The sequence below is a fragment of the Gossypium hirsutum genome, chromosome A01, assembly GCF_007990345.1.
Source record: "Gossypium hirsutum isolate 1008001.06 chromosome A01, Gossypium_hirsutum_v2.1, whole genome shotgun sequence".
Taxonomy (NCBI): domain Eukaryota; kingdom Viridiplantae; phylum Streptophyta; class Magnoliopsida; order Malvales; family Malvaceae; genus Gossypium; species Gossypium hirsutum.
The window spans coordinates 19,733,645-19,804,914 of record NC_053424.1 but is presented as its reverse complement, the minus strand read 5'-3'; the positions used below and the strand labels follow the sequence as shown (position 1 = coordinate 19,804,914).

The 71,270-nt window shown below is 30.9% G+C and overlaps 3 protein-coding genes, 2 long non-coding RNA genes and 1 pseudogene across 5 annotated transcripts in view; 4 read left to right on the top strand and 2 right to left on the bottom strand.

Annotated features, from left to right (window-relative positions):
- The first annotated feature begins 12,125 nt into the window (after window positions 1-12,125).
- On the top strand, window positions 12,126-14,207 carry LOC121230851 (uncharacterized). Its single transcript, XR_005928987.1, has 3 exons — window positions 12,126-12,178; window positions 12,806-12,879; window positions 14,154-14,207. It is a non-coding gene; the product is annotated as an uncharacterized lncRNA (long non-coding RNA).
- Window positions 14,208-19,265: 5,058 nt separating this feature from the next.
- LOC121230803 (transport and Golgi organization 2 homolog) lies at window positions 19,266-21,262 on the top strand (annotated as a pseudogene).
- A 2,064-nt stretch (window positions 21,263-23,326) lies between these two features.
- Window positions 23,327-25,196, bottom strand: LOC121230823 (high mobility group B protein 3). The gene is made up of 8 exons (XM_041116302.1): window positions 24,809-25,196; window positions 24,670-24,718; window positions 24,448-24,543; window positions 24,156-24,213; window positions 24,006-24,050; window positions 23,839-23,919; window positions 23,680-23,769; window positions 23,327-23,589 (listed from the first exon to the last, which is right to left on the bottom strand). The coding sequence occupies exons 2-8, from the start codon at window positions 24,708-24,710 to the stop codon at window positions 23,572-23,574; spliced, it is 429 nt and encodes a 142-aa protein (XP_040972236.1). The 5' UTR covers window positions 24,711-24,718; window positions 24,809-25,196; the 3' UTR covers window positions 23,327-23,571.
- A 9,643-nt stretch (window positions 25,197-34,839) lies between these two features.
- Window positions 34,840-36,843, top strand: LOC121230792 (uncharacterized). The gene is made up of 2 exons (XR_005928930.1): window positions 34,840-35,006; window positions 35,223-36,843. It is a non-coding gene; the product is annotated as an uncharacterized lncRNA (long non-coding RNA).
- An 18,833-nt stretch (window positions 36,844-55,676) lies between these two features.
- Window positions 55,677-56,959, top strand: LOC121230781 (uncharacterized). Its single transcript, XM_041116175.1, has 2 exons — window positions 55,677-55,910; window positions 56,018-56,959. Exons 1-2 carry the CDS (start codon window positions 55,690-55,692, stop codon window positions 56,160-56,162), a joined length of 366 nt encoding a protein of 121 aa, XP_040972109.1. The 5' UTR covers window positions 55,677-55,689; the 3' UTR covers window positions 56,163-56,959.
- Window positions 56,960-71,158: 14,199 nt separating this feature from the next.
- The window catches only part of LOC107947432 (putative 12-oxophytodienoate reductase 11), a 6,532-nt gene continuing 6,420 nt past the window's right edge, over window positions 71,159-71,270 (bottom strand). Inside the window, exon 6 of the mRNA XM_016882093.1 lies at window positions 71,159-71,270. This exon is cut by the window's right edge and continues 238 nt beyond it. Within this exon, the coding sequence (XP_016737582.1) occupies window positions 71,231-71,270 (40 nt within the window). The 3' untranslated portion in view covers window positions 71,159-71,230.

Sequence of the window (71,270 nt, the reverse complement as noted above, 5' to 3'; positions counted from 1 at the left end):
TATACCAGTTGTAAATGCTCCAAACAAAATTGTTGTCCCTGGAGGACAAACTCTAGTTGCTGATGAGTCTAAAACATGTTTGAAGCGTGGTAGACTAGTCGATTCCAGAGATAAGAATCCTTGAAAAAGAAAATGAGCAAAAATATATAATAGTCAGATCGAGGAAGCAATGACTTTAAAAGGGTCTCTAGAAGAGATTTTAAACATGACTGAAGTTCTAGAAAATTCTCAAGTACCTGATAATGAAGAGATCTCAACAAATTATGTCATTTCAAGAATTAATTGGAATCGAAATCAAATCGACGTCAATGACATATTTGCATGCAATGTAGCACTAGATATTTTGAATGGCAATGTGGATTAGGAACCAATGTCAATTGAAGAATGTGGACAAAGAGATGATTGGCCAAAATGGAAAAAAGCAATTGAAGTTGAGTTAAAATCTCTTACGAAGAGAGATATATTCGGACATGTAGTTCGTACACCTGAAGGCATAAAACCTGTAGGATATAAATAGGTTTTTGTGAGAAAGAGAAATGAAAAAGGATAAATTGTGATATATAAATGGCATTTGGTTGCACAAGGAATTTCATAAAGACTTGATATTGATTATAAAGAGATATACTATTCTGTGGTGGATGCAACTACTTTTAGGTTCTTAATTAGTCTGACAATAACATAAGGGTCTAAGGGTTCACTAAAGCAAAACAGATTCTTAGTGGTGTTTTTTTTGCAAGCGCTGCAAAAAACACCGCTATAGACAATACCGCTAAAATTTACAACATTTATTTGAAAAAACGCCACTATAAAACATGACCTTTAGCGACGCTTTTACTACAAAGGCCGTTATAGATCGTGACCTTTAGCGGTGCTTTTACTACAAATGCCGCTATAGAATGTAACCTTTAGTGGCGGTTTTACTACTAACACCGCTGTAGAACGTGACCTTTAGCGACGTTTTTACTACAAACGCGGCTATAGAACATGACCTTTAGCGGCGCTTTTCTACAAATGCCGCTATAGAACGTGACCTTTAGCGGCACTTTTACTATAAACGTCGCTATAAAACATGACCTTTAGTGGCGCTTTCTCTACAAACGCCGCTATAGATCGTGACCTTTATCAACGCTTTCTCTACAAACGCCGCTACTACAAGTCATGTTCTATAGCGGCGCGCCGCTAATTTTACAGATTCCTAACTACACATTTTAATTCGTATACAACCCTTCCTGTAACAACCAAAAACAACAAATACAAATCCAACCAAAAATAGCAAATCTAAATGATCAAATCCAACGAAATATATTTAATCTAAATTAATAAATAAAATAATAAAATATTATTACAATAAGAAAACAAACGTATAAGATGGTAGATTTTGCGACTGCTGAAACATCATCATATTCTAAAACTATAGCTGGAGTGCGTCATATTTTCTACTCTGTTCTGCTTCATTCGCTGTTGCCTCTACTTCCTTCGTTGCTACCTCCGCTCTAAGTTGTAGTTGGAGTTCTTCATATTTTCTTTGAACCTCTACTTCTGTCGATGCTGCCTTTGCTTTAAGTTGAGCAATTTGCTCAACTGTGCTCGTTTGCATCTGAGCTATCTGGTCTTTTAACCTCTAAACTTCAGCTTGAGGCTGACTCTCCGAAGGTATATACTGCTGCGAGCTGGATCCAAAATATTGGGTTGGATTAACAAACGATCCTTGAAATTGAACCCGACTATACCTTTCAGGATCCAAAACTTCAGTAATTATTTGATTATCAATATCATCAAGATTAACAGAGCTATCACTCGAAGTAATCGCTTCATACTCCGCCTTTTTATCCTTTAGTTTTTTCTAATAAATCAATCAAAAAGTTAGAATCGAAATATAAAAAATAAACAAATGCAACACAACATTATTTGCAATACAAACGACGAATTGAACCATTATAAATATTTAAAATAATTCAAATTTTATTAAGTAAATATACCATAATTTCTGCAGTTTTAGTAGTCACAGGAGATCCATATTATGCGTAATGTCAAAAAGCTAAAGGCGTCCAACTTTTTGATCAGACAATTGTTCCTAAATATAGTAGTAAGAATACTATTTAATAGAGATTAATTAATATTTGACACAATTAACAAATTCAAAATACCTCATCCTCAGCAACACAAGCAAAACTTTTTAACCCAGCTATGTGCGTGAATTTTTGTTTTTGCCTACTTGTAGTTCCAACGCGCTCACGATCTTACATTATGAAATAATTATTACTTATATAGTAAATACTATAATTATACGGGTTTGGAAGTACGTAATACCTCTCCTTTCTTTGAATTCCAAAATCTAACTGCATCTTCCCATTTGTACCTTAGCATTCTCGGCGGGACATTTCACAGTTTCTCTTCGAGATTTATATTTTTCTTAAAATATTCTTTGTTTAAAGTACTTTTATGGTCTCTCCATTTTTTCCTAATGCCTTCTTGACATAATTATCCGAGACCTCTAAAGTAAAATCTCTCCTGCAAAAAAAAAACAAGTTTAGAAAGTAAATATAAATGAAACTTAAACAAATTATTATAAATTACATTCACGTTATTACCTTAATATTATTGAGAACTTGATTTTTGCTACTATCAGGCATATGATGCCATGACACTTGTTGATGGGCAACAGATTGGCATTTCGTGCTATAACACCCAAGTATCCTGCTAAAAGTCGAGCTTCTGAACCAACAGGCTGCCCAAGACTATTTCTAGCTACTTTGACACGCTCGACGGAATTTAACTCGTATAAATCTTTTAGTAGTGTACGTCCTCGAGTTCTGCACGTCCCGCCGCTTTCAGTTGAAAAATAGTATATTATAATATAAGAATTTGAAACATAAATCAATAATAAAAGTCAACACGCATGTAAATTAAAGTTTAACATTACTTTGAATTTCTGCAGGTTTGTCAACTGTATTCGGAACATTCGAAGATCCAATACGAGTTTGTTGCTCACTATTTGTTTCTTCTGATTTGAAAGATTTTGAACAATACTTAGATCTCGCAATTTTCTTCTGGGAATTTTATCTGCAATACACATAAAATAGTTAAAATTTTAGTAACTAATTACAACAATAATAGTACATATAAAATAGATGAAATATTTAACAAGATCAAGATTTAAAAAATAATATTACATATAATTAAAAAATCGTAAAATCTTACTCTATCATAATTCGTAAATATCTTCATCCACATCCTGGTGAACCCATTGAAATTGTGTACTAGTACTAGGGACATTTTCATTTAAGTTTTGTTTTGGAAAAAGGAAAAGTTTCTGATCTTTCGTTGATGTCATCTCTACTTCTATTGCCCATGTCAAACAAGTCCCTAGGGGTGTTATGGAGTACAACGTACCAGCCCTCATCAGTTGGATCTTTTGAGTAAAAAACCTGTTTCATTTAAGAAGAAAATATATACGGCTCGTCTATCAATTGTTGTCCAGTGTGAATCAATCGAAAGAAGTTCACCATTGTAAAACCAAATTGATCTTTTTTAATTCCACGAGTAGTATTAACATCAGCCTAATCATATCGAAATAAGACAACCTTTCGTTTTCCATAGTAATCCAACTCAATAATGTCAGTAAGAAGTCTGTAATACTCCACATTTCCCTCAACAGGATTACTGTTCCTAGCACTGGCATAACTTGTAATTGAAGAATTAACAACTATTCCACAATTTTGAGTCCACCTCAATCTTTCGAAGATTTTGTATGAAACCTGAATCCATCGATGAGGAAGGCACTATATCTTTTTACTACTCTATTCGGACCTTGGAAAAGCCATTTAACTTTGTCATTGACGTTCTTTTGACGTCCTTTCCACTCCAAACCTATTGAATCGAAAGTAAATTGATTAATTATAAATATTATGAGAAAACATTATTATTTGTCAATGAAAGCTTCAATCGCATACCGTTTTCCCTAACCATTCATGAAAAGATTCTGTAAATAACTTATAAATCTCTCGATGTTGTAATCTTCGGAGCGTGAATGATATCTCAAGAGTTTTTTGTACTCGCTATGTTAAAAAGTGGATTACTTAGTTAGAAGATAAACAAATTAAAAAGATTAATATTAATCAAATTCTAAAAATTACTTACGTGTGACGACCCAAAATCCGTGGGCACCGGAAAAGTATGTTATCAGGCCTCCGTCTTAATGAAATAAGTTTGAAAATAATTATTAAAAATATTTATGAGTCTAGTGGTGTGTCTAATTAAGTTTTAATTAAGTAAATTTAACTTAATTTAGAGTAATTAGCAAAAAAGATTAAATTAAATAAGAGGTAAAAGTTTAATTCTAAAGCAATAAAAAGTAAAAAGGGCCAAAATGACAAATATATCATTAAGTAATGGTTGAGGCGGCATAAACGTATTAAAAATCTAAGATTTTATTTAGATTATATATATTATATTATATTATATTATATAATTGATTATTATAATTATTAATTGTTATGGTTTTATATTATTACTAGTACTATTATTAAATAAATTAAATAGTAGAGAATTGTATGGTAATAAAAATATTGGTATATTTGTAATAAATAGATACATGTGTACTTGTTATAAAATAATTTGTTTACTTAATATTAAAGTAATAGATAATTAGATTAAATTATATTATTGATAATTAAATAATTATATCATAAGATTTTTTTTATGATAAATAAATTGAAATTATGATAAGTGGATGGTGATAATAAAATACAAATGTAAAATATATATTTGTACATTTGTAATATTTATATTTGTTATTAAATAAATATTTAATAATTATTATTATTATTTAATTGATATTATATTATTAGATTAATGAATAAATTAATAATTTGACAAATGTATGGTGATAGTAAAGTACAAGTGTAATAAATCATATACATACAATTGTAAAATACATATTTATTTACTTATTATTTAAGAAATTATTATTATTATTATTAAGTTAATATAATAATATAATAAACTAAAGTAAAAATAAAAGATAAAACAAACATAAAAAGAAACAGAACATTCGAAAAACAGAGAAGGGAAAGAAGAAAAGAAAGAAAAAGGGAAAATAGGGAATTTTAAGCTTGGAGTTTAATTGGTAAGCTTAATTAAGTCCTTTTCATTTAATTTTGATGTTTTAGAAGCTTTAGAATAAAGTTTTGTTGAATTTAAGTTGAAATTTTGAAAGTTAATAGATTTTTTACTGGGTTTATGTTGAACAAATGATGGAATTGGGGGTTTATTTGATAGAAATTTTGATTGGAATTGAATAAAGGATTGAATTGTAAACTAAGCTATAAGTTTTGAGTTTTAGGGATTAAATTGAAATAAATTCGAAATTATGAAAATATGATAAAAATTAAATAGTTAGATGTGAGTTTGGCAAGAAATTGAGTAGCAAAAAGGTATGAATTGAGAAAGAAAAATATATAGGTTTAGTTGGGATTAAATTGGAATTAAAGTAAAAGTTAGATAAAAATTTCAGCATTTAAATTGTGTTATGCTAATAATTGTGAAATTATTTTAATTGTTCGTAGCTAATATCAAGCCTGAAGCATCGGCCCAAAAAGGAAAAGGCAAGATCGTCGAGGATTAAATTCGAAGAGAATTCTGATTTGTATCACTATAACTCAAGCTTTATAATTAATATGTGTTTAATTTAATATGAATGTGTGGTAAATATTTTAAGGTAAGTATTTAATGAACTGATAAAATTTGTGATTGGGTATTAAAATTGAGATTGATACTGAACTGAATTATGGGATATTGAATATTGTTTTGAATACCGAATTGAACTGTGAAATTACTGAATAATGTTACGTATATTGCATTGAACTGTAAAATTTCTAATGAAGTGAATTACTATATTACTGTGAAAATTGATCAAAATAATAAATTATAATTAATATTGAATCGAAATGGAAATTATATTGAAAAATGATTTAAATACCCTATTAACTAGTCGGGCTAGTCGGATATAGTTGGCATGCCATAGGATATGAAAGAGTACGGGTTTTTGCCGGCTTACTGATCAGGCACTTATGTGCCGACTATTGTTACTGTTACCGATTCGACATTTTGTGTGTCGAATACTGTTACCGTTACTATTATAGATTCAGCACTTTGTGTGTTGAATACCGTTACTGTTACTGCTACTGCTACCGTTACTGATTACTAATTAGGTACTGTGTACCGTTAAGGCACATTGTGCCGTACTGGTGTGTTGGTTGGAATCCCTGTATCCGCCGAGTCCGAGTCAAGTTAATAGGGACAAATGAAATAAATCTACTGATAAAACTAAATTTGAATGATATAGCATATGTGAATGTTGAGAATTGAAATAAAGAAATAAGAATGATATATATAATCAAATGATAACATAAAAAGATTAAATTGTTCATTAAGTGATGATAATTGTAATGTAAAAGTATGTTTGTGATTTAATGTATTTAATTCTAAACTGAATTATAGTGATACCACTGAGTATATGCATACTCAGCGTACGGTTGTTTCCGTGCGCAGGTTGAAGTCAAGTACTGAACCAGCATCCAAAGCCAGACCCGACTTCAGCAAACTTTTTGGTGATGTATATTTTCTTTTGGAATGTGGCATGTACATAGGATGTGTATAAAGGTTATTATGTTTTGAATATAAATGGTTTAAAATATTAGTATTACAAGTCTAAGAATTATAATGAAAAATTTTATCCATTTCAATTTAATTAGTACAATGATAACTTTAAATTGATATTATATTGATTAAATTGATTAGAGGCATTTAGAATAGAAAATGAATGTGTGAAATAATTTGGTTGAATTGGTTATGCTTGAAATGGATATGGTTTTAATTGCAAGGGGATTTAGTAAAGATAAGCAGAAATGCTATCGAAATTTATCAAAAAAACATTTGGAGTACTTAAAAGAGTCCCCTTTCACTTAAATGTATGTTTTAGACTTGAGAGTTCAATATAGGGATTTAGTAATTAAATTATGCTATGAATGTTATTTTATTTGTGAATTATTCATAAGTTGTCTGATACGTCCGGAAATGCCTCGTAACTCTGTTCCAGCGACGGTTCCGGGTTAGGGGGTGTTACATTGCTTAATGGTTCAATTGAATCATGGTGAAAAAAACATATCGATGTGCTTGTACTCAAGATCTATCATCTAAGTGTGCAATTTCAACTTTACCGACGGGTTTTCCAAAACATCAAAATAAATAAGTTTCGGCTAAGTTTTGATCAGTGAGCCCAACATTTCTACTTAGTCTATTCAGTCTTGTTTCAACATCTTCTAAACATCTAGAATAGAATGTCATACACTCCTCTGCCAAGTATCCTTCAGCTATTGATCCTTCTGGATAACACTTATTACGACAATAAGACTTCAGTTTGAATAGGAACCTAAACACGATATACAACATTATCAAAATTTGTAACTAAAGGTATATTCATGAATGAATGAAAAACTTTACAAATAAATTAGCACCTCTCTATAGGATACATCCACCAATAGAAAATAGGTCCACCAAGTTTTGCTTCATAAGGGAGATGGATTACCAAGTGCACTATAATAGTGAAGAAGGAAGGTGAAAAGATCTTCTTCAAATTGCATAAAGTCAAGGTGGCTCGATCTTGTACTTTCTCAAGTACTTTAACATTCAGAACTTTGCCACAAATAGCTTTCATTATATTGGATAGTTCAATTATACAAGACGTCACTTTTTTTTACATACAACACCGTAAAACAACTAGTAGTAAATCTTGCATCAAGATGTGATAATCGTGTGATTTTAGGAAATATAGTCTTCGATCTTTAAGACTCACACATCGAGATATATTTGATGCATACGCATCTGGGACCTTTATGTCCTTCAACACCGTACAGAACACTTCTTTTTCTTTTTTGACATTGCAAAAATAGAAGGCGACAATCTATATTTCCCATTCGAAAGTACTTGGGGAAGAAGTTCACGCTGAATTCCTATGTCAACTAGATCAAGTCGACTCTAGATATTGTTTTTCGATTTTCTATCGACATTCAGAATTATCCCAATAATGTTCTCACAAACATTCGTTTCAAATATGCATGACATCAAGATTGTGTCGCAAAATGTGATGCTCCCAATAAGGAAACTCAAAAAAAATACTTCTTTTCTTCCACAAGTTTGCCTCATTGGGATCATCTACTTTATCAGATTCATCATCAATCTCCCCGTCAACATCCCCGACATACGCCTCCCTTGGTCTTCTCTTTGTTTGCATATTGTGTGGTTGATTCATCTTCTCATAACTGAAATTGATATCTTTTAACATGAACAAGATTTCAAATCAAATGGTCTGCTCATGAGTTTCTCTAAACTCTTTAGTACCATCAAATAATATCCTCTAAAATCTAAATTTATGATTTCTATTTAACCACCAACGATGCCCCATATAAGAGAACTTCCCATTATATAACCACTTCGAACATGTTTGTGCCACACAATAAGGACAAGCATAACGTCCTTTGGTACTTCAACCAGATAAATTGGCATAAGCTAGGAAATCATTAATAGTCCACAACAAGGCTGCACGTACATAAAAGTTCTCATTTCTCAAGACATCATATGTTTCAACATCCTCCTATAACTGTTTCAACTCTTCAATAAGTGGTTGCATAGAAATGTCAATATCATTTCTGGGACCTTTCTCTCTAGGGATAATCATAGATAAGATAAAAAAATATTGCTTCATGCAAATCCACTGAGGCCAATTATAAGGAACAAGCACTACATGCCAAGTACTGTACAAAGTATTCATGATTTTAAAAGGATTAAATTCGTCAAATGCTAGCTCAAGCCTCACATTCAGAGGATCGCTTGCGAAGCTTGGAAATTTACTGTCAAATGAATTCCAAGCTAAAGAATCCGCAGGATGCCTTAATAATCCATCATCGGTTCGTTGATTTTGATGCCACTTCATAGACTCGGCTGTCTTTAACGACATGAAAAGCCTTTAAAGCCTTGGTATTAATGAAAAATATCGCAAAATCTTGACTGGCTTCTTTCTTAACTATGCCTCACATTCATCCCTATTCACATCTTCTGTATTCCTATTCATCCAACGAGAATTACCACAAACATGACAAGACTGTTGGTTTTTCCTATCACCCCAATATAACATGTAGTCACTTGGGCAATTATGAATTTTGTCATACCTAAGGCCTAAATCTTTTATCAATTTCTTCATATCTTTGTATGAATGAGGGATTTTTGCAAACGGAAACATATCTCTCAAAAACTCTAATAGCATTGTAAAAAATTTTCTGGTCCACCCTCTCAAATATTTTAAGTGAAATAGACAAATGCAGAAGGACAATTTTGAATATTTTGATCCCTCGTAAAGTTCTTCATTCATTTCATTAAGTAAATTGTAGAACTTTGCCGCTTCTCCATTTGGCTCTTCATCAGATACGCTTCTTCCGGTTTTGGTAAAAGCATTTCCACCAATATTACAATCATCGGATGCAATAAAGTCAGGTGAAAACGGTTTCAAACCATGACTGTGCATATTAAATTCATCCCGCAACATACCTTCCATGTCATCTTGTCTAACATACTGATGGTAAGCACTATGAGGATAAGTCGGATTAATCATTGAAGAGGTTCTACTAGGTGTACAGTCTCCATGGAAAATCCATTTTTTACACCCTCGAATAAAGCCATCAACAATAAGATGTTCGTAGACAACTTCACGAAAATGCCAATTGATGTTGCCACACTTCTTACACGGGCAAAGAGTCATATTCTCTTGGCTTGCATTTTGAAATGCAAAATTTAGAAAAGTTTGTACTCCATTTTGATAGTCGTTGCTTACCATTGACAAATTCATCTAATTCTTATCCATTTCGTAATTCTTGAAGTCTAAAGTTGATAATAAATTACAATTACTTAAATATTCTCAATTGAATTAAATCATGTAATTTATGTAAGTTATGTAAATTGTGTAAGTTATGTAAGTTATGATATGATATATATTTATGTAAGTTATGTAAATTATGTAAGTTATATAAGTTATGTAAGTTATGATATGATATATATTTATGTAAGTTATGTAAGTTAAGAAAGGAATCTTAAACGACCTATATTTTGCTTTGTCAGTCGCTTTCTTTAAACTCATTCAGCTCATATAAATAAATAAAAATAGTTAATTGTATATCTTTGAATATCCATGTAAAATATAAGATTTAAATATCCATTCCCATGTAAGATATCAACATTGATTATTTAAATTGATCAATTTAGGCTGCTAATGAATATTCTATTTTCATTCTAATTCGTGTTATTAAACAATTTTTTAAAAAAATTAACTTAGAGAATAGAACAACTATTATCTGATAAGAAAATAAATTTGGCTTGTTCTTGTTAGGAAAGGAAAAAAAGAAGAAGAGAGAATTTGATCATTTTCTGCAATCATTTCAAATTGAAAATATAAGCTAACAAAGTGATGAATTCAATTACAGTAAATTCAGCTAACATCAGATTTCGATTTCATTCATGGACTCATTAAATTAATAATAATCATAATAATTAAACTAAGAAAGTGATGAACATTTGTTGCAACTAATAAATTTAGCAAATTAAATATACATACCTCTTAAAGTCCACAAGGAAGTAAAGGCTGCAAGTTCCTGGGACTGTTTCAGGATTGAATTCCCAGCAGTTTATTAGTTGATCAAAAAGGCTACTTTCTGTTGCAGTTGACTGTAAAAACATTATACAAAGGTCATCTATACAGAGATTCGCCAAGCACAGTAAGGGAAATAACATGTATCAAGAGAAAGCAGGAGTTTAAAATATACAATATACATATAATTTTTTATGACAAAACATTCGGGAATAAATTTTAAATTTTAAAATATACATATATGCATACCCAACACTCATCTAATTTGACTCGAATTCACACCCGACACTCATCTCATTTAACTCGAATAACATAGATGGCAAATAAGTCCGTAAGACTAACTAAAATCAAAAACATGTAAATGGATAGTGAAAGTGAATCTATTGAACTCTTCCCTAATCAAATGTTACAAAAAATGAAAAGCCATTTATCCAAACCCAAAACGCACAAAAAAAAACGAGAAAGGGGAAGTCAGTCATAAATACCTATCAGACTCAAATTTCCAACGGCAGCGGCAAAGAGAAGAGGCTGCAATAAAGAGAAGAGGCTACGGCAGAAAGAAAAGGAATTTCAAAAATTGGGTATTTCGATCAGTTGTGTAACGACCCGAACTTTAAGGTTATTAGAAAAGTATATTTTAGGGTCACTGTTTCTGAAAAATGGATTAGAAAATAATTATTAAAAATATTAATGAAGGTAATGAGTGGTTAATTAGAGTTTTAATTAAGTGAATTTAGCTTAATTAAGAGTAATTAGGAAAAATGACTAAATTGAATAAAGGATGAAAGTTGAATTGTAGATTAAAAGAAAATAAAAAGGACCAAATAGGCAATTATGCCTAATGTATGAATTTAGGCGGCAAAAGATGGAAGAGTCTAGGATTTTCTTATATTAATTAATTAATTTATTATTATGGTTATTATTATTTAATTGATATTAAATTATTATGTTATAAAATAAATTGAAATAAAGACAAATGTATGATGATAAAATTGTACAAGTGTAATATATGTATTTGAACACTTGGAATATAATTTATATTTACTTAATTTTAGAATAAAAGATATTTATTAATTAAATAATTAAATAATGAGATTTTTGTTTGATAAATAAAGAAAAGAATGACAAATGTATGGTATGTATAATGACATGTGTAATATTAGTATACATATATTTATAAAATTCATATATGTTTACTTATTATATAGGTATATTATTAAATTATTAAATATATATATATAAAAGAAAAGAAAAACAAGTGTATAAAAATAATTAGTACAAGTGTTAAATAAATATTTGTTATTAAATAGATTTTTAATATAGTTATTATTGCCATTATATATATATAAAAGAAATAAAAGAAAGAAACAAAAAGAATAAAAAGAAAGAAAGAAACAGAATAGCAGGGACGAAACAGAGAAGGAAGAAAGGAAGAAAAGAAAAAAGGGAAAAATAAAGTTTTAAAGGTTCCAAGTTAATTTGGTAAGTCAATTTAGCCCATTTTCTTATGATTTTTGAGTTTTTTGGAATCCTAGAGATAAATACTACTTGTTTTAAGTGGAAATTTTGAAAGTTATGAGATTTCTAAGCATGGTTCATGTTGAAGAAAAAGATAAATTAAGGATGGAATTGAATAAATTTTAAGTTTGAATTAATAAAGGATTAAATTGTAAGTTAAGCTATAAGTTTTGTATTAGAGGGATTAAATTAAAAGAAATTTTAAATTAGGGTTATATTATGAATACTTGATAGTTAGAATGAATATGGAAGAAAATGAATAGAATTGAAGTATGAAATAAATATATGAATTTTCAACTAGCAAGAGTTTTATTGGGTTTTTCACACAGGAAGAAAAAAAAAAAAAGAAAAGAACTAAGTTATTCGGATTAAATATGAAGCTATTTTTGAAACTAGAGCAATAAAGTAATATATCCGGATGAAATATAAAGTTATTGATGAAGCCAGAACAACAAGTAATAATTTCGGATAAAGTATGAAGATAATTTGGGAGTTGCAACCAAACGAACATTAGGCATAAATTGAGTAGAAATTTAATTAATTATTTAAATTAATGTTGTAATTAATAATGTAAATTGTTATTATTTTTAGCTAACAAGGAAAACTAGGCATCGGCATCTAAAGGAAAAGAAAAGATCGTTGAGGAGTTAGCTCAAGAAAATACGGTTTGTATTTCTATAATCCGAACTCAGTCATTATTTGTTATATTTATATACATATGACAATTGTTAGTGTTAGAATTATGATGTTTTACAATTGAAATGGATTGATTTTGGTATGTGATGAATTTATCAAATTTATATTGATTGAAATCATTTTGATTGAATTTATATTGATTGAAATATAATATATATATGATTTATATAAAAATTTGAATATTGAATGAATGTTATATTGAAATATTATATTGATTGGAATATGAGGGAATTGATATGAATATATGAGATTTGTGATAATTGAATATTTGATATTGAAAAGTGAATTGAGTTGTATTGAATTATGAATTAATGTGAATAATTGAAATATATATGTTGAATTGAATGAAAATGTATGAAATTGTGAAAATGTGTGAATATATGTGATTATTAGAATGGTATATTGATGAAAGATTTATTAAATTAAGAAAGTGAATCAAATACCCTATTAATAGTATCGGACCAGATTGGATACAAATGGCATGTCATTGGATTTGTGATGTGATGAGGAGATTTGTAGTTCGGCCGAGAAGATGTTTCTGTTATTATATACTTCGGTTTATCCGAAGAGGCATTTAATGCATTATTGGTGTGTTTGGGAGGATATGATATACTAGTGTGTTATGGAGGATTTATAATATTCCGGGTGTGTTTGGGAGGATATGATATACTAGTGTGTTATGGAGGATTTATAATATTCCGGGTGTGTTTGGGTTGGATATTCTGGTGTGTTTGGGAGGAATCCGCGTACCTATCAGAGTCCGAGTCTTGTTAATAGGGGTAAATAATTGAAAAGATAAATCGAGTGAATTTGATTGATTGAGCTATTGGAATGAAATGAGAAATTGAATTGAGAATTGAAATTGAGATATGAGATTGAAAACATGAACCAAAGGATTCACGAAATGAGTGAAGTTCAAATGGATGATGATTGATGTTAGAAAGAATTAAAATGGTATATTGTTAAGAAGTAAAGTGTGAATACAAGTGAATTGTGAATATATTGTAAAGAATTTATACGGTAAGCAAATGAAAAGAATTGAGCAAATATGTTGTTGTGTCTGTTATATGGCTTGTTTAGAATTTTTATGGTAAGTAAATAAAACTTATCTATAAAATAAATAAATGAATAGTTATATTTGTTATTGTGATTTTAAGTTTAACTCTTATATTATCAAGTGTTCGGATTATAGAAATACCACTGAGTATACCATACTCAGCGTACAGTTTGTTTCCGTGCGCAGGTTAAGTAAAGATAGAACGTTGAATCAGCATCCCAGGTCGATCCCGAATTCAATGAGGTAAAGTGTGTTAATTATGGGTAATGGCATGTACCTAAGATGTCTTATGTGTGTGTCATTTTGAAATTGTAAATGTAAGGATGAAATAAATAAATTTAGGTTTGGTTATGGTATAAAATAGGATTTGACTAATTTGGTATGAATTTGAATTTTTGTGAGACAATGTCAGATTGATTTTGGAATTCCCTATTCTGAATTGGGAAAATCATTAAAAATTGTATAAAAATAATTATGGGCTATAATTCGTATGCTTAGAATCTTTAATGAGTCTATTTTCAAGAGAAATAAACAGGAATATCATCCGAGTCCTATGCTATGAGATAATTAAATTTTAGTAAAGAAAGGTCGAAGCTGTCAAACAGCAGACCAGGGGTAATTTTGAGGAATAAACTGTACTAATTGGCAAAATTAAAAATTCTGAAAATTTTATGGTAGAAAGGTATATGAGTCTAGTTTTAACCAAAATTAACGGAACTTAATTTGGAGTTTCATAGATTCAGTTATAAATATTTTAGTGACTGCTGCTCAAGAAGACAGCTTTGACATAAACATAAGAAAATAATGGAATTGTGTGTAATTATTCTGTAAACTCCGGTAATGCTCTATAACCCTCTTCTGGTGACGGTTTAGGGTTAGGGGGTTTACAAGTTGGGGATTGAAAAGTTGGGAAATTGTGGAAAATAATTTGGGGAAGACGTCGTTGGGGAAAAAATTGGGAAATTAGGGGAATGAAATTGGGGAAATATGATTTGGAGGAAAACTAGAGAAATTCAAGGCTAAACAAACGACGCCATTTAAGTTAGTTGAATTAAACTTTGCGGTGTTTATCACAAGCGCCACCAACGCAGCTAAAACGACAATATTTTGTAAACTCATAATCTATATTTGCGACGTTTTAGTAAAAACGCCACTAAAAAGCAGATAAAAACTGTAGTGTTTTGCACATCTTAAAGCCATTTCGCAGCGTTTTATGTGAAAATGCCACTAAAGGATATCCTTTTGCGGCGTTTTAGTAAAAGCGCCACTGATAGGCAGATAAAAACCGCAGCGTTTTGCACACTCTTAAAACATATTCGCGGCGTTTTTTTTTGTGAAAATGCCACTAATGGATATCCTTTTGTAGCATTTTAGTAAAAACACCACTAATAGGCAGATAAAAACAGCTGCGTTTTGCACACTCTTAAAACATATTCGCGGCGTTTTTTTGTGAAAACGCCACTAATGGATATCCTTTTGCGGCATTTTAGTAAAAATGCCACTAATAGGCAGATAAAAACGGTGGTGTTTTGCACTCTTAAAACATATTCATGACATTTTTTGTGAAAACGCCACTATCGGCTATCCTTTTGCGACGTTTTAGTCAAAACGCCACTAAAAACAAAGCTTAAATCGACAACGTTTTGCAATCTTTTCATACATGTTAGCATCGTTTGGACCAAGAACACCACTATTGTTCAACTTTTTGCTGTGTTTGGAGCCAAAAAATGCCATTATTGCTCAACCTAATTAAATTTTGATTCATGTTATACCCTAATCTAATCTAGATATGAGCCAACTTTTAATGCCTGAGCTAACAAGTAAAATGACAGCATAATATGATTAATAAGACACTGATTATTTGATATTGACTCAAATAAAATGTTTTAAAAGAACTAAATTAGAATGCTAACCATAATTTAAGAGAGATAATTATGAATTCTAAAAAAAATAATTTTCATAAACCTAAATATAAACTTGAAATATATGTTGGATTGAAAAGGAAAATTAATATTTTGATATATTAATTAGTCTTCCATTTGTCAAATGCATCATTTTGATTTGGGGTCTGTAGTTTAGGGGTTTAAGGGTTTAGAGGTTATGGTTCAATGGTTTAGGGGTTTAGGGTTTAAGATTTCGGGTTTGAGATTTAAAGGTTTAGCGGTTTAAGGGTTTAAGGGTTAGGGTTTAGAGAAAGCCATAACATTGATTTTAACAGCTTGGTAACTTAAATGAAAACTTCTAAATAGTTTAGTTATCAAATTGTAACTTTTCATAATTAAGTAACTAAAATGAAATTAACTTTCGCATAGCTAAGTGAATGGTGTAGTTTTTATTGTTTATAAAGTCAGTTTCAAATATCAAAATAAAATCGAATTCAAAATAAAAATAAGATAACAATATAAAAATTAAATTGAATCGCATCGAAACGAATGTCTATTACCCTACACGAAACAAATATTCAATTTTGACATTCTCGTCTTATATGTCATTGTGACGTCTGACCTGTTGACTAATAGCAGTTGCATTACACCAATAATATTTTTCTACTTGTTTATTAAAACCATAGATATATATTTGTCTTACAAAATAAATCCCAATCCAGAGCTTATGAATCTGCCATTAGAATCATATTCGTGGCGCTTGGACCAAAAACGCCACTATTGCTCAACATTTAGCGGTGTTTGAACAAAAAAACGCCACTATAGCTCAACCTTTAGCGGCGTTTAGACAAAAAACGCCACTATTGCTCAACCTTTAGCGTCGTTTGGACCAAAAACGCCGCTATTGCTCACCTTTTGTGATGATTTTTTTATAAACGCCGCTATTGCTTGATTTATTGCGGTGTTTTTCATCTAGCGCCACTAGTGTATAACATTTGCAGCATTTTTTGTCCAAACGCCACTAAAAACGCCGCTATTGTCCTATTTTCCTATAGTGGTTTGATTTACGTCTAATGGATGTAGTTACAGCCTATTTATATGGCCCACTTTATAATAACATTTACATGAAACTCTTATAAGGTTTTAAACTGTCAAAAGCAGCTAATTCATGTTCTCGAAAACATTACTCAATCAAATTAAATAGATCCCTTTATGAATTGAAACAATCTGGTTGCATGTGGTATAATCGCCTTAGTGAGTAGTTATTGAGAGAAGGCTAAATAATGATCCCATTTTCCCATGCATTCTTATAAAGAGGTTTGGATCATGATTTGTTATAATTGTTGTGTTCATTGATTATTTAAATATCATTGGGACTCCTGAAGAGATTTTAGTGATAATAGAGTACTTAAAGAAAGAATTTGAAATGAAAGACCTTGGAAAGAAAAAATTTTGTCTAGGGTTACAAATTGAGTGCTTAAAGAATGGAATCCTTGTGCATCAAACAATATATGTAGAAAAAGTATTAAGAAGATCTTACATGCGTAACACACATCTTTTAAGCACCTTAATGGTTGTTAGGTCACTTGATGTAAATAAAGACTCTTTCTGTCCTCGAGAAAATGATGGAGATTTTCTTGGTCCTGGAGTACCATATTTAAGTGCTATTGGTGCATTGATGTAACTTGCTAGTCATACACGACCTGATATAAAATTTTCTGTCAATTTATTAGCAAGATTTAGCTCTTTTCCAACCCGAAGACATTAGAATAAGGTTAAGCATGTTTTTTCATTATCTTCAAGGTACAAGAGATATGAATTTATTTTTCCCTAACCTACCCAAAAAAGAAATTGTTGGTTTTGCAGATGTAGGGTACTTGTCTGAACCTTACAATGCTCAATCAAAAACTGGTTATGTTTTCACATATGATGGTACTGCAATTTCTTGGCATTCTATGAAACAAACAATTGCCGCTACTTTTTCTAATCATGCTGAAATTTTGGCAATCGATGAGGCTAGTCATGAATGTGTATGGCTAAGGTCTATAATTTATCACATACGAAAAGATTGTGGTTTATGCTCTGAAAAAAAAAACTCCAACAGTCTTATATGAAGATAATACAACTTGCATTGCACAACTTAACAAATGATATATTAAGGGTGATAGAACAAAACATATATCACCAAAAATTTTCTTCAATCATGATCTACAAAAGAATGGAGATATAAATGTTCAATGGATTCAATCAAGTGAGAATTTGACAGATCTTTTTACTAAGGCGCTCCCTACTGCTACATTTGAAAAGTTAATTTCCAACATTGGATTACGATGTTTCAAAGATCTTAAGTTATGCTTACATGAGGGGGAGTAAATTCACACTACATTTTCTTTTAAGGTTGTGACATACTGTGTATCAAAAGATTATGTACTTTTTTTCCTTTATTATGTTTTTGTCCCACAGGGTTTTTCCTAGTAAAGTTTTTAATAAAGCATATCCTTTATACAATGAACAGCCAAGAGTGAGTGTTATGAATGCTATTAAGTGGATGTTCAACCTTTAACCTTTCATTGTTCTTAAACCTCTCATCTTCTTGTAACCTCTTTCCTATTTATGTATTAGAATATGAAAAGTTTAATTTCCCTATATGTAGAAAGAAGTATGCTACTGTAAATGTGATGAAAAATATAAAATACAATATATATCCTCATATTCTCATATCCATATTTTATCTATTATTTTTGTTTATAATATTTCTCACCTTTTTACTTATATTTATTTCTAATGTCATATGTGTTGCACATGATTTCAAACATTTAGTTTTTTATTAATTTTTAAATAATTTATTTTTAATTATTGTACTTAGTGTAAATGTAATACATATTATTTGAATTGTTGAACATAGTTAAAATATATTAACTTATTTAACAATTCAAATATTATAAAAATAAATTTTAGATCATAATTAAAATATTTTATTATATTTAACGTACAATATATTTTTACTACATATAATTAATACAAAGAAACATTATTCAAAATAATAATTAATCAATATAACCAACGTCATTAAATTACTTTAGTGCAAATAAAAAAATCCTAAACCCATTTGTATAAACTATAAAAATTAATTTATTGTAAATTAAACTTTTCAATTTTTATCTAATAAATATCAAATAATGTAATAAAAATATATTTATTATTTATTATTTAAAGCGTTGAATAAGGGTTTTTTTAATAGAATCCAAATTTTTATTTATAAGTATGATAAATTTTATTATCAAAAAATTTATTTAATTCAATATTTTAGTAAAATTGAAATTATTATTTATAAATTTGATAAATACTATAAATAATAAAAAAATATTTAAATTGACAAATTCAGAACTATAATCTAAAAAAAATGTTATATATGTCAATTTAAGAGTTTTTCTAAACTCGAGTTTTTACAGATTAGTTTCAATCACTTGGGGAGGATGATGGGCTGAATATGAACAAGTACTTACGAAACAGTCAGAGCATGTGCTCCCGACACTCTCTGATGATGAATCAACTTACTACAATTTTGTGCCTTCAATGAAAACATTAGGTGAATGACATCTTAATTGTGGAGAGAATGTGGAAGATTTTATGCATTCATTCAGGGACTACCGCACTGTTTCTTCAATCTGGGAGCGGTATCCTTCATCAGCTGCATTGATTAAACAGTGTTGAGGATATTTGTTTTCAAATACAGATGAGACCAAATGCAGTGTGATTGCAATATCAGTTTGGGGGTATATGGGGGAGCAGCAAGTACCAAATCTGTTTGTTTCCTCTTCCGTTTTAGAGAAGTACCAAATCTGTTTGTTTCCTCTTCCGTTTTAGAGAACGATTCAAACTGGGCAGTGTTGTTGAACAGATGCACCCGCCGTCAGCTACATTTTTCAAAATATTTTTCTTAGTTTTGAAAAGTCAAGATTACCTTTTGTTTCTACCTCACTCAAACCCCTCTTGTAAAACAAGAATAGCCCCTTTTGCTGTAAATGTTGGTTTTGAGGCAATTATTTAGTGTTGGATGACTCTTATTAATCATTGCAATCCAGCTGGTCAAAGCAAGCCAAAAAGAAATTGCAGATTTTTTCCCCTGATCTTATCTAATCTGCTTCTCTGTTCTCTTTTCTCGTTCATCCAATTCACTCAAAGCCAAACAATTGAATAGAATTGTCTAACCATGTGTATTGCTGCTTTCATTTGGCAAGCTCATCCACTCTACCCTCTTCTGCTTTTACAAAACAGAGATGAATACCACAACAGGTATGGTTTCATTTCGCTTCAATTATTTTTCTTTTAAGGAAGGAAGCATCTATGATTAATCTATGGGATTTGTTTTATGGGTGGCGTTGAAGGCCTACAAAGCCAGTTGCATGGTGGGATGTTGATGGTTGTGAAATACTGGGAGGTAGAGATGAGGTTGCAGGAGGGACATGGTTGGCATGCTCAAGACAAGGCAGAGTAGCTTGTCTTACCAATGTTTTGGAGCTTCATCACCTTCCCAAAGCCAAGACCCGCGGGGATCTCCCTATACTTTTCTTGAAGGTAAATCTATATGCCTTTCTTTGTTGGTTCAAGCGAAACTCAACTAACAGTAAGTATTGCTGATACAGAGCACAAAGAGCCCCATGGAATTTGCCCAACAACTGATCACAGATGCTCATCAATACAAAGGATTTAACCTCATATTGGCTGATATTCCTTCAAAATCAATGGTTTATGCCTCCAATAGGCCAAAGGGGGACGACATTAACATTTAACAAGTTTCTCCAGGTCTTCATGTACTTTCAAATGCCAATCTTGACTCACCCTGCCCTAAGGTACATCTCTTTTACGCAATAAAAACAACTCTTCCATATTACATTCCTATAAAGTCATACAGAAATGCAAATGGACACTGGAGATTTGATCCATCCTTTCCCACTCTGCAGGCTCTGCGGCTACGTAAAAGCTTCAAACAAATGCTGAATAAGTATGGTAATAACGAAGTAATGGTGAAGGAAATGGTTGAAAAACTCATGGAAGACAAAGTTAAAGCTGATAAAAGCAAGTTACCTGGCATTTGTGCCCTGGAGTGGGAATTCGAGCTTAGCTCCATATTTGTTGAAACGGACACGCCACAGGTAAAATTTCGTTCTAAATTTATTGAAAGAAAAAAACAATGTTAAAGCTGATAAAAACTGTAGCCGTTTGAACTAGTATATTATGCGTTTAATGGGATACAGGGGCTTTGTGGCACAAGGAGTACTATAGCATTGACCATATCTGCCGGTGAGGAAGTCGGCTTTTACGAGAAATATCTTGAAAAGGGTGTGTGGTTTGAGAAAACCATCAATTACCATATCCAGAAATATATCTAGAAACATTTCCCTTTTTTTATGTACTACTTTTTGATATTTATTTAGAAAATATCAAATAATAAGATTAAAAAAGTTTCCATTATAAAATGCAATCATTTTCACAAATACAATCTATAATTAAACAAACCTAAAATAAACAAATAATAATAATTAATTCATAAAATAAACAATAAATATAAAACATATAACAATCCATCATTCAACAAATCCAAAATAAAAAATAAGAATTATATTTATACTTTAAAATTCATTCTTATTAAGTAGATGAAGTCAACATATATAAACATATACCATTAATACCAATTAAATTTTACATTGGAATGAACCTTAAATTTATTGTTCCAAAATATATTGGCAAGTAAGGATGATACAGGAACGGAATTGACTAGCTTAAATTTTACTAAAACTTAGTTATAAACCATTTTAAGATTATATTAATTATACTAACGAGAAAAGTACATTATAATGGAAGAGAATGTATCTAAGTGTTATATTTTATGAGGAACCGACTGTGTTCCTCTTTGCTAAATGCAAATTGCCACTTGCTGATCGAACCCCCAACCAAATATATCTAATAGGTTACATTTGCTAAGAATCAGCCCAAAGAAAATACTCAAATCTATTTCAAAGGATATCTTACCGTCAACAAAGATGAAACTTGTGGATGAGACATGAGAACCAATTCCCCAATTCTAATTGATCCGCGTTACTCATCTGGGAATGATAACATCCCCAAGCGGAAATAATATGTTGTTAAATGCCAATTTTATATTTATCAAATACCAAACCTTAACACCTCTACAACCCTCGCTCATGGGAGTGAAACACATTTTGTGATTAATCTTCTTAGATACAACCAAAATAAAAAATCTTAGGCAGACGGGTTGCAGCAAAGACAGATTCATGATAAGGGAGGAGTTATGAAATCGAAAGGAAATGTTCCTCGGCACAAACTTGTATAAGAAAACCACACAATCCCAAGTCGCTCTCTTACTGTATGGCTTGCTATACGGGACAGACTGGTTGTTGAGGTCCAAGCTAGTGTCATTTGGAAAGCAAGTTGATCCTGTGCCTTGTGCAGGGAAGAAATTGAAATTAGAGATCACCTATTTGGTTGTTGCCCTTATTACAAGGGAGTTTTGATGCTGCGTGTTACATTTGACTCACTCTTATTGTCAAGATAAACTTGATTGGATGCTTGTTAATGTCACGGGAAAATCCATAGATCCAGCAATGATAAGTAGGGGCCAGGAGACTGCAAAGGCCAATCCAGCTTCCGCCCAATTAGATAAAATATACGGCCAGATGTAGGCTAGCTGATACTAAAACTTTCGTTAATGCTTCATATGCAAGGGTTAGTCTAAAACTTTTGTTGATGGTTTCAGAGGAAATGAATGTTACAAGTTTTTAGACACCTTCATTCAAAAATCACTGCTTGGAAACACAAGTTAACGTCAAGACTAATCAAACCATGTAATCCACTGAAGAATAAGAACCTGTCACTACTCAAAATAGATCAACTGAAAGGAAAGCCTGTCAATAGTGATTATTTATTTTATACAAGGGAGCGTCCCAGAAAGGCTAATGGACTTTCTCCTACACATAATAAGCATTATTTTATAACTTCAGCAATTGACCATTATAATAGTAGAATAAAATCTTTAAACCTTCAAACCACATAACATAAATAAACCACGTCCAATAATTAGCTCACAGCATACAATAGAAGACCAACGATAAACGATATCTGTATATTGCTTTGAAAGATTTGACGCACAAATGAAAACCCATTCAAACGAATACAGAAGCCATTATTATATACCACCACCCAAGAAATAACATTCACACAACCACACAAACCAGCAGCATCCACGACATATATACATTAATAGTAAAATGTGGCAACCCAACAAATATAGCTGAACCATCACAACAGAATTACAATCAAAACGCCTGTCAAATCCTGTAAACAAGCAAGCAACCAACAAGGTGAAAACCTTAAGCTTGTCATCAGATGCATTGGAGCAAGCAGCAAAATTATAAAAGATTGCAACAGTAAAACCAAATTATAGGACTAATTCTCTACAAAAAGGATTTATCTAAGCCATTCAACTTTAAATCAAAAGTACATATAGAAGCAGATTATCCCATCTACAACTATTAATTTCTGAAGGTCAAAAGGAACCAACAGGATTCAGAGGTACATTTCTCCCTTAGATGGCATGCGCATCTAAAAGAATAACATGGAAACATCTAAAGCATTAACATAAGGTTTTGATCAAACACTATCACAGCCTACATTGATTATGCTATCCACCACGGACCTTCCTACTCATCATCTTCCTCCTGCATTAAAATAAGAAACAATTCATTAAGTCAAACAATAGCAATTACAAATCAACAACAGCAACAATTAACAGGAACATTGCAACTTACGTCTCCGCTGCCTTCTTCATCATCATCCTCATCATTCACCTCAGACACTGATTTGTCAGACTCAACATCTTCGTCTTTGGGACCCTCAGCCTGGAAAATCCATCAATTATTAGTTGCCCAAACAGATACATTGTGCTCATAAATGAAAAACTGAATTACCTGTCTCTTATTGTAGGCCTTCATGTTCTTTTCATACTCAACCTTCCGCTTTTCTGCCTTAGCTACATAAGGTGCCTTTTCCTGAATATAATTATTTAAATTTAATCAGAAAACGCAGTTGCGAATATAGTTTTCGAATACTTCAAACGAAACAACTAAATACTTACAGCTTCAGACAAGCTCTTCCATTTATCTCCACCAGCTTTGCCGACCTAATGTTGGCACACGAGAAATAGAACAAATAAATTTAACTTTAAAAAAAAACAAAGACCAGTGGCTATAAACCAAAAAGAGCAAATAAAATCGGTGACACCTACAGCCGCAACGGATTTGTTTTTAGGGTGATCCTTCTTGTATTGCTCACGGAACTCCTCCCTATAATACGAAGTGAACATCAACAATTTGGATGAGAAAATGAGAGAAAATCAACGAAATAAGAAAAATCGTTTAATTTGCCTCTTCAACGAGGGATTATGAACGCCAAAATTTCCAACGGAGCAAAGGAACAAACATAAAAAAGAAATTAAAGGAAAATTGACAAAAAAAATCAGTTGAGAATCGTTGACGATACAAATTGAGTGGCAAGACAAGAGAAGAAAATAAAATTACATGAAAACAAAGAAGGCACTAGCAGGCCTCTTTGGCTTGTTTGGATCCTTGGCAGCCTTCCCCGATTTCTTTCCAGCTTTGGATTTCACGGATAGCCTAAGAACAAATAAAAAATAGTCGACCAATAAGAAATAAAATTTCCATCCAGATCTTGGATCCTAGAAAACACGATATTAAAAAGCAAGAGAAAAAACGAATGGAACAAGGGGAACGAAAACTCACTTGGCACTCTTAGTATCTGACTTGGATTTTCCTCCCTTCATGTTGAATCCTACAAATTAAAATCGCAGATCAGTGGAAAAAGCGACAGAAATCTTGGAAAATTGAGAAAAAAAAATTGGAGGAAATCGACGGAAAATACCTGGTTGGTGAGGTAGGGTTAGGGTTGGAAAAAGAGAGAGAGAGACAAAAGGGAAAACAAAGGAGAGAGATGAGATTGGGGATTGAGGGGTGAGTAGTGAGGCCGAAAGGCGGAGATATTAAGTTAGGGGCAAATTGAAATTCAATTGCGCACGAAATGAAAATTGGGGGTTTAGGCGGGATTTGTAAATTTCATGCCAGGTCAGCGATCTGTGTGCTTTTATATTATTTGCTGCGTGACTCCTAAGCTTTTGCCTTTCCCAGATTCACCTCTCTCCCTTTTGTGTTTCCTTTGTGCTTCTTCGCTCTCACTGCATGCTTTGGTTTCTCTTTTCTCGTTTCCTTTTATTGACCTGCACGCTTTGCTTGGGCACTGGGCCAAATTGGTAAATTCATGCCCCTTATCCCCATAAATGTATAAAAGATATTTTTATATTACATATACGAGATTGAGATTTAGTGGGCCTTTTCCCACTCAATTCTAGCCCAATCCATTTACAAAGCCTAATCATAAATCAATGGATCTATAACCAGGGCGGCCCGATCTGCCTTGTAAGTTTCATCTATTCAGAAACTAGTTTGTGCCCTCTGCAGTATTGTATTTCTTTTTTATAATTATAAGAATAATGATAAGTGGTTTATTTATTTGTGATTAGTATAAAAATAGTAGTGATAGTAAAATTAAATACTATAGTTTGAGATAAAAAAACTAAATACACTGCACTGAAATAAAGGTCCATCCAAAATGACTCTTCATATATTTTTTACGTTAAAAATAATTAATACAATTTATTCTAGATTAAAATAATTAAATTACATATAATTAGCGTTTTTCACATCCATCGTGTGAGTAAAAGAAGAACAATTAAAAGAAATAATTGTAGGTTTATTAAAAGAGGTGTTTTTTTTAAATATATTTATTTAAGTTTTTTAATTGATTATGTTGTTAGAGTTTGACTACAAATTACTCGAGTTTAAGGTGTGTTTAGTTGGGTGGAAAATTAAAACGATGGGAGGAGAAGGTGGAAAGTGGAAATAAATTAAATTTTAAGTATATTTAGGCTTAATTTAGCATTTCTTCTCTAAAGTGTTTTTGAAAAGCTCAAAAACATATTCTTTAGTAATATTTTTATCTCAAAAGTGTTTCTTAGAAGCAATGCTAAATTGACCAGTAAAGAAAAGTAAGAGAAAATAAAATAGGATGGATGATCATTTTCTATCGTAATACATAAAAATCAATTCTTCCAATTCGGGATGATAAGAAGAGAGAATATGAGAGAAATTAGTATATTAGTTCAAAATTATGTATTTGTCAAACATTTTATTTTCTTTCCTTTCATATTTCAACTTTACCAAATAATGGATGAAAAGAAAATTATAATTTTATTTCTATTTTTCCATCTTTCCTACCAAACAAACTTATGAGAAGAAAATTTATGTTTTTCATCTTTCTAATTTTCTACCTTTTTTTATTTTTCATCCTTTTAGTTTTCTTTACACTCTATTAAGTAAAGCCTAAAAGTCCAACATCCACTCCTATCATCATAGCATATGCTTATTAGTAGTTTAAGTTATTATATTAAATTTTAAGAATGCACTTCACTCTTCTCCTAATTGAATTTGTGCACACTTTAACTCACGAAATCAACTCAAATTGAAATTTTATGAAAGTAGAAATACAAAGCCAATTAAGAAAACATATATTTTTTTTATTCAAAAAGCATCAAAGATGTCACTACTATAACGATCGTCGGAGGATGAGAACCAAAGATCAGGTGTATGAGGTAAACTTATCATCCTAAATTTAAATTCGTTCTCTCTTCTCATTGATGTTTCTCTTTGCGAAGGTTTATTTTAATAAGAACTTTTTCCTTTAAAAAAAATTAATAACATAAAATTTCATTACTTTAAAATAAAACCTAACCCTATATTTATTGTTTCAAATTTGTAATATAACTCTTTGGTGTAATTAAATTTTTATAAATGAGTTTTCTAGAAATAGTTATAAATAAAATAAATTGGGAAAATGTTATGAATAATTACAGTTTTAAAATTATTTGTTATATATAGAAAAGTAGGAGCTTAAAAAAAATTTTTGAAGGGATGAAAATACTCTCTATAATTTGGGGGAAAATGGCCAAATGACTTGGTACAAGGTTAGTAAACCGTTAAACTACTTGAGGTGTAGGGAAATTGTAATAGTGACACTTTGTGTTTTTAGCACTTAATCTAAATCTGAAGGTGCATCAGAATCAAGATTAGGTTGAATCCGATACAAATCAATGATTGTTATTAACTAAAAGAGATAATAACCACAACCGCAGTGAATTTGGATTGAACATTACTTCAATGTTACATTGCTTTGTCAACATTACTTCTGTGTTACATTACTTTGTCTATCGCATTTTTATTTATTTTAATAATTACTAATATCTATTTTATTTATTTGTTGGTGAGTTAAGTAAATAGTTGAAGTTATCCATTGACAATTTTACTATGGGCTTAAATCTTTAGAATACTTCTTAATGAAGTTATTGAGGATCAAGTGTATGAGATAAATTTGTTGGCTTGAGTTTAAATTCGTTCTCTCCTTACATTGACACTTCTCTTTGTGGTGGTTTATTTTAATGATAATTTTTCATTTAAAAAAACAATTAAAAATATAAAATTCCATTACTATAAAATAAAACCTAATTATATATTTATCGTTTTAAATTTTTAATAGTGTAATTAAACTTTTATAAATGAATTTTCTAAAAATAGTTATAAATAATTATAATTTTCAAATTATTTGTTATATATAAAAAAATATTGAGTTTAAAAAAACTTTTGAACAGATAAGAATACCCTATATTTTTACTAAATAAATAGTTTGGGAGAAAATCGTCAACTGAAAACCATATTGCACTTAATATAAGGTTGGTAAACCATTAATCTACTTGAGGTGTAAGGAAGGTGCAATTGTGAAACTTGTACATCCGAGTCATAACTTTTAAGTATAAATTGATAATTCTCGATGACCACTATTGTAGTGAATTTGGATTGAATATTACTTCAATGTTATATTACTTTGTCTATTACATTTTTTTAAATATTTTAATTATTACTAACGTTTATTTTATTTATTTGTCATAATTTAGTTAATTCGTGAATCAAGTAAATAGTTGAAATTATCCATAGACATTTTACTATGGGTTTGATCCTGATAATGCTTCTTAACAAAGTTTTATTCTAATTACTACTTCGTAATGATATTGTATACTTGTAGTTATTGAGGGAATAATCACCATTATTTTGAGGCTTAATTGAATATATACTTTTTTTATTAAATTTATATACATACACTATTTCATTATCATCAAGTTTTTGGCATCTATGTTTTGTTCTATATAATTGATTAAAATAATCTCGGCTAAATCTTCAAATTAGGGCTTAACCTTTTAAAGATTGTTTACATAATAATTAAACCTTTTAAAATGGTTATATAAAGGCCTATTGTTTATAAAAGTACTTCAATGAAGACTAAATCTTTTAAAATAGTCAAATAATGTCCTAACATTTTCGAAACTACTCAAATAAGTGTTAAATCTTTTTCAAAAGTGCTTAAATGTCATATATCATGTTATAAATAGACTTGCTTATGTGTCGGGCCACCCAACCCGACTTGAAGACCCGTTTAAAAAGTGGGAGGGTTTGGACAAAAATATACGCCCGAAAAATTGGCTTGAGAAAAAAAGGCCCATTTAAAAAATGAATAAGGCCTCGGGTAAGGCATTTTTTGCTTGAGCCTAACACTGCCCAGCTCAAATTCAAAAAATGACAAAAAAAATCTGCTATTTTCTTGTTGTTTTTTTTCCCTATTTTGCTACCATTTCACTATTATATTACTACTATTTTATTGTTATTGTTTGGATATTGTATGACACTTGTTTTATTGTTAATTTTGTTCTATTTTAGTGTTATCTAAGTATACATATTTTTTAAAATTCATTTTCAATTTGTTGTAAAAATATTTATTTTAATATTTTAGTATTTTTTATGTATTATATATATTTAAAATTATAAAAAAATAATATAAAAATTTAATACTGGCGGGCCAGGCCCGAGTTTTAGCTTTTTTATCTAAGCCGAGTTTGGGTAAAATTTTAGGCCCATTTTTTGGGCCAGGCCGAGCACAGGCCTAGCAAACGGGACTAATTTTTTTATTGGGCCTAGCTCGACCGATGAGCACCTCTAGTTAGATTATGTTTTGACTACTTTCTCTTCTTTTCAAGTAATATATGATTAGAATGTTATGTATTTTATTCTAAATACCTTAGCATTTACCTAATTTTTTCTACAAATTAGGTTAAAGTATGTGAAAATCTATTATTTAAGTATTTTTGTAAAGGTTAAGCCTTTATTTGGCCACTAATTTCAACATTTACCTACTAATTTTAAAAAAATATATTTATAAATAATAATATAAAAGTGTATTTTTTTTCCTTCCACATATATAAGTTGGCAATTAATGTTGCCGGTGAGATTGAAATTGTATTTTTAGTTCTTTTTAATGGAAAAATCAATCTAATGTTTAAAGACTGATGTAAAACAACTCTTTCAAATTTAATACGAGGTTATGATCAAACACTAATTATTAATTACATCTTTAACACTGTTATACTATATTAATAACTATTTTGTAAATATTTTAAATATATGTAGGTGTCACGGGGCTAGACTTTTAGTTTCGCAATCGGTGTGGCATTAGGTGATTTCTTTGCTTCAAATACATCTAAGTTAATCTAACTCTTGCAAAGTGAGAATTCTTTAAGGCACCAAAAACATAACGAAAGCAACTCAAAGACAAAAGAAAACTCGAATAATAGAATAGTCACAAAAGGCAAAAGCACACCAAATATTTACTAAAGAATGGAATACAATGGATACAAGGGATGATTTGAAATGATGGGGAAACTTTTTATTTATAGTTAAGCTCTCCCAAATCCAACGACACAACTAGCTTTACATCGATGTACGAGATCGAAGAATATTTACAATTAAGAGATTTACATAATCTCCAAAATTACAAATCTTTTAAGATTACTTTCGCTATTTATCAAGGTAACTATAGTTTTTCATAAGTGATTCGCTAGGTCACCAAAGCTTCAAATAGATGGGTTTTATCACTTATTTTTCGAATTTAGACCAATTCAAATGGGTTAAATGAGTTCTATTTAATTGATAGACCTCTATGAAATGCCTTTTGTGCAATAGTCACTGTCTTTGAACCGTACCCGTAACATAGAAGGATGGATATGTAAAGGTTGGAACTATTTTTGAAAGTTTGATAAGATGTTTGTATATATTACAACCTTGGAGAAAAAATTTAACGTTACACGTCTTCTTGATGTATGTTACAAACATGAAACACAATTTTTACTAGAAAAAAATAAAAAGGTATAGCAGGAAAATAATTTATTTATAACATTTTTTTTTATTCAATCTTAATAACTTCTATTATAAGTTCCGTAGCGAGTTTGTCATGCAATTATTTTTTATTTAAAAAGGAAAACAGGGAATTTGATGATATGTGGGATTTGGACAATGGTGGTTTTCATAACTTGCAAAATGCACTTACATTGAAATGTAAGTTAATACATACGATACTAATTTATTATTTACTGGCATAAGATTTATAATAATATTTTAAAGCAACTTTTAAGAACAAAATTTGAAGATAATTAAGATATCTAATTATACAATTAAGTGTATTACAACCACATTTTGGAAATTTTTTATTAATTTGAGTTTTATACTAAATATGAATTTTTTTTAGGTCTTAATTTATGTCGTTTATAATGCAAAGTTTCATGTAACATTACAAAATTCCATAAAAGAGCGAAGATTTGGAAAATTAACAACATTTTTTTTAAAATATAAACTTTTTAAATTTAGTAATTTATTCAATGAATGGAATCATACAATTCAAGAGGAGAAAAATAATGAACACTTATTGTAGATAGTAAAGGATAAGCTCCACCAACACAACAAATACTTTAGTTTTAGCATCAATAGAACATCATGACATGTTGACAATTGGCTTTGTTACAATTTAATCACGACATATTTAGAGTGATTACAATCACGTAATACGATAAGGAAATCAACCCCGGATAGTCCAAAGCGGTGAGCAAAAATCGACAAAGAATGGAGCATTTACCAAACTAGAGAGGACGACAACGAAACCATCCCTAAAATCAGTTGTAAAACTAATGTTGCATGCATAATCAAGATTAAAAAACGTGCTACAAGAGCAGACAAAAACTTCTAAAACTGAAAACTTATTAAATAATGAAAAAATAAATAAAATAATATAAAACTTAAGACAACACCAGTCCAAATCGAATCGTGAAATCATTTATTATTTTGAAATATTCTCAAAACAGAAACATATTAAGAAGCTGACGAAGAGTCACCCATTTTCTAAGAAAAATTACTGGTGGCCGGTAGAGTTTTAACGAATGACAGGCGCTTGTCATCTGGCCATCATAACTTGTGAAGATAATAAATATACTTACAAAATAGATTTGCAAATTGAAAAAAGAGAATAAATGTGGAGTGAATGAGAAGCAGAAAAAAAGAAATGGTTGGTGAAAGAGAGAAAAAGGCAGACGATAGCCAACCTGAAAGTTGGCACCGCTATTGGGCAGAACAAAATATAAGAAATAAACCGTTGCGAGAAAAAAAAAAGAGAAAAATATTTAGACTTATTCAATGTTTGACTCACCTACCCAAGTTCAAAGTCCTATCTAAAATATAGGAGAGTTTAGATAAAAAAAAAAAACTCATACCAAAAAAAGGTAGAAGTTTATTTGTTAATTTAAAGGAATAAAGTATAGAAAAAGTAAATGACATTTTATTGCTAATGAGTTTGACGATTCTAGTTATCTTTGAAAAAGAAAATTTAAATTGCAACTTGAACAAACGTGAGTCATTCAAGGATTTCTTTATTATTTTTGTAATATGCATCATCAATAATTTTTAGAACAAATGGGCTAATCATTTACCGCTTTTATATTTTAACCAACAAATATCTATAATCATTAGTTTGAAATTTTCATAAATATTATAAGCTAATTAATATTAATTTTAGTATTTGACTCCAAAGTAATTAATATTATACATTAATTAAAGGTACGATTTTTTTTATTACATATTGTTAAAGAATAGAGTACCTTGCTCAAGTTCAAAAATTTACTTGGAAGGGTTTAATAAAAAATATTAAAATTTTTAAATGAATTTAAAAATATTAGTCGATTGAGTCTTAATTCGATTGATATAAATGTTATTGTTAATACAAGAGGACGTGAGTTTAAATACGCTGAATCGTATTATCCTCTTATTTATGGGTTGGGGAGAGGCTATAGATAATTCTAAACATCTTGTGTCAAAAAGAATAGATATGATCAGAGTATTTTATTTTATTTTACTTTTTTGCAATTTTTAGATTTATAACCATCCGACATGATTATGAACTGCTTATAGTGTTTATTAACAAATAAATTGATAATTTTGTTTTGTAAATACTTTTCGTTTTTTTTACTTCTATTACTAAAACAAAGAAAGTTAAGTAGGATTACATTAAAATTTGTAACCTATCAGTTTTTTTATTTACTTAATAAATATGTCGTCACATTTTTCCCCATCACAAGTGTTAATTAATGACTTTTTCTCATTATTAAATAATTAAAGTTTTTTCATTTTTAAAGTGTTTATATTTTGGCTAAATTAGGTTAATATGTCAATTTTTTTAATTTAAGAAAATAGGTCATTTTTTTAGAGAGAAAGGCTGGACACGCCTTTTTGTATAGGTGAAAGAAAAGCTCGTCCAACTAAGCACGCTTTCCTGCCACCTATACAGAAAGTTCACCTAACTAGACACACTTTCCCTTTATCTTTCCTAGGGTTAGTGTCGAAACTATTTTTATTTTGAAAGAACAGGGGATTGACTTTAAAAACGAATCATGGAGTCGCCACCGATCTTTTTTAAAGTGTAATCGGATCATCTTGAAATTGATCATTTTAATAAAACATTTGATTTATTAAAACAATAATTTTAGGTCTACGAACATCGACAAAAATGGTTCGGGAGTCGGTTATGCACGAGGAAGGATTAGCACCCTCGCGACGCCCAAAATTGGTACCGTATTGATCAATTAACGTCCTAATGTTGAAGATTTGGAAAAAAAATTTAAAATACAATTCCTTTGAAAACGTTTAGATAACTTGAATTGGATATCGAGATTCTCTCATTCAAAAGGGATAAAATATCATATCCAGCACGATAGGATACAACATTTCAAACCCTCGATACAAGATCATCTCATGATTTCCAGAACTCATGTATTTGAAATTCCAAATGGATATTTGACTATCTGGTCAAACGGTAAATCGAAACCCAGCACGATTGGGCACGATTTCTCGAATTTCCAAACACAAAATATGCCTTATTTCAATTTAAGAAAACATGGATGAAATTTCGAATGGATATTTTGTATTTTAGTTGAATGAAAAATCGAAACCCAACACGATAGGGCACGATTTCTCGAACTTCCAAACACGAAACATTGCCTTGTTTTGAGAAAATTCAAGTAAACAGTTATAAAAACCGAGTCAAAATATACTGGCTTGGTTTGTTTGGAGATAAAGACAATCGATATTGGACGAAAATTTGGAATCTAAAATCATACAAGCTTAGTATTGAGCCTGAAATAAAAATACGTAGCAATAATATTACATGAATAATCAAAAGTAATAAGGAAATTCAAAAGAACGAATTAGAGTACATACAATAGCAACATATCATATACTATATAAATTACACAAATAAAATGTAACAAGCTTTGAAATAAAATAGAACAAATAATAGGAAAGAAAGAAAATTTGGAAACATTGCCATACAAGCCATACAAAAACTTTAAAACAGGAAACCAACATAAGAATTTAGAAAAAAATAAAAAAATAAAAAAAATATATGTATATATTAAATAGCAATATACAAATAAAATTTAAAGTAAATATTATAAAGCGGATAATTTACAGGGAAGTTTGAAAGGTAAAAAATAAAAACCAAAATATATAATATATGTAATAACAATGCATAAATGCAATCTCAAAATAAATAATATATATATATATATAAAAGGTTTAAAATAAGTGATATTCAAAGTAATATACATACGTTAACCCAAGTAAATAATATATGAAATGGAAAAATCTAATATAAATAATATATATAGTAGTAATAATACTTGAAAGTGTTTGAAATAAAGAAATATGTACATGAGAATAAAATAAGAAACAGTGTGAAACCGACAAAATAATTCAAAGTAATGAGTTAAAATAACACGTTTATTTTTTAAGAAAAATGAATAACTAAAACTTGATTGAAAGAAAAACGAAGTCAAAGGGATAATTTATAAATAAAACAAATCACTAAAGTATAAAATTATGTAAAAGAATTTTAAAACCAATAAATCATACAATAAATCAATATAAAAATATGCAAAAAAAAAGAAAAGAAATAAAAACCTAAATAATATGTAATTTATTAAAACAATATATAGTAAAATAATATATGGAAAAAATAAATAATAAAAAAAGAAAATTTAAACTATGAATTAAGAACTTAATTTAAAAAAGTTAAAATAAAAAAGACAATTTGCAAATGAAAAAATACCGTAGGATCAAAATGTGAGGCGTATGAACTAACAGGGACTAAAAAAACAAATAAACCAAACACCCAAAATGAAACACTTAAGCGCGGACTAATTTGTAACGGCGCGCGAATTTCAGAGACAATTTAAAAGAATTTTAAAAAAAACTTAAACATGGCTCAATTGAACGCTAGCGCGAAGGGGGGGACTCAAAGCGCAAATCCCCCATTTTGAGCCAAAATGCATGGGTCCAGCACCAAACGGTGCTGTTTTATTTGCCATTTAAAAAACCAAAAAACATTGAATGGCATTCTGCCCTTTTTCTTTAGTAAAACCCTAGATTTTAGCCCACCTTTCATTTGCTCTGTCGTTTTTTAGAAAAAGAAAGTACCCCCCCTAAATCTCTGCTAGGGTTTCAACCTAGCTTTGGGGAAGCTAAAATGGAGGGTCATTGGCACTTCTATGCCTTTGCCTCCGACGCCGATCACGGCATGAACTCAGGTAAGCCTCTTTCCCTTCGGTATTTATTCTAAATTGATTTGTAAAAAACACAAAAAAATAAAAGAATCGCATATTCAAAAAGAAAATTCTCGAAAAAGAGTGAAAAACAACCTCTTAAACTTGGATATGATATTTGATTGCTATTGGTTTTCTCTTTATATTCTTTTTTCTCTCGTATTTGAAATAAAAAATCTCATTTACAATGAATTTTTGAAGGCTTTTTATAGCCACTTTACAACCGGTTTTTAGCGTTTTTGTAAGTATATGGGCATGTACGCCTTTGACGTGGCGTGGTGGAACAGCGCACGACGCAGAGGGCGCGCGACGTGCGGTGCCTGGAGACCGACTTGGCTGTAGCGGCTAAAGCACTTAGGGTTTGGGTAGTTAAGCTAGTTGGGTCTGATGGGTTTAGGGTTTGGGTAGTGATTTGGGTTTCTATTTTTTTAGTATTTTGGGCTAAAAAATTGAACTGTTTTGGTCTTTTTTTGTTTATTGTTTATGGGTCTTGAGCCGAGCAATTTTGGCCTATTACAGCTAGGTTTTTTTAAAATATTTTTAGGTATAGGGTTTAAATAATATTAAGGTTTTAATAGGGTTTAGGGCCTTTTGATTTAGGGTTTTTCTAATAGGGTTCGGGATTTTCAATTAAAACTAGGAAATTTCAAAGGTAGTTTTGAGGAGTCGGGAATGTAATAATGCACCTCATGATATATACATTTCATATGTCATGGCGAGATAGGACCATCACCTTAAAAACCCATTTTAGGGAAATCAGGTTTCGAGGTGATTGTGTTTGATAAGATCAAAGGTAATTGTGTTTGATAAGATTAGAGGTCGAAGTCCAAGTGGAGGTCCTAGTCGACGATCGTGATGCTGTCACGAGTTCGAATATAACAAAGGTCAGTTGATGGTCGTTACGTGGTCAAGAGTTCAAGCTTTTTGGATACCGTGCAAATGATGCATTTTATATACCATACATAAGATTTAGGCCATAATCATAAGGAAAAACAGAGAGATTTCCGGTGTAATCAAAATAATTTTTTTCTCTATTTCTACGCAATTAGTATCTTTAACCTTTCATTCTTATCCAAAGGTTGACACCGACTTGGACACAAGAGGACTCTCAGGGGGAGAGTGTAACACCCCTAACCCGTCTCCGTGTCAAATTAGGGTTACATATCATTACAATACAAACCAAAACAATTTACTTCAAAACATATCAATAATACCATTTGTTATTAATTATCAAAACTTATCACAATCTTAGTAAACATACACATTTGGGCCTCAAATCGAGCCTTCGAGGCCCTAAAAACATATTAGAAACAAGCTAGGACTAATTTGAAACAAATAAGAAATTTTAGGAAGAAGTTAAAAATTTTGAAAACATGGGTCACACGGGTGTGTGACATAGCCCAGACCGTGTGGACATTCGAAGTTAGGACACACGGCCTTGTCCCAACCCGTATGTGAAAATGAAGTTGGGTCACACGATCGTGTCACCAAGTCGTGTAACTCTCTGAGCTCGTGTGGTTCACACTACATCTAAAATTTAAATGACACACGACCGTGTGGGGTGACCATGTGTGGCACACGACCATGTGACAGCCCCTAAATCAAGTCATTTTAAGCCCAAAACTTGCACACAAAGATTCACCAATTCAACCATTATTAACATATATAAAGCATACCTCAGAACATCTATAAACATGCCAAAATCACAGTCAACCTATTTTTAACCAATATGCCATTTAAATGGCTCCTCAATCATCATTCTATTCAATTCGATCAAACATTCATTATAACCTAAACATATAATCCTATGCTCACACCATTATTACACCATTTCTATCACATATGAATGAACATAAATCACATATTTACAAGGCTTTTTAGGTCCAAAGTCACAACATATACATACATTTACATAGCCATATTAACATATGCATAAGTTTGGTAGCAATCCAAACATACCAACTCAAACATCAAAATACCAAGTGGTAACTAGCCTATACATGTCAAATAACCATATCACAACATATCATACAATCATCTTCTTTCTACTCACATGAGGGTATGCATAGTTACTACCATCTCATATGAATACACATAATTTATAAGCCTTTATCGAAAGATATGAAAATAAATTAACTTGGCACCATTTAAAAACAAATCAATTATCAAGACTAAACTTATAATCTTATTACATGCCATTTATAATCATTTACGAAAATAACCAAAATTTACCAAGATGGATCGTTAGATAGTGTGATCATGCTCCGACGTAATTTCCAATTGATCGAGCTTTTCGATGACCTATAAAAAAAAAGAGAAAATCAACTAGGTAAGCAACTAATGCTTAGTAAGTTCGTATAATAGAACTTAAACTTGCCAAATGCACTAATTAAACAACCGTAAATGATACCATTTAGCCATAGTCCAAATTTCCTTTTCTTATACACAACACCTCACAAGGTTAGTAGGTGAAGCAATGCACATATAAATTTAACCAAATAAGGCATATAACATCTCAAGCTTTTCAAATTCATCAATCACTTTCATCACATACTATGTACTTTTATTTTCATTACCTTCCATATATACCTAATAAACATTTAGGTTTTATATATCATCCATCGCACATATATATCCATTTCACATTCTACTATTTTGAGTCCACATAGTTAATAGATAATAAATAAACATAACATATATTAAGAAATAAATTCCATGCATATTTCATCTGTTACATAATAAATTCTCACCCTTTTCATTGCATATGTGTATATCCATCTTTCCATTTCATATGAACATTAGTACATTAAGTTTTTATATATGCCTTTTTATTAACCTTTACTTACCCATTGAACCATCTAGAATTACATTGGATACTCGGGAATGCTCACATAAAGTGTGCCTTTTCATGTAACTATAACCTTTCCAATAGTGCTTACACGAGTTATGGGTCGGGATGTTAGCTACACGATGCTGCTCACACAAGCTGTGGAGAATCCACAACAAATGTAGGACCTCAGCTATCGGTAGGACATCCAGGACCAGCACCTGAAACCGTATAATCTGTAACACCCCCATACCCAACCCGATCGCTGAGTTAAGGCATCAGGATGTCATATTCGTTGCCGAAGCAATTACTAAAAATTTCAGATCAATTTATAATATTATTTAATTAATGTAGATTATTAACTACTTTTAGTAATAATTGAATTACGATAGAACTAATTATACTAATTATGAGTTAAAGGAGCTCATTAAAACATCTACAATTGATCAAATGCCAAATTGTAAAGTTCATAAAAATTTTTGAATTATCGTCACGACGTTGGGGTTTTCACATTGTGGCATGGCAAACTTGTCATCGTGACATTGTCTCTATTTTCCTACAAGTTCCACGTTTTATTTTTATTTATTTATTTTATATCATTACCTAAACCGTATTCAGATGTCATAACCGCCACTTCATTTTACATATCATCCACTTACATCTATTTTTGATCTCAAGTCATCATAAAAACATGATATTCAATCAAAAGATAGCAAAATTTTTAAAATTAACACAAATATTAAAGTTTACAAACAAGACCATTGGAGGACTTGTACTTGCAAAATTACTTTACCCACTTTATGTATATTTCATTTTTATTTCTAAATTGTGCCAATCAACTTAATTCTTCATAAAAATTTAACAAAGAATTCTGTAACACCCCTAACCCGTATCCGTCACCGGAATAGGACTACGAGGCATTATCGAATTTATACACTAACATTTATACAAAACCAAGTTATAAATATGCATTTCAAATCAATTCTTTTCAAATATTCAACTTAAAGTCCCTAATATGGGCCTACAGGGCCCAATACATGCTTTGGAAATGGTTTGAGACTAAACCGACAACTTTGAAAATTTTTCCTTAAAGATAGGGGCACACGCCCGTGTGGCCTGGGACATGGCCGTGTAGCCAGGCCGTGGGGATCCCATGGCTGTGTGGCTAGCCCGTGTGGAATTCTGACTTGCAATTTCTTAAGTATTAAAGGGGCACACGACCTGGGCACACGCCCATGTGGCTAGGCTGTATGGTACACTGATTTTTCACCATTTTAAGCCATTTTTACAAGGTTTTGACACACAGCCATGCTTGAAACCTGTGTCATTCACACGACCAAGACACACGGCCGTGTCTTCTGCCTGTGTACTATCCTGACTTCATATTTAAAGATGCAGGAGACACACGGTCATTTCACACGCCCGTGGGCTGTCCGTGTATCACATACGATCTAGACATACGCCCATGTATCTTACCTGTGTGGATGAAATAAGGCCATTTCCTAGCTCTATTTCTCCTCCAAGCTTAACCATTTTCCTGCATGAAAACTTATAAATATATACCATCCATTTCAACCAATTTCCATCATTCAATCTAACATTTCCAACTTTTAAACATACTTTAAAGCTTACCTTTACATTGGTTTGTAAATCAAGTTTTATGACAGGTGATTTGTATCTTGTTGAACATGAACATACCACATTACCACAAAATACATATTACTAGCCATTCCAATGGCTAAGTTGTAAACAAGCATATTACATCATCATTTGGCCTCATTAGCCTATACATGCCATTATATTAAAATGAGTTTATCGTTTATACCAATATTAAGGAGTTGATAGTGTGATGATACTCCGACCCGATCCAACCTTCACGAGCTTTTAGCACTATAAAACGGGGAAAAATAAACCTAGTGAGCATTATATGCTTAGTAAGTTCATATAACCAAACTACACTTACCACTCATATATAACAAGTAAACCACACATAAAGCAATTTATCCATCAATTTAGCAAACTAGCAAATATGACCTATACACAATCATTCAACCAAAATTGGTTAGTACAAAAACATTATTATGCATAGATGAGCTCATCATGTCATTTCTTCTTATTTCACTTGTTAATACATTTCCGTTGAATTTTTAAATTTCCGATGGACTTTTCCTTTTCTAGTCGTACACTCGAGGTGCACATTCCCTTTTCAAGTGTTACACACGAAGTGTACATACCTTTTTCAATTTGTACACTTAAAGTGCACATTAACCTTTTCAAGTTTACACATATAGTGTACCTTTCCTTTTCAAGTGGTATACACAAATTATACCTTTCCTTTTCATATGGTATACACAACATTTACCTTTCCTATTCATATGGTATACACAAAGTATACCTTTCCTTTTCATATGGTATACACAAAGTGTACATAACCTTTTCAAGTTGTACCATTTGGGTACATAAATCCTTTTCAAGTATCACCCTTTCCGGTTACATTCCTTTTCATAATGAGATCAAAAGATTATCCCTTTCGGAACAACCTTTACTGCAACATATGCAAGATCTCATATACACGGTAATCACCTGTCCAATCGAAAATCAATATTCAAACGGATTCATGTAATATTTCATCATTTACATGTAAATCACAAATCAAGATTGATTTATTACATGTACATACCAATTACAAATCATGATGCACAATATTCAACAATCAATTCAACACATTTACATGCTTAATTTAGTTATACGAACTTACCTCGAAAATTGATCGTATCTACTAATCCGAAACTTTTTCTTTCCCTCGATCTTTTTCTTTGTTCGACACTTCCGGATCTATATAAATAAATTTAATCATCAATTCTATGATTTTTACATTCAATCAAGCCCACTTCACATTTTAGGCAAAAGTACCATTTTTCCCCTAAACTTTTGATTAATTCCAATTTCGTCCCTAGGCTCGGAAATTGAAATTCATGTAATTTACTCCTTATTCCAAGCTTATTCAAAATTTCAATATAACTTTTACAGCACATGTATTTCATAATTTTTATAATTTTTCCAAGAATTTCACTACTTTGTAATTTAGTCTCTACACTTATTTTCACTAAAAATTACCTTGTAAAAGCGATTTATCTATCAATAATCCTTCATTTTCTATCAAAAACTTTCAATTTACAGCATATTCATCCATGGATAATTTTCTAAACTTTGATTTTCTTTCAATTTAATTACCCAAATAAAGATATTAAGCTTTCCAGATTTCAAAAATATAAAAATCACTAAAAACGGGACATAAAACTTACCAAATCAAGCTTGAGAAATTTCTTTTCTCTCTCCTAGGGTTTCTATATATTTTATGAAGAAGAAGACGATATAAAATGGATTTAATTCTATTTAATCATTTATCATACTTTATTTAATTTAATTTCTAATTTAATCCTTAACCTTTTTCAATTTTTCCATGGATTACTCATTAAAAACATCTACATGTTTTTCATCAATGGTCTAATTGTCATATAATGACTTCTCATTTTTAATCCTATAGCTATTTAATCCTTATAACTACTAAAATTCAACTTTGACATTTTATTCAATTTAGTCCTTTTTGCAATTAGACACATAATTGGTAAAATATTTTGATAAAAAGTTTCATGCAATATTCCTATCATAATACCTATCATTTTATGAAATTTAAATAATTTCATTTTTCGGACTTGAATTTGTGGTCCCGAAACCACTATTCCGATTTCACTGAAATTTGAAAATTTGACTGTTACAAATTCAACATTACATAAATTAACAATTATTTACTTATTATTTTATCAATTCGTTTAAACATACTCACATGTATTAATCATTCCATCACCTACAACCATTTCGAAACATTTCAAATTCATCTACTATATATATTCATATATTTTTCCTCCTTCTCCTCTCCATTCCATATCTTTTATGTATATATTTGTTAGAATATTTAGCTTTTAGTATATAACATGCTTATATGTAACATTATCTATAATTTCACTATTTACTTATGTGTTCATATCAAAGTTGTCCACTTGAGTCATAATCACAAAATTATTTATATCTTGAGCTAAAGAATTCGAAATTAAGATTTGCTTGATGTTTTTGAAACTAGACTCAAATATATTTTTACCATAAAAATTTTAGAATTTATAATTTATCCAATAAGTACAGTAAATTCTTCAAATTTGCCCCTGTTCTGCTGCTTGACAATTTTAACCTTTCTTTACTAAAAATTAATTATCTCTTAGTACGGGGTTTGAATGATGTTTCTGTTTGTTTCTATTGAAAATGGACTACTTAACAATCTAAAAATATAAATTTAAACCCCTAATCATTTTTTTTACAATTTTTGATGAATTTCCAAAGTCAGAACAGGGGAACCCAAAATCAAATTGACATTGGCTCAGAAAAATACATATATCTTATAATATGAAATCCTTTTTCTTACATTGTTTCTTCTATGTAAAACTAGACTTAATAGGATTTAATTTCATATTTTAATTAACCTCTAATTAAATGTTTACAATTTTTAGTGAATTTTCAAAGTCAGGCTACTGCTACTGCCCAGAACTGTTTTAGTGCAAAATGTTGATAACAAAGTTTATAACACCCTCTTTTCCTTTCTCTACAATATTTCCCATCACTTCCTCTTATTTCTCTTCACTAAAATATTAAGAACATAAAACCTTATATAAGAAAACTCTACTTTAACAACATTTTCATTCTTTTTCAATAATATCAAACTTAAAAATATATTAAAATCTTGATGTTCTTACATTGTCCTATTGATTTCAAACTTTAACTTGAATTATTCTCTCCTCCAACTTCCATTTTCTTGAATCCAGATGATTTCCTTGTTCTCCATAGTCTCCTTATCACTTTTCTCTCTTGATGATTATGAAAATTCCTTGAAATTCTAGGTGAAAATGGTGGATTTTTTGTGGAAGGACCAAATTGTAAAGACAGCAAAGTTTTCTTCTTCTCTCCCCCTCACTCACCTTCGGAAGATGAGAGGTTCTTTTCTATTTTTTTTTCTTCATCTTTCTCTCCTTTTATACTAGTTATTTATAATAAAATATTAGTAAAATATCTCATTAAAATATTAATAAAATATTATTTATCTAATTAAATAATAATAAAATATCATCAAAATATCTCCAACATCATCATTGCCTTCTAGAGTTCTCTCTCTTTCTAATTGACTATTTTTCCATTCATGATCTTTTAAAATTTCATCATTGAATCATCACTTAATTTGGTAAAATTGTAATTTAGTCCCTTATATTTTTTGCTTATTCAATTTGGTCCTTCTTAATCCATTTTCCTTAATTTCTAGATCCTTCTACCTTTAAGATATTTGCACTATTGGCCTTTCATTTCAACTTTACCATATTTATACTTATGCCACAAAACTTTTCACATATTTACAATTTAGTCCATTCCTTAATTTAATACATTACGTCTTGCTTTTTTATTTAACTTTCTTTTGATATCTTGCAACTTTTGTTTTCATTGAACTTATACATTTTTTTCGCTAAGATTCTATCTCATATTATTTACTGCAAAGGGGGTTTTGAGGATGTTACATAATCCCTAATGACATGACATTTGTATCCTAAGTATTCACAAGGTTCAAATGGGACCTTTGCACATATCTGATTCTTTAAAATTCATTATATTGTACTATTTCACACATGCTTAATGAAATACACATTTCTCAATCTACACATCCAAATTCTTTCCTTTCATTCCATTGTACCATTCCATTACACATTAACTGAAGTTCATATTTTCATATATAAACTTTAATTTAATTTAGCTTCACAACTTAATCCATTATACCAAGTTAATACACAACTATCAATCCAATTATGCATATCATAAATATTAATTAACAATCCATCCAAAACAACAATAACAAATTTAATCCTTATACGAACTTACCTCGATTACAACAGTTGCTAAAATAGAGTCAACAACTTGTCTGAAACCTTAACTTTTTCCTCGATTTAAATCCAATCGTAGCGTTTCTTGATCTAAATAATAATTTTCATTCAATTAGTACAATTCCAACACTTAAATAATCAATTTTATTCAATTAAGTCCTTTTATTGTCATTTTACAAAACTACCCCAACATTTTACCTTTTATGCAATTTAGTCCTTAAACCCAAAACTTGCTAATTTACCATTTTTAGCTAAAATCAATGTTAGTCAATTTTTCCCTAAGCTCATATCAGCCCATATTTTTCCACATTTTATACATCATATATGAGTTTTTACTATTTCTGAAATAGGTCCCTAACCTTAAAATATTTAAAAAATTACTATACAAAATACTTATATTTAACAACCTAGCTTAATAATATAACAATTAAATTCGCAAATACACTTAAACCATCCATGGTAGATCCATAAAATTTTAACAGTTTTACGAATTGACCCCCGGGTTAGCTAGATTAAGCTACAACGATTACAAGAATATAAAAATCATTGAAAAAGGAACAAATGTACGTACCATGCAAGTTAATTTAACCAAGGCCGAAAGCTTGGTTTTTCTTTCCATGGAGAATTGGTTTCAACCAAGAAAAGGTTGAAGATGATAATTGTTTTTCTTATTTGTCTTATGTTATTTTATTTTGTTTAATTACAAAATTAACCTTAAAACAACTTATATTAAAAAATAAAATGCATGCTTATAACCGTCCAACTAAAATTCTTGGCATATTTGCCACATAAACCCATTGAATCATAATTCTATTCCTAGTTAACACTTTTTGTAACTTCTACGGTTTAATTTTTTTTACTAAATTAACTATTTAAACCTTAAAATTTCTTAACCAAATTTTAATATGAACCTAATAGCACTCCGTAAATATTCTCGATTTATAGAAAGAGGTCCCGATACCTCTTTTTCCAAAACTACTTGACTTTAAAGATATACCACTTGCACTTAACTATTCAATCAAATAACATAAATTATCATATCAAATTTTATTATAATATTATATATAACTCATAAATATTAAATTGTAATATTTACGGACTCACTTGTCGGATTTGTGGCCCTGAAACCACTATTTTGACACTACGGAAAAGTGGGTTGTTACAGAGAGCGGATGTTTTGGTGGAAGTAGAGGTCAAACTCGGGTCGGTGCGGTAGCGATTGTAGTTATTAATAGGCTATTTAATAACAACAACCACTGCCATCCTGAAAGGAGCATCACCTTTAATCCATCGAAACTGTTGCTCCTCGCTTGAGAGTCCTCTTGTGTCCACAATGGTGTCAACCTTCGGATAAGAATGAAGGTTAAACATATTGACTGCCTAGAAATGAAGAAAAAATTACATCGATTATAGTGGGAAGACCTAGAGTTTTTCCCTATGAATATAGCCTCAAACTTCTACATGTTATTTATAGGGCAACATTTTCGAGTATTCAAAAAGTTTAAGCTTGTGGTCATGAAACGACTGTCAACTGACTCCTTTATTATACCTTGATCCATGACCTTATAATGGTCGTCGATTGAGACCTCCACGAATACTACCACTCGTGACTGTTCAAAGCAAAATCACCCCGGAACCCGACTTCTCTAGGATAGGCTTCAGAGGAAATGGTCCCATCTTGGTATGATATATGAAATGTGTACTGCTTAGAGCGATATCGCATGATCGACGTCTCAATAATATCACAAACATCAACAAAATATTTTTAGGAATAAAATTTTTTACCACCGAGAAGTATTTTATAGAGGAGGGATGTAGAGGCTGTGTGAGAAAATGTTTAAAGGACGATGAAGCATAGAGTGAAAAAGCCCTTTTATAGGCATAAGGAAGGGCCAGATTGCAAAGTTAAAATTTGCGGCTGTCAAAAATGTGCTATAGGAGTTGTGTCTTCTAATAATATATTTACAACGTGCCTAAAAAAGGCTGAAAATTTTAACAGGCATGTACTTTTGATAATTAAAACCAGAGGGTTGTAGAGAATTTTTTTGTATAATTGATGCACGTTTCGAGGCATCAAATACTATTATGAGCACTATTTTAATGAAATTATATAACTTCAGGAACACACTTTCGGATAATACTTTGCATTCCATCGTGATTGTTCGACAAATGCGTCTTTTCATAAATAGATATTGATGCACGCATTCCCTTTATCGCTCGTTTTATTTTTCTATTAAAGACACGCAATTTGCATAACTCGTGTGTACTTCTTCAAACAACCATATACTTTTTTTTGGTGTTGCTAATCCAATTTGTGACCGATATTTAAATGAGTCGACGAGTGAAATCTATTATTTGCTACTATGGTCAAATTTGTAATGCAAAGGTCGGGGTGTTGTTTGTAGGAGAAAAGTCGGTGGAATTAGCATTCAATCATGGCATTCAATTGTGTGAGCTACAGACTAGAATTAGGAGGAAAGTCGGATGATCAACCCGGGTTAACTTACAAATAACTCATCTTAGAATGTAACAAAAACAAATATAGTGTTGAAATGAAAATATATAGTTTCTTTATTTATTTCATATATATTTACATTAAAATAGTAATAAAACTAATACATCAATCGCGTCGTGGGGGAGGATATGTGCTGTAAGGCTGTCGACGACAATCGCGAGGAGGATTTCTTCGCACAATAGGATATACGGGCCTATAAATGTAACACCCCCTACCTGTATTCTGAGTCTAGAATAGGGTACGAGGCATTACCGAACTTAATATGATCAATCATGTAAAAATCAGCCATAAAATTTCTTCTAAATTAAAAACTTTCATACATATGTTTAACGTCCCTTATATGGGCTACGGGGCCCAAAACATACATTCAGGGTGGTTTGAGACCAAACCGTAAACATATGAAACTTTTGCAACACTTAGAAAATTTTCACACTTTGGAGAGTCACACGCCCGTGTTTTCAACCCGTGTAACTCTCTGTTTATAACTTCATCACCCTTATTAGTCGTACACTTCATATAAATAACAAGAAACGTGTATGGGCTTAATTCTCATTAAATTTCTCATATATATACACAATTTCACGTTATGTAATCATACAACATATATCAGCCATATCTTTGTAATCTAAATATATTTTTATAACAACTTATCTTGATTTCATACTATTTCATATTTAAGCTTAAATAACCAAAGTATTTGAAATATCATCTTTATGCAAAGAGCACACATGAGGTATATAATTCCATAATTATGAATAAACACATTTATCAAACATTTTCCATATTCATATATCAATGTCTCATGTCTCCATATATCAATAGCCATCATTTTCATGAATTCTCAGTTCAATTTCATAATTATTTGTCTCGTGTTCAATTTATTCCATGTCGGAACTTTATTCATTAAAACATTTGAATTATCAATACATATGGACAGTACATTCAAGATGAACAATTATATAATCACAAATGAATTCATTTATCAACCAAGTTCTATACTCATATCTTATCAACTTGTACTTCCTTGTATCACATAATTCCATGTAACACTTACCAGAATTTGTCAAATTAGTAAACGTCTTACGAATTTGAATACTTCGTTTTCTCGATGCCATAGTTCAGCTATGGTCTTACACATCTTCACATAATGATGGGCTATGGTCTTACACATATTCATCTATCGATGCCATAGCCCAGCTATGGTCTTACACGTAATCACATATCACATATCGACGCCATAGCCCAGCTATGGTCTTACACGAATCACATATCTCACTGATGCCATTTCCAAGATATGGTCTTATACAGTAGCATATATCACACCGATGCCATATCCCAGATATGGTCTTATACAGAAATCACTTGTCACATGTAGCTGAAGCTACCACTATTCACTGATCAGGTAGCCGGAGCTACCATTTTTCACTGATCATATAGCCGAAGCTACCACTTTTCACTGATCAGGTAGCAGAAGCTACCACTTTTCACTTGTCATTTGTCCTTGATCAGATAAGTGTAGCTGAAGCTATCACTTATCACTTTCACTTGTCCTTGATCAGATAATGTAGCCGAAGCTATTACTTATCACTTTCATTTTTCCTTGATCAAATAAGTGTAGCCGAAGCTATCACTTATCACTTGTTGCCATGGTCCAACCATGGTCTTTTTCCTTCAATTCATCTTGTTACTGGACTAAAATGCTCAATTTGATCATTTATTCAATTTTCATGCTTTTACATTATTCACGATTTTATCATCAATACATATGAAATAACACATCATTAAATTCATAAAATTAACAAATAATCACTAAAATTTAGCCATATAAACTCACAAGTTCAATTTTTGTATTATAACGATAATCATAATTTCATAATAAATATTCCAAATAAAACATTATATCATTTCTAATCCAACACTTATCAATTATAATCGGGCATGTGATCAATTTATACACTAGTCATTCATATATTTTTCCTCCTCCTCCTCTCCATCCACATCCTTGGTATAAATAACACACTTGTAAGTAACCTTATCCATAATTTTCACTAATTACTTATGTGAATATTCAAGCTATCCACTCGTGTCATAGTCACTAAATAATTTATATCTGAAGCTACAGAATCCAAATTAAGATCCGATAATATTCCCTAAAACTAGACTCACATATCTTCTTACCATAAAAATTTCATAATTTTTGGTTAGGCCAATTAATACAATTTATTCATTGAAGTCTCCCCTGTTCTACTGTCTGACAGTTCTGACCCTTATTCACTAAAAATTAATTATCTCCTCGTACAGGATTCGAATGATGTTCTCGTTTGTTTCTATTGAAAATAGGCTCATTCAGGATTCTAAAACTATAAATTTAAGCCCCTAATTATTTTTATCCATTTTTTTATGATTTTAAAAAGTCAGAACAGGGGAACCGGAAATCATTCTGAACTTCTCTCACAAAATTTACCATATCTCATGATTTACAATTCTATTGCTTACATCATTTCTTCTATAAGAAACTAGACTCAATAAGTTTTAATTTCATATTTTATTCATCCTCTAATTCCATTTCTACAATTTTTAGTGATTTTTCAAAGTTAGACTACTGTTGCTGTCCAAAACAGTTTTAGTGCAAAATGTTGATTTCCAATTTGCCCCAAACTTCACAATTCATACAATTCAGTCCTTACTCAATTAACACCCTCAACTAAGATAATTTTCTCAATTTATACTTTTCCTACACATTATAAGTTATTTCATAACTATTGAAATTTAGAATTTCTATATAAAACTCTAACTTCAAACTCTTTTACAATTAGGTCCCAAACATTCACTTTCTATTCAATTCTTTCAATAAAATCAGCATATAAACAATTTAAAGCTCTAATTCCATGCCAAATAATCATATAATTCCAACACATATTCATATGAACTTTCAATTTCTTTCATATAATCAAAAACTAATGAATTCAACAAGTGGACCTAGTTGTAAAAGTCACAAAAACACAAAAATTTTAAGAAATAATCAAGAATTGAACTTAATTGAAGTAAAAATATGAAAAACCAGCTTAAGGGAACTCTTCCATGGTGTTTTTGCTGATGAGAATGCAGAAAAATAAAGAGAAATCTAGATAATTCCACTTTAGTCCTAGCTTTATTAAGTAAATTTTGCAATTTTCCAATTTTGCCTTAATTCTCCTTATTTTCTTGCTGATTTCATGCCCTTGCCGTCCAGCCCAAAGAGACCTTGGGTCTATTTGCATTTTAAACCCTCTTTCTTTTATCATTTAAGCTATTTAATCATTTCCCACAATTTTGCATTTGATACAATTTAGTTCTTTTTGTTCAATTAACTATCAGAACTTTAAAATTTCTTGACGAAACTTTAATACTAACTTATTAACACTCCATAAATATTTATAAAAATATTTATGGCTCAATTTAAAATTCTCGAGGTCTCGATACCTTGTTTTCGATTCTAATTATTTTAAAATTTATTTTTAGTACACTATTCACTATTTCAAAATTTTTCCTAACTTCACATTTAACTTATACTCACCAAATTAATAATATTTCCTACTCATTTGTTGGATTTAATGATCTCGAATCACTGTTTCGACACCACTGAAAATTAGGCTGTTACAATAAACTTCCTCATTGCCATCGTCTGCGTCATCATTGCTTTCACCCCTACCCTCTTGCTCGTCTCCGTCTCCATTAGTAGTCATCGTGTTTTTCCTGGGCTTCCTCTCCATGTTGATCTTGGTCTTCGTTTTCATGTTTGTGTTCGTATTCTTCTTCTTCTTCGCCTTCATCTCCATCGCTTTTCTCTATGCTCGAATGAGGTGTCATTCTAGCCTCCCATCATGTATCCTCCATTCCATCGATAACGATTGTATCGATGACCCAACACGATAAAACAATGATGCTTGCGGTGATTGCGTCACTATCGACGTGTAACTATAAGGTACGACAAAACTAAGACACATCGACATTGACTCGAGAATCGACACTAACATCGGTGTTTGCATTGGTATCTATATCGGTGACGGTGCATATGTTGATATCTAGTCCTACATTTGGTTTGGCATCGACATCGACATCAAGGTTTAGAATACGAGGGACTTCGGTGGCCCAAAATATGTATCTACGGGGACAAAAGAACTCGCCACGTGCAGCGGCGGTGCGTAATATGGTGCTTTAGAAAAAACGAGATTAGTGAAATGAATAGGGACAAGTAGAGTAACCTAACTGAGATGTTACGTGAACATAGGCGTCACTTCTTGGGCGGAGCCGATGATAAACCCGCCGTGCGATCGCATCTAGCCCTACGCTGCTGTTGGGCCGATCGCCGTTGCCTCTTCTGATGAAGTTGTCTACTCGTCGCCTCCGATGATAGCAGATACGACTTTTTGGCGTGTTTGAACAACTACAAGTATTCCAAACAGATCGCCATCTCTGTTGAGAAAAATGGTTTACGGGTGGGTAAGAAATCTATCCTATGATTCCATGCCTTGATGTACTCCTTGTGCACTTCTCACCAATCCTTGTTGTTCTTTCCACGCATGTCCACCTGATGCAGCTCCTTTAAGTCTTGCAATGGCAGCGAAATTTGTTACCTCCACCCGAACTGTCGCATCATCCGGTCCGATTCCTTTATTTCCACCATTGCGTTCACTATCAACGACACCTTTGCGTCCTACATCCCCCGATTATCCAACACTTTTGGCTGGATGCAATATATAATATCGGTGTTGGTGTATGGCATTCATTCAAACTGAAATGAATAATTGTAAATTTCGTTATTGACGAACCTTTTTTTTACAAATCATTGCATGATTAACATAGGTTTGAAAGAATAAGTAACAAACCTCGACTTTTTAACGTTGATCTAATAGCTGTCTTCCAACTCCTCAGGTAGTCCCACGTAACTTTACTCATGGTTCCACCTATAAAAGCGATATGTTAGTTCAAACATATGATAAATAAAAACATTTACTGTACAAACTAAGTGTTTATTAATAAAGGCATAATGCCAAAAATAGCCTTTAACTTTTGGCTGTTTGGTTACTTTGGCCCTTCATTTTTTTTGGGGGCACTTCAACACCTAACTTTTTTTTTGTCAAATTGATCTGCTTTTAACGACATGTTAACGTGGCTGTTAGTTGACTAACAGTCAACATTAACTGCTGACATGGTGGTCCAAATGTAATTAAATGCTGATGTGGCACTATTTTGTCTTATATGCCATATTATCAAATGATTTTAAAACTATGAAATTATTATTTTTTGAAATATAAAATTATTAAAACTATTATATTATTTTTTTGAAATATAAAATTATTAAATGCATATGATTTCCAATTTCCCCTATTTCTTCTTCCCTACTTTTTCTTTCCATTGTTCACTATCATCATCGTCGTTTCCAATCTTCTTTCCCATTGTTTCTTCCTTCCAAGTTTCTTTAATATTTAATTTGAGATTTCATGTAAAAATATTTGAAAATTTTATGAGACAAGGAAAGATAGAAAATTGGAAAGATCAAACATTCAATTTGAGATTTTGCAAATCAAAGAATCAAAACTATATATATACAAACACACCAAAATAAAAAGAGGAAAATTGTAAACATCACCGTTGAGATCAAGAAATCTGTAAACAGGTTTTAGTGGCACTGCCATGGAAAAATGAATTAAAATAAAAGTTTTTACAAGGGGTAAAATTGTCCTCTCTATTTTATCCCAAACGGAGTTGTTTTCTTTAACAAAAAATTAAGATTTTGGCATCAGGGATTAAACCCACTATTCTTCTTTTTTTTTGCAAACCCACTAATCTTCCGCATAATGTACTCGCATTATTTAAGTGATTTAGTGTAGTAATTGTAGATTTCTATAATTTATAAGTAAATAAAAGGTTTAGGGTTTTAATCATTTAAATAAATAAGGGTTTCAAACTAAATAAGGGAGTTTGGGTTTCATTCATTTCAAATGAACCTCGTCGATTGTTAGCGCTTTATACTGATGAGATTTTCTACCATTCCTGCGTCTGATTTCGAGATTGTAAGACACAAATGGTGATATCTATTCATTTTTAAGTTTTATTTTTTAAAGTTTTCAGATTTCGTGGAAGAAAATGAGCAACCAATTTTTGGAAGATTAAGGGATTTTAGGGAAGAAACAATGGAGAAGAAGAAGATGATGATGGTAAATAATGGAAAGAAAAATTAGGGTAGAAGAAATGGTGAAATTTGGAAATCATATGCATTTAATAAATTTATATTTCAAAACAATAATTTAATAATTTTAATATCATTTGCTGACGTGGCGTATAAGAAAAAATAGTGTCACGTCAGCATTTAATTACATTTGGACCGCCATGTCAGCTGTTAATGTTAACCGTTAGTCAAATAACGGGCACATTAGCATTTCCATTAAAAACAAACCAATTTGACCAAAAAAAGTATTAAGTGTTGAAGTGCTTCAAAAAAAAACATAAAGGGCCAAAGTGACCAAACAACCAAACGTTAAGGGCTATTTTTGGCATTATGTCATTAATAAATGATCTTTACCTTGTCACCAATGGAAACATGTATGGGTCATTCACTCGTGGATGTAGAAGTGGTAGCCGCCACTAGGCCCATGACTGCAGCAGAAGCAGGTAACCACTGGTTGACATCTTATCCTATATGTGGCCCGACACAGCTCCCAGTATAATGTGACCAACACGACTGATCCCCAACTCAGTTTTCTGCATTCTTTGAGGTCTACTAGGTGTAGTAGCCACCTAATGTGTACCAAATTTCAAGATATATCGGGCATTAAAATGCCCCTAATTAATTGAAGGATGAATGCTCATGCGTACTGTTTTGTCATGACCTAGGTCGCATCCAAGGGAAGCTTATCAAATTCTTTTGCCAATCAATTCATCGATATTCAGCCACCATCAAACTTGTTTGGGACCTTCCCCAATAATGCCACCTAGAGATTCTCTTTTCCAGGAATGATCGCTACTCCTGTGACAACCGACCCATCCAACAATAGATTGAGTTGTAATGCCATGTTCTCTAGTGTGATTGTACACTCGCCGCATGCAAAAATCCTGCATCTTGCAAGTAACCAAAAATGGCGGAGATTGGAGGCTTTGCCAAATTATGTATGAACGCCTCCAAAATACGATCATTCGTCTGTTTATAAAGACAAAAACTTATTTTAATTTATAAAAAAATAATTTAAATTTAACTTAATAAAAAACGGATACTAAATTTTTGTCTTACCATTATTACTTGAGCGGTGGAAATGTGCTTATTGTCGAAACGAATTAGAGAGGTTGTCATTCATGAAAACTTAATCCGAATGAATCAAGTACGAAATAATTAAAAAAAAACTAATATTTTAACACTAGAATATCGAAAAAATTTTAACAAAAACTTGAGAAAATTTAGAGAGTTAAGAGAGTTAAGAGATTAGAAAGAATTGAGAGAGTAGGATGTGAGTGAAAAAAATTATTTTTTGGGGGTATTTATAGGTAAAATTTTGATTGTTAGCTCTTTTAAATTTTTTTATTGTTGCAAGGGCAACGGTCATATGAACGTTGAGGGAAAGCGCTTCCAGTTGGGCAAACTTTCTATACGGGTGGCAAGAAAGCGCCCTCAGCTGGACAAGCTTTCTTCCACCTGTACAGAAAATGTGCCCAACTGGACGCGGTTTCCCTTTCTCTCTCTAAAAACAATATATTTCCATAAATTATAAAAAAAAGCCTTAAAAGACTAATTAAAAAAATTGGCTTTTGTGCTAATTTAGCCTTATATTTTTAAATTTTAATGACCCATTAATAATATTTATCGCAAATTTAATAAATTCATATTTTTATTAAAAACCAATTTTAATAATAGTTGATAATTAGAGAAATTATTTGACATTATTTTAGTGAAGTTTTTAGACTTCACAAGTGAGATTAGAGGGTTAATAAGTGTTCAATAAGATATATTAAAAATGTAACATATTAAAATAAATAAATATTTTAAAAAAAGAGACGCATGTCAACTTTTTAAATTTGCTAGTGGAATAAAAAGAAGTATATTGTCAGCATACCAAATACTCACCCTTAAATTGATTATGCAGATGATATCTATACAACTCTCTATATAAGGCCTTCCTCGTGACACATGTCCACTAATTTGTTCCTTTTCAATTATAATTATAATGGTAAAATTTCAGTTTTGTTCACTCTTTATGCTCACATTTGAGATTTAGTCTTTACAATTTAATTTGACATAAACCTAGTTGCTAAGTTTGGAGGCCAAAAATTATATCATCCCTTTTTTAAAAGGTTAATATACTATTCGGTACTTAAACTTGATTTCAATATTTAATTTAGTGGTACATGAGTTTGACTTCAATATTCATTTTGGCACCTGAGTTTTTTCAATTTGATACTTTTGTTTTTATTTATCTTAGTTAAGTACTTGATTTTGGTTTTAATGTTCAATTTGATACCTAAGCTTTTTCTTGTGTCCCAATTAAGTACTTGCATTTTTTTACTAGAGCATATGTGTCAAACATTCACTGGGTCACATGATTCCATTTGGTCTAGGTATCAAATTGAACAATGAAACCAAACTCAAGTGCCAAATAAAATATTATCCAAATTAAAATAATATTAGAGGGACTAAATTTCAAATACGTGAAAAGTACATAGACTTGGAGCACATTTAACCAATTTAAAATGTTTTGCGAAAATGGAGCCGGGTGAAAGGTAGTTTATGTTTATATAAATTATGAGCGAAATATTCTCAAATTATAATTTTTATTCTAGTTATTTTTAAAGTTTCAAATTATTCTAATTACATCCCTAAATTATTGGGATTATATCAATTAGGTCTTTCTATTACTAAAATTATTAATTCAACTGTTAAATGACACATAAGATCTTATGTAACATAATATGGTAAAAATAGATGTTTTAAAAACCTTAATTTTAAAGTTTTTACAAAATTTTTATCATTCATTTTTTTGTTTTCAGTTTTCTTTATTTTTAAAAGTTATTTGACACCATTTTTTTTAAATTTTCATTTTAAATTTAGATTCATAAGATTTAACATATCATTTAACAATAAAACTCATAGTTTTAATAATGAAAGGGCCCGATTGATAAAACATCGAAAGTTTGGTCTTAGAAATTTTTAAAATCTAGAGACCAATTTAAAATGAAGACCATAATTTGGGGATGTCTCACTTTTCATTTCAAATTACTTACGTGGCATAATTTTAGTGGACACTCTAAGTGAGGTTTATAATTTTCCTAATATTTTTTAACAAATAAAAATAAACGCCCATAATAAGCAGGGAGTTAGGAATGGCGGGAATTTGTCGTCAAAATCCGATTCTACATCTCCTCCGCACCACCACTCAATCACCGTCAAATTTACACAGAGTCCACGGCGGATCACGGTGGTGTTGCTGCTCAGTTTCACCGGAAAATGAAAATAAAACTAGAACGCCGCCGCTTTTAAGACTGGTAGTGAGTGGTGTTACTGAGTTGCTTAGGCTCTTTTCTTCTTCTGCCCAAGGCAACAGGTAATTTAACTTTTATCCCCCCCCCTTTATTTCTTTTAAAAGGAAAAACAAAATTAGAGGTTAAAAATGATCTGATAATTTTGTTTACTATCTTGATTTTCTTGAAGAGCTGATTACCAATTGAAGACTGAGGATAGAGATGAAAATTCAGCCTCCGATATTGATGATGTTTTAAGAATCCTTAAAGCTGATTATGAGAATTCTTACTTTGTTACAGGTGGACTTTTGATTAATTTTTCTTTATTTTGCTAATTTTGTTGCGAATTTTAAATGATCTTTCAAGGTTTTTTTTTTGGGGGGGGGGGGCTTATAATTACTAATCAAAAGTAGGCTTGCTTAACAGATTATATTTTTTTTTATAATTTCTATTAGTCTGAATCCATAGATCAAACTCTCATGAAAATGGACCTCCTCCGTATAAAAAGAACTTAATTATTGCCAGTGTTAAAAAAACCTAAAAAATTTTCCCTTTTCTTTCCTTTGCATCGTTTGTTGCTTCTCTTTTATTTTTGCTCAACAGTAGTATAGGCTTTCGGGCTGGCTATCGCCCATTTTTTCTGCTCTCACCAATCCTCTTTTTCTTCTTTCCTTTCATTCATTCCATGTGCCTCCTCTCTTTTTAGTTTGCAGATACATGTTGTCTTCTTAGGCTATAATGGATAGATGTTTGTGCCTGTTGTCACTGAACCTTCAATGACAACTAGAAACTTCTCTTAGAAAGTGAGGCTTGTTGCCACTAAACCTCCACAAACAACCAACAATTTCTCTTGGAAAGTGAGGCTTGTTGTCACTAAACCTCCACCAACAACCAATAATTTCCATTGTAAAGTGAGTTGGTCATTCATGGAATGAATGAAATTTATTTTATAAAATACAATACAATCCCAATCTCATACACCCCCTACACACGCACACTACATTACACTACCACATAGGCGAACCTATAGATAGAACTATGATTTGATCTCAGGTATGGGTGAATTCTCTTTAGACAGGGCTACTAAGTTTGAATGAATTAAATTTTCTTTTAAAAAACTCATATGAAAAAAATACAAAATAAGAAGAAAACATGTATAATATGTTAAGAGAGGTGTATGATAAAAGGAAATTTTAATAACTCTAAATTATTTTGTAATGTTTTATTGTGAAAACAAAAGTATAATAACTTAAATTCTAATCACAAATGCATCAATAAAGATTTTCTTTCTCCATTTTTTTTTCTAAGCCAAAAGGACATTTATTACGATATGATTTCAAAACAAAGAAATGACATACACCAAAAGTTCAATCCTTGTAATAATAATAACTAGTTTGTCAACTTGTTGAGAGAAGAGATCCGCTATCACAAAGCGATAGACTTGATGATTTTGAAAGTCAATACTCCTCAACTAGTAAGGGTTTTCTTGTGGCTGTTTTGACATACTCAACTTGTTACTAATGGGAGAGAGTAAGACGTGGAATGACTGATGATGCTCAGTGTGTGCAGTGTGGTGAACTTGTGAAAACAACGATTCACGTTGTGTGGGGCTAACAATTTGCTATCACGATTTGGAAAACTATTGTACTTAGAAATGTTTGAACTTTTTTCTTTAATTATCCGTTGGAAACTTGGTTGAAATGAAACATCATGAATGAGGGAGGCATCATGGAAGGTGATGGCGAATGGCCAACTTTCTTTTCAATTTTGTGTTGGCTAATTTGGAAGGGTTGAAATGAATCATTTTCCATAAGGCAAATAGTAACAGTAGCAATCTAATTTCGAAATGCATGGCCCGAACAAGGAGTATCATTAATTATAAATGCATAGATCGACTTATGTGCAGCACAGCTACTCGTGATAATTGGTATCCACCTGAGAAATGATAGGTGAAGCTTAATAGGGATGGTGCACTCTCGTTATAATACTCTAATGCTGCTATTGTTTGCATTCTTCGTGATTCAATAGGAGGCTAACGATTTGGTTTTGCTATGAAGGTCAGTATATTTGACATTTTTCATATTAAAGCACCAGCTATATATGAAGGACTCACTCTAGCTTGGAAGAAAGGGTTTTGCAAGGTTGTGACCAAAAGCGACAAGGCGTTATTGATTGATATAATTGGGAGCAAATTATGGAGCTGATAATAACCTTTCTGAACTTCGTTTAATACATGATTTATGCAATCAAGACTGACAACTTAAGTTTCGTCATGTCTCGCGAGAGTATAATAATCTGGCAGATTACATGGCCAAAGTTATTCCTAGTAATCTTAACATGCAATCAACTTTTGAAGACTTACCTGGTCATGCTTGATCTTTGTTTGAAGAAGATACTCATCAAGCAATGGTTAATATAGGCTCCCATCAACTTTATTGAAGCTAGTTCCTTGAACTTGTGTCTTTTTAAAAAAAAAAAACTAATTTGTATTATCGTGCGATTCACAAGTTGAGTGTTTATTATTAAATTATAAATTTTTAAAAATAAATAGATTAAAAAAATTACAATATATTATATGCTATGATAAATTATCATAAATTAAAAGTAAACAAATAGTCACTAATGTAACTGTAAAATGCATTTTGGAGAAATGAAATCGAATAAAAAATATTTTCTTAAAGTTTGCATTTAAACTTCAATTTCCAAGTTATGTTCACCAATTTTTTTTGTGTGTGTGCGCTTTTATTTTATAATAATTCTTGATTTGATGTTGTTTGATTTTATATAATATTTTATAATATTTAGTAACAATATAGTTTAAAATTAATATAGCACAATAAAATATTATATATCATGTAAAATATAATCATATTGACTAAATTATACAATAAATTGAATATTTATTAAATTAAAAATTGAAATAGCATTGCAATCAAAAATTAAATTTAAAACTGAAGTTAAAACAAGATTAATAAGGAATTAAAGTATTAAATATAGTGGTGTAAAAATAAAATCATACTTAAAATGAAATTAAAATTTAAATATTTAGTCTCGTGAAGTTTCATTGTTAATCCAGCTTGTAAGGGAAAAATTAATTTAAATTTAAAAGTTTACCAGAATTAATTTGGTTTGGAAAAAAATTCTAATTTGGAATATCTTTTCCCGTAATCAATGTTTAGTGGAGAATCTGGAGATTATTGTCATATAAAACTCTTGATATATGAAAGGCTATTTAATGTTGGGGTTTAAAAAAAAAAAATCACCTTATTTTGAAATCTACGATTCATCTAACAAATAAATAAATTTAATACTTTAAAACTTTACATATCAATTAATTTTTCACTTTTTATTAGACAATATTATTTTTCATTTTTCAACATAATATTATTTTTTAAATAAATTAAAAATATTCAAATTAAATTTAATGTAGTAATCTTACATAAACTAAATTAACTGTACATTTTCTTTTTTCAAATTTGTTGGTATATTAAAGGTATTATTATATCCAATTCAAATTTACTACAATAATATTTAATATATTTAAATTATCAGACTTGCAAATTTTTATTAATCTGAAATTTTTTATTCTCATAATCAATTTTTATATTAAATATAGTCTAATATTTTTTATTATACAAATCTGGTGCAATATTTTAATTTCTAATCTAATTAGTATCAAATGTAATTGATAAAAAATATTTTTTCAAGAATAAAAAAAAAGTAGGGAATCTTGAAATTTTGAAGCGAATTTTTTTATTTTTACTTATGAATACGATTATTAATGAAAATTTTTTATTCCAAATTTAATAGTACATATTATTAAGGAATTTATTTTTAATTAATTTTATTAAAAATATGATAAGTAATTACACATGGTAGAATAATATAGTGATAAATGAGTGATTATAAGCACCCACATAGGAATTGTTTCCTTTTATTTTTGTAACTTCAAATTAGGTAAAATTTTAGAAATATGTTGGAAAAAAAATTAATTAAGCAACTATGCCCTTTTTTTCTTTTTTTTTTTGAAAATTTATTGATCTATGTTGTTTTTGGAGAGAGAAAGAAAAACACGTCTTACAAGGTGCATTTTCACTTAACTAAAAATTGTTTTTTTCTTCTTTTTTCTTGCGGTTGAAAATTAGAATTTTGTATATTTATATTTATTTGTGTTTGAGATAGACATGGTTATAATTTTAAGGAATGTTTGAATTTACAGTTGTGCTATGGAGCTGAGTTGTAACACCCCTAATCTCGTATCCATCGTTAGAATAGGGTTACAGGATGTTACAGAAGTTTATAGAATAAGTACACATAATTCCACAATTTTCTTATGTTCATAACAAAACTGTCCACCTGAATCATAGTCATTAAATTATTTATATCTTGAGCTATAGAACTCCAAATTGAGAACCGCTAATTTTACCTGAAACTAAACTCACATATCTTTATACCATAAAATTTTCATAATTTTTAGTTTATCCAATAAGTACAGTTTATTTTTTAAAGTTACCCCTATTTCGCTGTCCAACAGTCCCGGCCCTTCTTCACTAAAAACTAATTATCTCTTAGTAAGAGATTCAAATGATGTTCCAATTTGCTTATTTTGAAAATAGACTCATTAAAGATTCTAAGCATATAAATTATAACTCATAATTATTTTTGTAAAATTTTTAATGATTTTCTCAAATCAGAACAGGGGATTTCAAAATCATTTTGACTCTGTCTCATACAAATTCTAATATCTCATAATATGAAATTCTTATGCTTACACCGTTTCCTTTATAAGAAACTAGACTCGATAAGATTTAATTTCATATTTTATTCAACCTCTAACTCAATTTCTACAATTTTTGGTGATTTTTCAAAATCAAACTACTGCTATTATCTAAAACTATTTTAGTGCAAAATATTAATGACTAAATTTATAACATCTTTATTTCCTTTCGCTACAATATTTCCCATCACTCCCTCTTATTTTTCCTTCACTAACATATTAAGAATATAGTACCTCATGTAAGAAAACTCTACTTTAACATCACAAAAACCTATTACCTAAACTTACCAAAGTAACCACATGCACAATATCATATATCCATATAACTAATATACCATATGGCGCCTCAATATACATATTTTCTTTACCATGCTTATACTATTTCATCCATGTGTGTATGAGAACCATTTATAACCTTATGAACTTATATGTTTATATATATATATTTATATCATTGCTAGCTAACTTCCAAACATTGTGTAACATTTATCATTTCACTAATTTAGCTTATACATGCTATTTTCAAAATAAGTAAACCATTATACCAAAATTGATAGCATGATAGTGTGATGAAGTCTCCGACCTGTCTCCCACTTCTTCCGAGCTTTCAAGCACTATAAGACAGGGAAAATAAAACCTAATAAGCATATTTATGCTTAATAAGTTCATATAACATGAATTAAACTTGCCAATCATATTTAACATTTAAACCATATAAAAGCGTAATTTCCATTCATTTTGGCTATTTGCCTATTCATAAACATTTCAAACCAAACATGTTAGTAACAAACGTACCAATAAGCATAGATGATCTCATCATGCTATTTTCTCATTGCATCTCATATTTCTCATGTCTCGTTTTATTATCTCATCCGTTGAATCATTGGAATTATCGATGAATTTTCTAGTAGACACACAAAGTGTACATTTCCATATTTCGTCAATTCATATCCAGGATTTAGCCCTTAGGATGTTAAATTATCAAGCACTCTCTCGAGTTACATATCAAGTAACCGTAGCGAATCAAGAATACCATTTTAAGGAAAATCCTATCCACCTTAAGTTACCATAGTGAATCAGGAATAAATCCTATTCACTTTAATTTCTTTTAGTGAATCAGCAATAAATCCTATTCACTTTTAATTCTCGAGAAGGCTTTTGTTAGATTTCCATCCGAGCTCAATCCATTTCTGCAACATATGCAGAGCCTCATTTATTTCGGGAAATTTCCATTTATCCATCGATCACCAATATTCAAACAGAATTTCACCCATTTATTAATTTTCGAACATGTATAATTTCTTTCATTTCACATCTATATAATTTATATATTCAATTTCATACATCATATACAATACAGTACAACATTTAAATTAACATATTTACATACTTATTCAAGTTACACGAACTTACCTTGATAGCAACTTGTAATCGAAATTCTTCTAATCCGATATCTTTTCATTTCCATGATCACTTTTCTTTTTCGATCTTTCTTGGTCTTTATAAATAAATTTAACATCAATTCAACATATTTCATACTCATTTGAATTCAACTCTTGTTCTAGGAAAAATTACTATTTTGCCACTAAACTTTTTATAAATTCTATTTTTGTCCCTAGGCTCGGAAATTAATATTCATGCAAATTAATCCTTGTTCCAAGCCTATTTGATTTTTACATCTCACATTTACAACACTTATATTTCATAAAATTCAAATTTTTTCTTTGAATTTCACAAGTTTACAAATTAGTCCCTATTACACAAAACTTTTAATTTATTCTTCAAATTAATCCTTTACCTAATTCTAACTTGAAATTTTATCAATTTAACCCCTAGTTCATCAATTAATTCAACATAAACCATGCTAAAAAATCTACTAGCTTTCAAAATTTTCAACATATACTAAGTAGTATTTTGTTCTAGGATTCCAAAAACATTAAAATTACAAGAAAAGAGGCTAAATTGGCTTACCAAATTAAGCTTGAACCTTAAAACCCTAATTCTTCCTTTTTCTCCCTTTCTCCCCTGTTTTTTATTTCAACTTTCTATTCTTCTTTTTATCTTTGTTTCTTTATTTTGTTTTATTTATTTACTTTAATTTCTTTGTTTATTCATTTAATAATATATTATAATAATATAAATATCTTTTACTTATATAATAAGTAAATATATAATTATATTACAAGTGTACATATATTTATTATTATAACACATGTATGGTTTCATTACCATACATTTGTCTCATTTATTTTATTTAATAATAATAATAATAATAATAATAATCTAGTAATATATTTTAACACATAGAAATCTTAGATTTTTATGCTTATACCACCTCAAATTTGACAAATTGGCACAATTGCCGATTTGGTCTTTTTCGTAATTAGACACTTAATCGGTAAAATTTTCCAGTCAAAATTTTCATGTAACCTTTTTAACATATTACTAATCATATAATAATATTAAAATAATTTATATTTTCAGGTCGGATTTGTGGTTACGAAACCACTGTTCCAACTTCACTGAAAGTGGGCTGTTACAACTCTCCCCCCTTTAAAGGATTTTCGTCATCAAAAATCTTACCGGTGAAAAGATTTGGATATTGCTTTCTCATTGTATCCTTTGGTTCCCAAGTAGCTTATTCAATTCCATGTTTCTGCCAAAGAACCTTTACCAATGCTACCTTTTTATTTATTAATTCTTTTGTTTCTCTTGCTAGAATCTTGATCGGTTTTTCACCATATGTCATATCAGGTTGAATTTTTATTTCTGTCAGTGAGATAATATGTGAAGGATCTGATCTGTACCGTTGTAACATAGATACATGAAATACATTATGAATCTTGTCAAATTCTGGTGGTAATGCCAACCAATAAGCAACAGGTCCAACTCTCTCAGTGATTTCATATGGCCCAATGAATCGTGGACTCAATTTACCTCTTCGTCCAAATCGAAGACTTTTTTCCAAGGTGATACTTTCAAGAATACCTTGTCACCAACCTGAAATTCAATCTCTTTTCGTTTAAGATCAGTATAGGACTTTTGACGATCTGAGGCTACTTTTAAACTATTACGGATCATCTTTACTTTCTCTTCGGTTTCCCAAATCAAATCAACTCCATGTATCTTTTTCTCACTAAGCTCTGTCCAATATAATGGTGTTCTACATTTACGACCATACAGAGCCTCATACGGTGCCATTTTAATACTAGACTAATAGCTATTATTATAGGTAAATTCAATCAAAGGCAAATATATCTCCCAATTACCTTCAAACTCTAACACATAACATCGGAGCATATCTTCTAATACCTGAATTACATGTTATGACTGGCCATCAGTCTGAGGATGGAATGCGGTACTAAAATGCAACTGGGTTTCCAGGGCTTTTTGCAATTTATCTTAGAAACGAGACGTGAATCAGGGATCTCTATCCGAAATAATAGAAACTAGCACTCCATGTAACCTAACAATCTCAGATACATGCAATTCAGCCAATTTATCTAAGGAAAAATCCATACGTACAGGTATAAAATGTGCTGACTTTGTTAATCGGTCATCAATTACCCAAATAGCATCTTTCTTTCTTGGAGACAAAGGTAGTCCCGACACAAAGTCCATTGTAATCCTTTCTCATTTCCACTTCGATATAATAATTGGCTGTAGTAATCTCGATGCCACTTGATGCTCAACTTTTGCTTGCTGACATATTAAACATTTAGGTACAAACTCAGAAATATCCATTTTCATACCTGGCCACCAGTACATCTTTTTCAAATTATTATACATTTTATTACTCCTCGGATGTATAGACATAGTACCACTGTGAGCCTCTTGCAAAATCTTCTGTATAAGCTCTAAATTCTTCGGTACACATACTCTACCTCTGAATAATAAATAATCATCAAATCTGATCTGAAATTCTGAATCAGTACCTGATTCACATTGCACCCGTTTAGCTTGTAATTCATCATCATTTTTCTGAGCTTCACAGATTTATTGTAAAAACATCGATTTAGCTTTCAGTTCAACTATAAGTGTACCATCATTAGACAATGATAACTGAGTATTCATAGCTCGTAAAGCAAACATAGATTTTCGACTTAAAGCATCAGCAACAATATTGGCTTTACCCGGATGATAATCAATAACTAGATCATAATCCTTTAGCAATTCAAACCACCTACGCTGTCTCAAGTTCAAATCTTTCTGTGTCATCAAATACTTTAAACTTTTATGATCAATATAGATATGACATTTTTCACCATACATGTAGTGTCGCCATATTTTAAGTGTAAACACAATAGCTGCTAATTCAAGATCATGTACCGAGTACTTCTTTTCATGTGGTCTTAGTTGTCTTGAAGCATAGGCTATTACTTTACCTTCTTGCATCAAAACACAACCTAAACCATTTAATGATGCATCACTATAAATAACAAATTCCTTACCCGATTCAGACTATACTAGAATAAGTGCTTTTGTTAACAGGTCTTTCAATCTATCAAAACTCTGCTGACACTCATCAGTCCACTCAAACTTTACATCTTTCTGCAATAGACGTGTCATCGGAGAAACTATTATAGAAAATCCGCTGTACAAATCTCCGACAATATCCGGCTAATCCCAGAAAACTTCTGACTTCAGTCATATTCTTTGGTGGCTTCTAATTGACGATAGTTGAAATTTTACTCGGATCAACCCTGATACATACAGCAGACACAATATGCCCAAGAAAATGGACTTTTTAAAGCCAAAACTCACATTTACTAAATTTGGCATACAACTGCTTTTCACGTAAGGTTTGCACTATAATTCTCAAGTGATCAACATGCTCATTTTCATCTCGGGAATAAACCAAAATATCATCAACAAACATTATCACGAACCTATCTAAATATGGTCTGAATATTCTGTTCATCAGATCCATAAACACAACAGGGTGCATTAGTCAGCCCAAATGGTATCACAAGAAACTCATAGTGCCCATACCTGGTTTTGAAAGCTATTTTTGGAACATCAGACTCTTTTACCTGTAACTGATAATAACCCGATCAAAGATCAATCTTTGAAAATACAGTGGCACCTTTCAGCTGATCAAACAAGTCATCAATCCAAGGCAACGAGTACTTATTCTTTACTGTGACTTTGTTGAGTTGTCTATAATCAATACACAATTTCAAAGATCCATATTTCTTTTTTACAAACAAAACCGGAGCACCCCAAAGATATTTGATTGAAGATGAATAGACGAGTCAGAGTTGTTATCCATTAAGATAGGAAAATTTGTGAGACCAAAATTGGGTCTGTTTTTGTAGCAGCACAATCTGAAGATTTGGCATTCAACTATTATGTTAAAAGAGCTTCGGACAAGGATTAGGTGGAAAGTGGGGACCTAGAGAAGAAATTTGAGCATCATATATATATCTTTCATCATTAGACCTCGTTTATGACCAATAGAGTTTTAAGGATGTTACAAAGATTCTTTTGTAGTTGAAGTCAAGCGGTATAGCATACAACTTGGAGTCAACTTCATAATTACATGCTCCTAAGCCGAGAAATATGACACGAATTGTGCAATGCGTGGAACAAGATGTTTATGGAAAATCATGGCATTTGTTGGGAAGAAGTTGACGTTCTGGACGATCAGAAAGTTTACTACGACACATAAATGTGTTGTAGTTGGTATGTATCATGGTTAACAACATTGACTAGAATTTTTAACTTTTTTCTCGACATTCTATTATGTATCACCCGATTTATTTTTTTTAGTAATGTCGATCGATCATCAGAAATTGGATTCGGGTATGATATTTGACTTTATATTACCCATGGTCAAATTGAGTCATAGGATTCCAGTCATTGTTTTGATCGTACACTTTCTAGCTAGTTTGATTACATCGTGTTCTACCACAAGGCATGATTGATAAACTAGAAGGCTTTGGAGAAGATTTACAGCGGGTGAGAGAAATTCTACAATGAATTGTGGCAATGGTGTTAGGTACTAGAGCGGTATGTACCAAGTTCTGTAACCAAGTTGCAAACGGAGCCTGCATATTATGACAATCGCTTGGTCCTTGGAAAAATAGTTTTTCACTATTTTTTCTGTACTTTCAAGCAATGCATAATTATATTCTGGTACCGTAAGCCACTTATCCAAATCGATGACACATTTCTCTACAGAAGATACAAGCATAAGTCGTTATAAATTGTTGCACATGATGGTAACCAAAGAATCCCGCCAATAGCTTTTGTAATAACTCCAGAAAAATCTAGCGATCATTGAGATTTCTTCCTAACTAACCTGAGAAGGTATGTTGTGCCGCAGCCTGATGTGTACATTATTTCTAATAAGGGCACCAAAATACAAGCTACATTCGACCAATGTTCAAGCTAATGGGATCGTGCACACTATAAGTATTGTTTGCATCACATATGGTTTAACTACATGGGCTAATACCACAAGGATGCGGTGTGGTGACATGTCATTAACATGGGTGCGTTGTGCATAGTATTTTTTTGGATAACAGTTTAACATATACATTTGGGTCACATTTCTTGAATATAATATTGATTGTCATCAATAAGGTATGAGCTCGTCCAACATCGATTCCATGAAATGTTGGAGAGATTACGGGCTGTAAACCGAGATGGCGCGACGTACCTTGATGGTATATGAAGGAATAATGTATACATTCGTATTATGAAGGACTAGGATATGAGCACATGACGTCGAACCTAAAGGAATGTATTTTTTGTACGAAAAGGGATACGTTATTTGCCAGTAACCTCGGTGGTCAAGGAAATGTATTTCTGGTTAGCAACCTTGTTTCCAAAATGGGTTGAGACATACGCGAGACAGTTAAAGGGCGATCACATTTGGTGCTAGTTGTATTGAAAGATATCGAGGGAAATGTAAAAATCACAAACTCAATGACTTTAGTGTATCACTTGTGACCAAATCTAATACTCCGGATTAAGCAGACCTATAGACCTGACCGAGAAGTTATCGATTGAGCGTACCGCATAGACCTAAGACAAATGACCTGCGACTGTGGTAGATTTCAAGCACTTCGTTATCCATGCGCACATGCAATTGCGACATGTGCCTCAGAACATATAGACTGCATTGTGTAAACTTGAACGTGTGTATAATGTTTGAAAATCTAACTTTCCACCTATCTTGGATGAAAGCATGTGGTCGCCTACCTAACATGCTCCTTTTGAATTGGTACCGGATAAGAACTTATGGCGCAAGCTAAAAGGTCAGCCGAACTCAACTTGGATATGAGGAAATATGAATATTCTGGAGTAGGGAGACACGCCGTGGTTATGCACTTACTATAGGAACCCAGGGCATACGAAGCCAACATATCCGCATAACCCGAGAGCATCGAGGAGAAGAGCTAATTAAAACACTAACTCATGTAGTGAAAACACTAACTTATTCGTTTATTCATTAATTTTTTTCTGTAAAGTGTAAATTAATATTAATTATTGAAGTAAGAAATATTATAATATGCATGCCAAAGTTTTAATCTTTTTCCGTATCAATATTCTATTATTTGCTTTCTCAAAATATTGGAGTCAACAAATAGAAGGAGAAAAATAATTGTAAACTTTAAACTCACAATATGATATGGTACAAAGCAAACCAATTTAATAAACAAGTTTTGTATATTGTAAATAATTGTACATTTGAGATGTAAAACAAAGTATACAATTTGAGAAAATTAGAAATAAATTGAAAATTGAGGATTGAGATGTAAAACAAAGTATAAAATTTGAGAAAATTAGAAATAAATTGAAAATTGAGGATTGAGAATATAGGATGGAAGAATCAGTATTGAGTACTTGCTTAAAAAGAATGAAGTTTGGAGGGGTTTATATAGCAAATTTTATGGTTGAAAGGTGAAAGGAAAACGCACCTTATATGGTGCGTTTTCATTCTATCTCCTGAAGACATGTAATATAGGGCGCGTTTCTTTTTTCCAAAAACAGCGTAGATCGATAGATTTTTTTTAGAAAAATGACACTGTTTCTTAATTAATTTTTTCCAGAATATTTCTAAAATTTTGCCCTTCAAATTCCTAAATTATAATAATAATTGTTGGGGATCAACCTGATTAAGTAACGAACAAGTAAAAAGTAGCAGAAGAAATTGAGAAATTGAATATACAAATTTAACATAGAAAAACCCTTCCAAAGATGAAAAAAAACTACGACAAAAAATAATTTTACTATAATGGCAAACAAACGAAGAGTACAAAAGATAGAGATAAAAACTAAACCCCAAAACCTGAAAACAAAAAGAACCTTCAAAACGTAAACATAAAATTCTCCAAAAGTGTTATGAGTTCTAATATTTAATGGGTGCAGTTTCTAAGGTTGTAAAAGATCCTATTTATAAGCTAGTTTCGTAGGTCAAATGAATTATGCTAAATATATTATACGAATAAATACTAAATCTTCTAGAAAGAAAATATATTTTTGTTTAACTTGACTTGAAAACAATCTTTTATTTTATTTAATAGAAATTTAGGTCACACAATTCTAACAATCTCCACATTGACACGAATTCTCACAACGCCATCTTTGCCAAAGCCCGCCACAGAACTATCTTGAACTATGCAAGGAATCAACTCAATCAAATCTGTGCTTAGAACCTGGACGACTTCTAGCCTTCGACTTGTGCACTGCCAAATCAAAACTAACTCAGGTTTGATTTTCACGAACACAGTGCCCTAACTTTTCAAAACCTGTATCCAAAAGAGAATCTCTCTCCAATGAATTGGTCATACATTTTTCCCTCATATGACCAAGTTGCATTCGCTTCAAACGAGTTGACTTCGACTTCGTAACGGACGAGGGATGTTCGGTTTCACTGATAATTGTAGAACCTTCTAGAATATAAAGATTGTCAGTCTCTTTACCTTTTAACAAAAAGAAAGCCCAATGAGAAACTTTAATGTCGCTCAACTCAATGTTGATTTTGCAACTTTTCGAGTCTAAAATACTTAAGGAGATTAGATTTTTCTCGTAAATCAAGTACTTACTCGTCATATGAGAATGTCATAATCGTTTCATCGTGTATCCTAATTTTAATAGTACTAATACTAATTACCTTACTGGATGAATCGTTTCTCATGTGCACAACTCCACCTTCAATCAAATTGTATGTAGAGAACTGTTCTTCGTTAGGACACATGTGAAAAGAACATCTTGAATCTAGGATCCACTCGGATATAAGCTCGATGCTATCGCTCATTGACAGTAAGAAAAAATCATTACCGCTTTTGTCAACCAAATTAACACCAGCTACATCATCCTCATTACTCTCAGCAGCCCTTTTATTTCGTAGTTTATAGCAATATGCTTTGATGTGACCTAACTTCTTACAATAGCGACACATTTTGTCTCGCTTTTTTTATGCTACCAAAATGGAAGCTTGCTTATCTGCCTTACTATCTGAACCAAACTCATTGTCGAGTTTGTCTTTACTCAACAAATGACCCTTCACATCTTCGAACGAGAGTTTATCTATATCAGAAATTAGGGTCTCCTTAAAAGACTTGTATGTAGAGGGCATAAAGCACAATAATAACATTGTCTAATCTTCATCGTCAAGCTTAACCTCAACATTCTTTAAATCATACAAAAAAGTAATAAATTTACTAATGTGCTATCTAATAAGCTCACCTTTGTTCATACGAAACATAAATAGATGTTATTCCAACACTAAACGGTTAGCTAGAGACTTGGTCACATAAAGAGTTTCTAACCTTTTCCACAAGGTGGATGAAGTTTTCTCCATTAACACCTCTTGCAATACTCTATTCGTGAGGAACAATTGGATTGCAGACAATATCTTTTCATCAAGATCTTCTTATTCTGTCTAATCTAGATTCTTAAGTTTTTTTCTCTGCAACGAACTAGAATTATAATTATCCGACCTTGTCACAGATTGAAATTTGTGACACTATCGAACTTCTCAATGTCAAACTTTGTTGATGTTATCTCTGAATGGGCTGATCTACGAAAATTGAACTAACTTTGATACCACTTATTGGGGATTGACTGATTAAGCAATGAATAAGTAAAAAATAGCTGAAGAAATTGAGAAATTGAACATAAAAATTTAACGTGGAAAAACCCTCCAAAGAGGATAAAAAAATCATGGGTAAAGATAATTTTACTATGATGATACAAAAACGAAGAGTACAAAAGATGAAGATAAAAACTAAATCTCGAAACCTGAAAACAAAGAACCCTCAAAACGTAAACACAAAATTCTCCAAAAGTGTTATTAGTTCTAATCTTTAATAGGTGTATTTTCTAATGTTGTAAAGGAGTCTATTTATAGCATAAATTTGTAGGTCAAATAAATTATACTAATAAATGCTCAATATATTATACTAATGAATATTAAATCTTATAGAAAGAAAATATATTTTTGTTTCACTTGACTTGAAGGCAATCTCTTGTTTTATTTAATAGAAATTTGGATCACACAACTTTAATAAATAATAATAAGTGAACTAAGCATGTGAAACCAGACCCTAAAGCAATGCATGAAGATGGAGTTGTTTGAAATACAATATGTAGGGTATAAAGAATGAAATTTAGTTATGGGGTTGGATCGAGAAAAGAATAGTCCGTATAACCA

What these genes read in the sequence shown, in the direction of transcription:
- LOC121230781 (XM_041116175.1), top strand. Translation starts at nt 55,690, where the DNA reads ATGGCGGGAATTTGTCGTCAAAATCCGATTCTACATCTCCTCCGCACC. An exon ending in TCTTCTGCCCAAGGCAACAG is followed by an intron (nt 55,911 to 56,017) that starts GTAATTTAACTT and finishes ATTTTCTTGAAG; the next exon opens with AGCTGATTACCAATTGAAGA.
- LOC121230823 (XM_041116302.1), bottom strand. Translation starts at nt 24,710, where the DNA reads ATGAAGGGAGGAAAATCCAAGTCAGATACTAAGAGTGCCAA. An exon ending in TCAGATACTAAGAGTGCCAA is followed by an intron (nt 24,544 to 24,669) that starts GTGAGTTTTCGT and finishes ATTTGTTCTTAG; the next exon opens with GCTATCCGTGAAATCCAAAG. An exon ending in AAAACAAATCCGTTGCGGCT is followed by an intron (nt 24,051 to 24,155) that starts GTAGGTGTCACC and finishes TGCCAACATTAG; the next exon opens with GTCGGCAAAGCTGGTGGAGA.